General features: G+C 39.1%; 3 protein-coding genes across 3 annotated transcripts; 1 reads left to right on the plus strand and 2 right to left on the minus strand.

Moving 5' to 3' along the window:
- Window positions 1–245: 245 nt before the first annotated feature.
- Window positions 246–4,444, minus strand: LOC137887763 (globoside alpha-1,3-N-acetylgalactosaminyltransferase 1-like). Its single transcript, XM_068730958.1, has 8 exons — window positions 4,368–4,444; window positions 3,220–3,261; window positions 2,873–2,926; window positions 2,216–2,282; window positions 1,988–2,104; window positions 1,609–1,742; window positions 1,188–1,265; window positions 246–946 (listed from the first exon to the last, which is right to left on the minus strand). Exons 1-8 carry the CDS (start codon window positions 4,430–4,432, stop codon window positions 799–801), a joined length of 705 nt encoding a protein of 234 aa, XP_068587059.1. The 5' UTR covers window positions 4,433–4,444; the 3' UTR covers window positions 246–798.
- Window positions 4,445–13,690: 9,246 nt separating this feature from the next.
- Window positions 13,691–22,035, plus strand: ddx21 (DEAD (Asp-Glu-Ala-Asp) box helicase 21). The gene is made up of 15 exons (XM_068731179.1): window positions 13,691–13,836; window positions 15,001–15,309; window positions 15,640–15,715; window positions 16,144–16,322; window positions 16,438–16,555; window positions 16,688–16,873; window positions 17,478–17,623; window positions 17,943–18,092; window positions 18,250–18,411; window positions 18,666–18,785; window positions 19,170–19,243; window positions 19,457–19,616; window positions 19,957–20,091; window positions 20,772–20,816; window positions 20,930–22,035. Exons 1-15 carry the CDS (start codon window positions 13,753–13,755, stop codon window positions 21,197–21,199), a joined length of 2,214 nt encoding a protein of 737 aa, XP_068587280.1. The 5' UTR covers window positions 13,691–13,752; the 3' UTR covers window positions 21,200–22,035.
- Window positions 22,036–22,348: 313 nt separating this feature from the next.
- chs1 (chitin synthase 1) lies at window positions 22,349–48,722 on the minus strand. The gene is made up of 35 exons (XM_068731178.1): window positions 48,469–48,722; window positions 48,176–48,264; window positions 46,375–46,510; window positions 44,422–44,607; window positions 43,719–43,920; window positions 42,745–42,905; window positions 42,334–42,409; window positions 41,754–41,872; window positions 41,104–41,281; window positions 40,771–40,867; window positions 40,465–40,561; window positions 39,837–39,958; window positions 39,383–39,478; window positions 38,763–38,927; window positions 38,518–38,665; window positions 36,083–36,148; window positions 35,821–35,996; window positions 35,681–35,739; window positions 34,744–34,944; window positions 34,455–34,623; window positions 34,130–34,245; window positions 33,562–33,741; window positions 33,357–33,461; window positions 33,074–33,191; window positions 32,288–32,369; window positions 31,976–32,202; window positions 31,609–31,721; window positions 31,391–31,472; window positions 31,039–31,192; window positions 30,732–30,836; window positions 30,294–30,404; window positions 28,914–29,051; window positions 28,730–28,809; window positions 28,275–28,341; window positions 22,349–23,451 (listed from the first exon to the last, which is right to left on the minus strand). The coding sequence occupies exons 2-35, from the start codon at window positions 48,220–48,222 to the stop codon at window positions 23,371–23,373; spliced, it is 4,260 nt and encodes a 1,419-aa protein (XP_068587279.1). The 5' UTR covers window positions 48,223–48,264; window positions 48,469–48,722; the 3' UTR covers window positions 22,349–23,370.
- Window positions 48,723–72,089: the final 23,367 nt, after the last annotated feature.

Raw genomic sequence — 72,089 nt, forward strand, 5'->3', positions numbered from 1 at the left:
GCGCAACCTCAGTCGGCCCAGTCTGCTGCCTCTACTCTATTTGAAATTTACCCAGAATGATTAGCAACTGAATTATATAGTTGAACATTCAATTCAATTCAATTAATTTTGTATAGCCCAAAATCACAAATCACAAATTTACCTCCACCCCACAAACCACAAGACACCACATCATCATTTGTAACCATTTTTCTTCAGATACTCATCTCAACGCAAAATAAACAAGTGTAAACACACATTATTAATGTGATTACATTTCCAGCCATCAACAGATAATACAATACACACAATGCAATGCCCTACAAAATATGAAAAGAAAATGAATGCAATAAAAATGCAATAGTAAATCCCCGCAACAATATATGCAGGTGCACTAAAACAACAGTGTTGTTGCACAAAGCTTACCATCAAAGTCCAGAGTATGTGCATAACTTTAAAAAAAAAAAAACAGTTGATACAAAGTGAAAGCTGCAACAGATGCTGAGGTTGTCTGACGCCTATACACAAATAACTGACAAGGCAAGGTGAGGTGAAGAACTCCACAAAACAAAGCACATTGTAATACCTGCAGTTCAATTTACCTTAATTAAACTGTTCTTTGAGGGAGACATCTGCCAACCAAAAATAATAAAAAATGTGGTTTGGTTTAAGTTTATTGAAATCCACTTATTGTTATTTAATCATTTATTTATATATTTGAGTATAAACATTACAGAATAGATAAAGCAACCTATAACAAATATCCCCAGCTATCATTTTTAAATGTAGTTGTATGGTCTTAATGTCATTGACTCGACATCAGTGTCCACCATTGGGCCGCACTTCTGCATAGTTCTTGACCAACTGGGAGATCCTGACGACTTTAATGTCTGTCGGTACTTGATCATAGTCTGACCACAGGTACTCTGGAGACAGCACCTTGGTTGGCTTGTTGTACAGCAGGTACCTGCATGACAGAGAGACAGATAAGCAATGTATATTCCACATCCATGTGTCTAATACTCAAGATGAGATTCTTCAAGAAAATAAGAAACTTGATACAATCTAATAAATAAAAGAAATGTGATGAAGACGGGCAGATAAAATGAGGATATGAGCAGGTTGGATTCTCTTGAAACTTGTTCCTTAAAAATAAGAACAGTAAAATCATTGGAAATGAGGGGATAAATTTGAACACATGTTGTTACTTATTGAGGTGACTCTCTTCCTGCCAAACAGCTTCGATCTTATTCTTAGCATCTTCCTCCGACTGTGTGTAACAGTATCTGATGAAACAAAAGAAGTAGAAGAAGAGTCACTGTAGAGTTTTATTTTGTTTTTAATATGCATTGTAAACAAAACTTGGTAAATTAGTTGTGGCAATCATCTCAAAAACCTATAACAGGCTTAAATGTTTTTTTAAATATACATATATATATTTGTAATTGTGATTTATGTTTTTAACAATACACCAGATGTTAAGGGCAAAGGGTTTTACCCATCCAGTGTCTAAATGTATACCTTATCATTAGCTCTGTACAATCATTACTATCTCTATGCGCAGTACATTGTCCTTTAATTTAAATAGCAAAATTAAAATAACTTTAAAAATACTTAGATTTTGGTTACTTGACTAGCTTATACATGTCCTCCAGGTATCCACCCCAGACAGCAGCAGTGTAATAGTAGTCTCCTTCATCAGCAGGAATAAAGGCCTTGGATTCCGGACGGCGTTCATAAGGAAACTGATCCCTTTTTGTATTCTGAGAAAAAATAAAAATGTTGAAATATGGAATAGGAATGAGAGGCTATAGCTGATACCTGTGACGGCACTTAATGTGGTAGCTGATCCAAAAATGAGGCAATATCGTTCGAAAAGACAAGTGCATAAGACATGGTATAATAGGTGAATCAATGAAAACATACAACAAATAGATCACATAACATTGTTATTAAGATAAATTGATAAAAACTTCCATTAATTTGGCATGAATATATTGTAGGAAACCTTGTAGTAGCCACGGTGAAGCACAGCAGACAGCTGACTGAAAGACTCGGCTCCAAAATTGTTGTGAAAGACACTGTCGATGTCCATCATATAAAGATAGTCTGCTTCATTACGGATCTGAAAACATTACAGTTGAGATGTGAGACTGACCATGCAGAGACTCAACTGCATGACCAAGAAATTATATTTAAGAGAACCATATTTAATTTTGTGCATTTCACTTCTTACCTGTTTGTCGATGGTGATGGTGGCCCATTTCATCCTACCAAGCACTACTTCCTGCCAGCGGTTGACACTAGGGATGGTGACAACAGAGATTTTCCGGTCCTTACCTTATATGTATATGGTCGATTCTGATACTATACATCCTGGTCTCTGACTGTACTTTGTATCTGACTGAATTATTTTAATTGTATGTTTTAGGACATGTATTTATATTATGTTTTGTCCTTTCTGTTAATAGAAAGGACAAAACATGCCAAGGCGTCAGCTAATAGGGATCCAGTTAATAAACAATACAAAAATAAAATAAAATAATTATCTTTACAGAAATGTAGCTTGCAGACAATACTAGTTTTGCTTGATTTATATAATGATATGGTGCAAGCAGGATATTTTTATTGCATACCAGCAGCAGAGGCACAATAATGTTTCTCTTTCATATTCTTTGTCATTTATTTGGAGTTACAATCTCGAAGATCTCTGTTTTGTTCACTTTGGCAGCATGTAAATAAGTAATCGCAACTGTTTTTGCATCTCACTTCCCAGAAAGAACGTTTTTTTCAGGGCCAGGACGTGAACCAGAGTGTTATCAAGGGTAAATGGAAAGCTTTCTTTGAGCGGGTGGTTTTCTCTCTGTTGGTGAAAAGAAAAGTTCATCCTCACCCAGTTTGGATTTTGAGGTCTCCGATCCTCCAGCCGCCATTGTCCGGGCAAAAACTTAAAAAAGAAACACACAATATTTATTAATAATATAACAAATTCATACAGTATGACACTTCCTGGAACTGTTGGGCAGAGACAGGATTAATGAGTACTTACACAGTGTGTCATTTAATTTTCAAAGTTTTATATTCACTCCAGCCAGTGGCTATGTGCACTGTGACTATTTGTTTTGGTAAATTACCCTTTGTTGAATTAGCAGTTCGGTGGCTCTAATTTATTTGCTCTATGGTTAGGATCTGATGTATGTATTTGAACTGACACAACCTCTCTGTCTTCAGCGACATTACCGGAAGGATGAGATGCTTGGCCCCGGATTGATATACAGGATCCTGTGAAGACACACAGATACAACAAATTAATACATTGGTAGTTACAAGTTTTAAACATAATTAAACTTGTTTTTTTGTTTTTTTTAAGAAACACTGATGTTTTAGTAATACATTTTTTTCTCTGCAACTTAATCAATGGATTAGATTACATTACTTTAATGATTAACTCTTATTATTTAAATGTAAATAGTTGAATTCATGACCAATTGAATTATTATAATTTGAAGGCCATAATGATCTGGTGTGTAATTCTGCATCCGCTCTGCCTTCAATGCAGCTAGACTGACAAAAAGCACCCTATAGTAGATTTCTCACTTGAAATTTTGTTGTGAAGATGTGCATGCATTCTATTTTTATCATTCTCTTTGACGATTTAACGATTTTGCTTTGTTTGAAACTCAATTTTGGATGAACTAATGGACAAATATCTACTTGACAGTGTCACTAATATGATATATTGAAGCCAAGATAACTTTTTTTTTTCTACAACTTGTCTATCATTGTGCCATTCTACTGTTGAACAAATATTATTGTATGAAATATGGTGTCTGTATAATCATGAAACCAGTTACAAAAACATATAAATGTTTGTGTCGCTTCCTGACTGAATTTGCATTTATTGAAACGTTTCCCATATCTGACTCAGGCTCTTGTTTAAAGGTAAATGTGCATATTCCATATATAGCCTTTGTACACTGATCTCTACATCCACTGGATTAAAAAGGAGAGAATAAAACACATTGCCTTCAGTAATGTTACTATGTTGTAGGTGGAACATTACTTGAATTCTACTCTTCCTGTGGTTCAGTGTTGGTAATTATTTAGTGTATTTTGACAGTATGTTCTGATCGTCACTTTTTAAAAGTATTTCTTCGTCATAATGTCAAAATCTAAAATACATATTTTCTCTCTTCTCTTTCAAGAAATCATGACCCATACTCAAGATAATCTACAGACCTCGCTGTAAGCAATCATTTTATGTAGGAATTAGGAGAAGAGGGAAAATATGTATTTTTGATTTTGGGGTGAGCTGTCCCTTTGAAATAGTTTTGCCTTTTATTTCCTTGATGATAAGTTGTAGTGTAAAGTCAGTAAAAAAGTCTTACCCAAAAAAGACGAGAAGACAGCCAAGACCTACCAAAATATGGATCCTTGTAATGTAGCGCAACATATCAATTCTGTGGATAATTTATAAACTATGTTTGCAACTGCAACAATATTGAACAACAGAAAAAATAAATAACAGAAACTAAACTAAACTAAGAGCACTGTCTGTACGCTTATTCCTACTGTAAAATAACAGACAGCACATTTGGTATTATTGAATCTGTTACCACAGAAGGGGAGGTTCTACTGAGCATGAAGAAAGATCAACAGTGTGACGACTCGCATGACTTTGTCCTTCACCATACTTACTCAGTTACTTTACTGCCTTTGTTTAGTTTCCCACCTGTTTTGTCCCGCACCTATGTTCCATTTGCTGTTTAGACCTCCCCTGTACTTAAACAAAAGCTGTTCACCTACCAGTTGGCAGATTGTCTCAGTAATTTTGTTAGACGAGTTCTCCTCTGCCAGTTTATATCCTTGCGATTCCTGAAACCAGTTTTTGTGCTCCTGCATTATTGTTAAGCTTTTTGTTTTTGATCATTTCATGTTTCATAGTTCATTACGTTTGAGTCATACTCTGTTCATCACAAACAGGGTCTTAAAGAGTAACATAACAATGAGGAGTGAGTCAATTGTTAATAAAATATAGAAAATTAGATTAGACATTATTGGAGTACAAGTGCTTTGACAATAAAATACAGTTAATCATCTAACCAAATGTGCAAAAAGTTTGAATGTGTATAAATGCGTGTTTATAGAAGCATGTGAGTGGTGTATAACTATAAAAGGTCAAATTTCAAAAGTCAGCAGGGCAATATACCAATCTAAGTCATATTCAGACTGGAGCAATACAAAGTTCAAATTTCATGTCGGTTCAGTTGCAAAATTACATTTCTTTTTAAAAATGTGCAATTTCTATACTCTATTTAGCGTATGAAAATAGATGAATACAAATTTGAGACAAGAGACGAATGTCAGCCTGTGGTCATAACTGATTTTTCCATGTTCAGAGAACTTGTTTCTTCATTAACATTTCCTTCCTTTGTAGAGGGCTATTGAACCTGGATAGATGAAGTGTTTTAGTATCGGCTGTCCCAGTTGTATAAACCGATAAATATAGAAATAAAAAAAATAAATATTAAAATACATTGCTTTCAGCACAGCACTGCTGAAACTTATTCTATTGCCCATTTATGTGAGAAGCCTTCTGACTCTCATGCGTATGATCTTATAAAATTATATTAGGACATTAAACAATGTCATTCATATATTATTGGCTTATCTGTCCTTTCTTTCCTGTTTTTATATTATGGTTATGCTGTCCACACTGATGTTGTGCTGATTGTCTTTATGTGCAGCAGCGTGCATGAAGACCTTTGTTGGAGTCCAATGTACATTTTACTTTAATTCAAGCATGTATTTTTGTGAATAAGATAAGATAATCCTTTATTAGTCCCGCAGTGGGGAAATTCACAGGATCACAGCAGCAAAGTGGACAGTGCAAACAAGATACAGAGTAAGAAACAAGAGCAGCAAGTAATATAAATAAGTAATAAGTAAAAGTACAAAATGTTCAAAATCCACAGTAAGTATAACTAAAAATACTAAAATACAAAAAAAATTCCGGTTTACCCATGGAGTAGTTAGACGCAGAGTGAAACCGTGCTCCCAGATATATCGCGATTTACCCACGAAAAAAATCGTAAAATCGATATTTATCAGTGAAAGGGATAGATGAGTGGGAAAAGAAACACCAGAAGTCATAAAGGAGAAGAAAAAATGCCAAAAACTCAAGATAAAGGCACCTCGGCGGCGAAAGCTAGCAACATCGAAGCAGATCAAGCTAGCAATCAAAGTGAAGCAGCTGAAGGCCGGAGGAGCCCCGGAACGGAGAAAGGGCAAGCTCAAATCGTGGCAGCGGCAGCTAGTAGAGGCACTTCCTGTGGCAAGCTCAGCAGCCGCAGCAAGTTGCGGCAGCTGCCACGACTTTGTGGCAGCTGCCACTGTTTGCCACTGTTCGTGGCAGCTCACACAACTTGTTGCGACAGTTTCCACTGTTTGTGGCAGCTGCCGCAGCTTGTTGTTGGTTCAGTTTTCACAGTTTGTTGGAGCTGCCACTACTTGCTGTGGCAGCTGCTACAGTTTGGGAGAGGTGCCGCGGCAGTTTAGCCTTTATTTTTTGTTATTTGACAATATGTGACAATACATTAAGGTCCTTAAAGGTATGACTGTTGGTTGTTGTAATTGGTTTAGTACAAAAATGACGATTTGTAATAGTATCGCTACTCGTTTTTATTAAGCTAATATAGGCTAACGTCAGTTGGTACTTGTTGGTACTCTGTTTTTCCTGTCTATGCTAACGAATTTCATTGCACAATGGATTTATCAATTCAGAAAAATATAATTTCGAAAAACAAACAGAGGAAAACATCTCTATACCTGTGGTGATAATTAAAAAAATATGTATGTGCCCTGCACTTGTTCACGCCTGACAGAAGTGCTCACTTAAAGGTGTACTCCCTCTTGTGGCCAAATGGGTCAATAACGCTTGTCTTCAATATGTACTATTCCTGGGTTCAGAAAACTGGAGCAGTCACTATTTTGTAAACTACAACACCACATGAACAATACATATTTTGGAAAACAGTATACAGTTTAGGTCATGCTATGGAGCTTTAATGAGATGAAATAAAATTAAATCAAAAAACATATGTTGGGGTGGCTTCTTGCCATTAACTTTGAAGTCCTTGTCCTAACATACATTTATTTGTTTTATTTGTTTATTTATTTTGCAGGGACAATGCACACCAATCAACAGTAAAACTGTAAGTGAGCCAGAGAAGCTAGTTTTCATCTGCTGTCCCCGGCCAGATATTTGAAGGCTGCCTAAAAATTACAAAATTTCAAATAAAAATGGAATTAAAATTCATAGATAGACAGTAACATATAGACAAAACCAATACACATATAAGCAAAAGAAAAGTGTACAACACTAGAGCAGAGCAGACATAACAGGCTGCAGCATGCGTCAGGCAGAACAAACCCACCTACAGGACAAGCACATATATAACACTGAGGCACATAACATACACATCAACAATAGAAAATAGCAACGGTGAACAAGACAAATGCACATATAGGCAAAACAAGCAGGCAGGACAGACAGTACATCAATGCTTGCACACCTGATTGGCAACAAGCCATTCCTTAAGGCTATGTTTGAATGTTTTGTACATGTTTTGTGTGCGTATATGTGGTGGCAGAGTATTCCATGAGTGAGCTGCCTTCACAGAGAATGTAGATTTGCTAAAAGAGCTTGACCTATGTGAAATGACACAATCACCTCTTGAAGCAGATCTAGTGAGTCTGCTGCTTTGAGCGCTTTGTTTAATAAAATCACTTAGCGGAGGCGGGGCCATACCATGTAAAATTTTAAAAACCAGACACACATCAGTGAATTTAATGAGGTTCTCCCAACTCAAGATATGGTGTTTGATGAGGATATTGCAGTGATGGTGACTTCTGGGTTTTTAGAGCTTGTTTATGGAGAATATGAATAGATGTTAATGTTGTGCTGCTGGCTTGTGCCCAGCTGGTTGAGCAGTAGGTCAGATGGGGGACAATCATCGCATTAAAATACAGTTTCGTAGCCTGCATGGTTAGACTGTTTCTTATATATCTGAAATTCATGAGATTACATTTGAAGACCTTTGTCACATGTTTTACCTGCTTTTTATTAAAAGAGAGATTAGAATCAATAAAAATTCCTAAATATTTCAAATCTGACACTACCTGTAGTTTATATATTTTTATTATAGTTTATATATATTATATATATATATATATATATATATATATATATATATATATATATATATATATATATATATATATATATATGTGTGTATATATACATATCCAAGTCAATAGGTGATATGGGTTGGCATTATTGTAAACAATACAATGCATCTTTTCCATATTTGCAATTTGCATTTCTTCAGTCCGCTGACTGACAGTGTTTATCGTTGCCATGGGCAACAAGTACCAACTGACGTTAGCCTATATTAGCTTAATAGTAACGAGTAGCGATACTATTACAAATCGTCATTTTTTTATTAAACCAATTACAACGACCAACAGTCATACCTTTAAGGACCTTAATGTATTGTCACATATTGTCAAATAACGAAAAATAAAGGCTAAACTGCCGCGGCACCTCTCCTTAACTGTGGCAGCTGCCACAGCAAGTAGTGGCAGCTCCAACAAACAGTGGAAACTGTCGCAACAAGTTGTGGCACATATACTGTCTATATATGACCCAAGTCAATAGGTGATATGGGTTGTCATTATTGTAAACACAATGCATCTTATCCATATTTACAATTTGCATTTCTTCAGTCCGCTGACTGAAAGTGTTTATCGTTGCCATGGGCAACAAGTACCAACTGACGTTAGCCTATATTAGCTTAGTTTAATGAAAACGAGTCGCCATACTATTACAAATCGGCATTTTTGTACTAAACCAATTACAACTACCAACAGTCATACCTTCAAGGACCTTAATGTATTGTCACATATTGTCAAATAACGAAAAATAAAGGCTAAACTGCCGCGGCACCTCTCCCAAACTGTGGCAGTTTGCAGCTGAGCTTGCCACAGGAAGTGCCTCTACTAGCTGCCGCTGCCACGATTTGAGCCAGCTCCTACTGCAATAGGATCAGCAGATGTATCAGATCACAATGCAATTTACCTAACTATTTACTTGAATAACACACCGAAGAGCACATTATGGAGACTAAATATTAGTATTTTAAATAATGAGACTGTTGTAAATGAGATTAAGAAAGAAATTAGTGACTGCATAAAAGATAACAAGAATGGCCCAGTAGGCCCAACCATCGTATGGGACACGGTTAAAGCAATAATGAGAGGGAGATTAATTTCAAGAACGGCATACTTAAATAAGTTGAAAAGGACAAAATACGATGAATTAGAGAAAACATTGAGAAAACTAGAGAAACAACAACAAAAAGATGGAGACAAAGGATTATCAAACCAGATAAAAGAAAACAAATAGAGAACATCTTGAATGAGGAATTAGAAAATAAATTGAGATTCACAAAACAAACTTTTTATGATTCGGGCCCGAAAGCAACAAAAATTTTAGCAGGACGCCTCAGGAAACAACAAATTAAAAATTCAATACACAAGATCAGAGACCCTTTAACTAGTAAGATATCCTACGAACCAGAAGAAATTAAAAAAACTTTTAAAGACTATTACGAAAACTTATACCGACAACCTAAGATTGTCAATGAAGATAACATTAAACAATACTTGCTATCATTAGATCTTCCTTCCATAGGAAAAATACAAAATGATGAATTAACTGCCCCCATCACAAAAAAAGAATTGGACATTGCAATTAGTAAATTGAAAACAAATAAATGCCCGGGAAGTGACGGTTTTCCGAACGAATGGTACAAAATCTTTAAAGAAGACCTCGCCCCTGTATTGTTAGAATCCTTAAATTGGACACTCAGCAAAGCTGTGGCACCACCATCATGGAAAGAGGCCGTGATATCAGTCATCCCAAAAGACGGTAAAAATAAAGAATGTTGTGAATCTTATCGTCCAATATCTATATTGAATGTAGATTATAAACTTTTTACATCTATAATCTCAAAAAGAATTGAACATTTTCTGCCCGATTTAATAAATGAAGATCAGACAGGGTTTATAAAAGGTCGACAAACACAGGATAACATCAGTCGACCCCTACACATTATAGAACAGGCTAACAAACAACATCTATGTGCAGCTCTGGTTAGTCTCGATGCAGAAAAGGCGTTTGATAGAGTCAGCTGGCCTTTTATGTACAGAGTGCTAGAGAGGCTGGGTTTTAATAACCAATTCATTAGTTGCATACAATCTTTATATAGAGACCCAACAGCTAGAATAAAGATCAATGGCCATCTGACAGGCAGTTTTAAGCTGTTTAGAGGCACTCGCCAGGGCTGCTGCCTTAGCCCCTCCCTTTTTGTAATATTCATAGAACCTCTGGCTCAAGCTATCAGACAAAACAAAGAGCTGAAAGGGATCAATATAGCAAAGGAGGAACATATAATAGGACTTTTTGCAGATGACATTATTACGTCTCTCCAAAATCCCAACTCAACAATTCCCAAACTTATGACTATTTTGGCTAACTACGGTCGGATGTCGGGCTATAAATCGAACATCACAAAAACACAGGTACTTTCTCTTAACTACTTACCAAGTAAAGCAATTGGGCAGAAATATCAATTGAAGTGGGAAGCAAAATCAATAAAATACCTGGGAGTGCTAATCACTCAGGAAATGAACAAAATATATGAAACAAACTACAATATAATAAATGATAAGATACAGAAAGATATAACTAAATGGTCTACACTACTGGATTTTAGTTCAAGAATTGAAGTGGTGAAAATGAATGTATTGCCAAGGTTGCTGTATTTTTATCACTACCAGTCAGAGTCCCAGAATCTCAGTTTACAGCATTGGACAAACAGATATCCCGGTTTATCTGGGCAGGGGCAAGGCCATGGGTCAAATTTACGACACTCCAAATTGACAAGGAAAATGGAGGCCTAGCACTGCCAAATCTCAGAGAATACTATTACGCAGCTCAGTTGAGATACATTGTTTATTGGTGCTCCCCGGAGTATCAAGCTGGATGGAAACACATTGAGCTAAATCTGGGCCAATCTCAACCTCAGGCCAGGCTAGGTGGAAAAGAATATACAGACTTTGATTTGGCCTTCTCAGACCCCCAGGTTTAGACCTGGTGAGATAGATAATACATTTGTACGTTGGAGAGAAAACACTCATAGAGGGAACAACTTTTAAAACTTTTGAAAAACTCAAAGGAGAATTTAAATTAGAAAACGGGGATCTGTTCAGATATTTACAGCTAAGACATTTCTATGATGCAGAAATTAAAAAAGGAATTTCAGCAGAAGGTAATGAAGTGATTGAAGTGTTGACAGGTGCATACAAACAAACCCCCTCAAAGTTGGTTTCCAAACTGTACAGGAGACTACAAAAACGAAACGGAAGAAACACACTATATGTAAAACTGAAATGGGAAGTAGAAATGAACATTAAACTGTCGTAGAGTGATTGGCATTCTATTTGTAGAACGCAACATACTTCCACTAGCTCTAAAAGATGGAGGGAATTCAGTTGGAAGAACTTAATCCGCTTTTTTATTACACCACATATAAAACATAAACAATTGGGTAAAGAGCAGCAATGCTGGAGACAGTGTGGGCAGATGAATGCCAATCACTCACACATTTTCTGGTCATGTATAAAAATACAAACATTCTGAGACAGGGTTATTCAGACTCTGGAGGAGATTCTAAACTACAAGATTCCCAGGGACCCCCGGATTGTGTACCTGGGATTGATACCTGGCGACATAATCCAAAAGAAGGACATCTGCCTCTTTAAAATTTTGATACTCGCAAGTAAAAAGGCCATCACAAGGAGCTGGTTGAAAAGTGATCCTCCAAGCCCAGGACAGTGGCTGGACATTGTAGAGGAAATACACTCTATGGAAAAATTGACTCTCTATCTAAGGACCAAAGCAGGGATCCATGATCAACGCTGGGGAAAATGGACATTATACAAGAGAAAAGATGGGTAGTGTTCTCAGCTGGCCCAAAAAGTACAGTTCAAAGGTTGAAAAGAATGTATGGTGACCTTCCTTTTTCTTTCCCCTTTACGTTTACGTTTATGTCTATTTTTATTTTATTTTTTTGTCATCATTTTGTTGTGATTTTTGTTGAGTGAAACAGCAATGGAAAAAATAAATAAATAAATAAATAAAAAATATTATATATACAGAAGGGGTATTTTTATTGCACAGTGTGTTTCTATTGCGCAGAATGTACACACTGCTGCCATATAGGCTGTTTATGTATTACATCTATTGGCCTTCTTTGTTTTTTTTAATATACCCTGTTAAACTACAACTTTTTAAACATGAAAACACACTGTTGAGTTTGACAACTGAATATGGTAATAAGTCATGATTTTACCATCAAAGCTGGATTCCTGTAATGCCTTAATTTGCTTTATACTATGTTTATTGTTAATAGATTTTTTAAAATTGTATTTACATAATACTTGCATGGATTTTGTATTTTAAGGATGAATTCCAGGATTCACCCAAATTGAATCCCAAGCTTTCTGTCATACAAATGGATATCCCAATATGCATTGTCTCAGTGTATCGATAGTGCCTCTGCTGGCACTCTATTTCTGATTCATTGGCACCAATATCGCACATGTTCTGTTGTAATACTATGAAATGCTAACTTAGAGAAAACATTTGTACTAAATTGTTTGTTGTGCCAATTCATCCTTTCACAAGTGTATAGCACTTCAATATTCAAATAATAGCCCATGTGCACTTTGTTACACACTTGCTTTGTATTGACTATCTATAAAACTATTACTGATGGCAAAACAGAGTGAACTGAATTGTAAGTTACCGTGGGATCTTTAAGCATGCCCCTTAAACTTAACAGAACAACAAAAAAGATATATGAAAAAATATATTAAATAAATAGGGCAAACAATTTGGGTAAGACCTTTAAATGTTTCAGGGAAAATTGTTTAAGGAGTGAAAATGGTAAGTAATGGATATTGCTTTTTACAATAAGGTTATGTAAAAACAACAAACTAACTAAGTAAACTAATTTACAAATAACATGTGCGCCATCTGCTGGGAAGTTAGTTATCGTTGTTACCGTTTCGATGTTGACGGCATTAGATGTGTTTAAAGAGCATTGTGGTTTCTACCATGAGTGTTTTAATGGCTGTTTTTAATGTTTCAATGGATGTTCTTACTTGTTTTTAAATCTTCTTTTCTTTTGCATTATGTTTTGATGCTTTTAATGGTTTTATGTGAAACACTTTGAATTGCTTTGTTGTTGAAATGTGCTATACAAATTAACTTGCCTTGCCTATAATGAGTGTATCAAATTATGATATGAAACCTTTTCGAGCTTGTTTGGTTGAGCTTTCATCAGCGCCACTCAAATTTTCACATAAGTATTGTTATAGAAAAATTGATTCTTTGTCAAATAAAAACAATAATCCATTTTATTATGCCTTTTAGTTATTCTACCGAGTGAACAATTCGCAGTAATTCATTTTGGACAGTAGCGTTTTAGTAAGCCTAACTACGGTTCTTGCTTGTCTATCGCTTCTATTTCTATGTTTGGCTCGTGAGCACACCTCGCCAGTCGCAGCCTTGCGCGTTCCTTTCCATCCGCGTGCCCGTGGGTTGTGCTGCGTGTCTACACTGAGGGATTCCAACTAGGAAGAGAAATGCCGACAAAAATCATCTTTGAAACTGAAGATCAAGCCATGGATGACGACGTAGACACTGTCGCGGAGGCTAAACCCCGAAAGGTGAGCAGCGTGACTCGTGTCGCCCTGGACGGACTTAAATAATCGTTTAGCTCGTGCTACGTCTCGTCCCCGGCGACTCCATGTTTAACAACATGTGGCTCAACGTGCTAGCCCTCGGCTAACCGGCCAGCTAACTGTTAGGAAACCAACGTAAGATGGGTTTATGGAGCGACACTAGTAGTGAAATGCTATATACGTAGCGTAGTGTGACAGTGTATGTATTAAGAAAATGATCCACTGCTAAGTTAATGTTTGCATACATTGTTATCTTAGCCTAGCTAAAATGTCACAAATGAGCCGATCTGTAGATCACGTGGACGTACGGGTGGGACAACGTGGAAGCCTTTAACACCAACTCTGTATGTCTGCACTGTGGGCGCGACCTGCTTATGTTGTATACAGCTGGGCTCGTCAGCTGTTCGTCAAGCAGACAAAACAACCTGCTTAAAACAGTGAATATTTCAGCCCTGTTGGATTTTCTTCGAGATTGCCCCTTTAATGTTAGCTGCTACTAATGATAACTCAAGCTCACTTACAGTAAGAGGAACTCTAGTTGGAATTGTCTACAATATTTGTCTTTGATACATAATTGTGATTGTGCACGCTACTTTATATAGTGTCAACACTTATGAAAAATGGTTATATTTACAAAAAATGTGAATCACAATATGATGTGATTGGAGAATGATATTCATTAAATTAGCGTATTACTTTTATTGTATTGTTATGTGGTATCAGGTAGAAATGTTGACATAAGTATGGATCTCTAGTGTATGTGGCCATATTTCTCAATTACTCTGCACTCTTATTCCATTAACGTGCTTATTACATAGTTTAGCTGCAAAAGTACCAAACTGAATGAAGTGCTCTCTGAAACACATTATTGTTATTAAAATATAAATATTCTTTATTTGAGACTACCTCCGTCGCAATTAATTGAAACAGTGCGCATCACAGGAGTGAAACAAGCTTTGATATTAACCGCCCATCTCTAATTACACCTTACATAACCATAATCAAACGTCGCAATTGAAATTGCAACATGATGAGATAACTCCAAACTAGATTTTACTCAAGCAGCCAACAATTTTCTCTCTTATAACGTTGAGTAGCTGCACTGTATTTGCACCGGTTTAACTGAATCTTATTGTCTTTATTAACCAGACCAAAGAGGGCAAGAAGCTGAAAACCAAGAAGAAGTTAGAGGAGCAGGAAGTACAGGAGGACCCAGACTGTGAACCTCCGGCACCAAAAAAAAAGAAAAAAAAAGACAAGATTGTGGTGGACCAAGTGCACGACCTCATAGAGGAGGCCACAGACATGAACGGCAACAGCAATGGTATTGACACACCAGAGAAAAAAAAGAAGAAGCAAAAGAAAGCAACGGCAGAGGCTGAAACAAATGGACATTCCACCCCAGACACCCCCGCACAGACAAGTGAAGACTCTGCCAGCGACGGCGAAAAAGAAACGGTACGACTCACAGATGTTTTCTCCTCTCAGAAGGAGTTGAACTTTTGTGTTGTTACTGGATGTATGATGACTCAGCGATGTGGTGTTTAGAATAAGTGGTGAAGTGTGAGTGACCACCATGAAAACTGCTACTGAATACTTCTTACATTAAGTAACAAAACAACCACGACATCACTGCAAAGCAACTTCTTTCACCATTCGGCATGTTTTCAAGCATTTACAAGTTTCACAAATTATGTAAACTTAAATTGCTCCAGTTAATTTAAATTGCCTGTTAAATTCAGATTACAAGGTTACTGTCATATAGTCTGACTTTGTTTGTTTGTTTAGGAGGAAACACCAGAGCAGAAGGAAGGGGCCTTCTCCAACTTCAGGATCTCCCAATTCACCATTGACAAACTAAAAGGTAAACATCAAATATTTACATTTTCATACCTTAGTTTTTACCACTGTGGCTTGAGACCAGAGGTGAACTGATGCTTATAACATATTAATTGTTTCTGAATTGCTTTTTTTATAGAATGCACATGTTTTTTAATATTGATCGACATATTGTTTCTGCTTTTGAGAGGTGATCTGACATACACAATCTGTTTATTAGAATGGTTAACATTTGAACTTGATGCATTATTGACTGAAATAAGTGACAAATTAATGTTACACACAACTCTTTTTGTGCTGAAAGTTTACTTTGGAGTGTTAACTGAGCTTTGGTGCTGCTGCAAGGCTTTGGGGCATCATAAAAAACAAATTACCATCTTCTGCCTTCCTCCCTGTCCTGTCATCCCACTTCCTTCTCCTCACTCTCTTGTCACCACTCTACCATTTTCTCAGCTCGGGGAGCCTCTTACCTGTTTGACATTCAGGTGAAGACATTCAATGCTGTATATGACGGCGAGGACGTCATTGCCCAAGCCCGAACAGGAACAGGAAAGACTTTCTCGTTTGCCATCCCTTTGGTGGAGAAGCTCCAGACGGAGTCCGTGGCGTTCACCAGAGGCCGGGCTCCCAAGGTGCACACAAGGGACCACCGTCTCACTAAAAACCAGCATCAGTCAGAGTCCCACTATTCATTTGTTCTCTGACTATGTTTGTGTGTGACTGAGCGTCTTTTCTGTCTGGCTGTAGGTCTTGGTGTTAACTCCAACCAGAGAGTTGGCTATCCAGGTCGCGAAGGACTTCAAAGACATCACCAGGAGGCTGGCTCTCACCTGTTTCTATGGAGGCAGCTCATACAACCCACAGCGTAATTATTTTAAGAGTCCATTTATTTACATTGATGGCTTCTTTATGTTTTATGTTATTAAAATGTATAACATGACCATGTAAATCCCAGCTCCTTATTTGTTTTTTTGATGTGGTTTCCCCTTCTGTCTAGTTGATGCGATCCGTAATGGTATCGATATTTTGGTCGGCACCCCCGGACGCATCAAAGACCACCTCCAGAACAATAAGCTCGACCTCTCTCAACTGAAACATGTTGTTCTGGATGAAGTAGACCAAATGTTGGACATGGGATTTGCAGAGCAGGTTGAAGAGATTTTGTCTTCATCATATGAGAAAGGTAACGTGAATCTGTGTTGTTGTGTTTCCTGAAAATCTTCTTGGGAAGCGTACATATAGGTGTCCTTGCTTTCTGTGTGTTTGTATTTATATTTATGTATGTGTATAAGGTGGAGTGTTAGGATTTAGATTTGTGTATCATATATGTAACAGGGCTCCAGACTAAGTTTTAGTCTTTACTTACTTTATTCCTTTTTCTCCTAATTTCACAATAGTCACATAATTATAATCATCATACACTTCCACACTGACAGCATGGTGTGTCTTTTCGGCAGTACCCAGCTGCAAGCCTGTAATTCTTACTCTCGCATGAATGCGACCACGTGAATTTTAACCCCAAACACTGAAGGAAAAAAAAGATTGCAGTCTGGAACGCTGTGTTAAAGTAGATTTAAAGATTGGTAGAGTGGTCATGTGTGTAAAAATTAGTAAAGTGTGTGTGTGTGTGTGTACGCGTGTGTGTGTGTGTGTGTGTGTGTGTGTGTGTGTGTGTGTGTGTGTGTGTGTGTGTGTGTGTGTGTGTGTGTGTGTGTGTGTGTGTGTGTGTGTGTGTGTGTGTGTGTGTGTGTGTGTGTGTGTGTGTGTGTGTGTGTGCTCCTCTCCAGACTCCGACTCCAACCCACAGACTCTTCTGTTTTCGGCCACCTGCCCTCCCTGGGTTTACGAGGTTGCTAAGAAATACATGAGACCAGAGTGCAAACATGTCGATCTGATCGGCAAGAAAACACAGAGAGCTGCAACAACTGTAGAAGTAAGTGTGTGTGTGCGTGTGTGTTGGCAGAGGTGAAAAAGGTGATTGGTGCAATTTAACAAGCGTGACAGCATTCTTAATTCTTAGGCGTAGAGCTTTTAAAGTTGCCTGTAATCAGGGACAATTAGGGTAGTTGAGACTGTAAAACACGTTTGCATATATCTCCATCAGGAAAGCCCAGAAAGTAGAAAAATTGCTGTATTTGTCATCATCAACACCAATGGAATTGTAATCAAGTTAAAGTCTGCTAGCTGTATAAATGAAACCGTCTCTTCTGTCACTCCCTGGCTTCTCTCACCTCGTGTTTGTCTCTCCGTAGCATCTGGCCATAGCGTGCCACTGGTCACAGCGAGCAGCTGTAATAGGAGATGTGATCCAGGTTTACAGCGGCAGCCACGGCAGGACCATCGTGTTCTCTGAGACAAAGAAAGATGTCAACGAACTTTCCATGAATGCATCCATCAAACAGGTAGACACTCGCACACTTACACCTGCAACAGTCTACGAATATCCGATTCATACTGCAGCAGTACAACTGTATCGGGAGAGAAAGAAACTGCTATGAAGAAGCAAGGCAACATGTCGTGTTCATTTCTGTTTCTTTTTTTCCCTATGTATCTTGTCAGAATGCCCAGTGCCTCCATGGTGATATTGTTCAGAAACAGAGAGAATTGACGCTGAAGGGCTTCAGGAACGGGGCGTTTGAGGTTTTGGTTGCCACCAACGTTGCAGCCCGTGGATTAGACATCCCTGAAGTCGACCTGGTGGTCCAGTGTTCTCCACCCAAGGTGGGAAGTGTTGCCAGTAGTACGAATTTAGTACTGAGCGTTTATCTTTGCATTTATCGAACGTGCCATTTCTATGTAAAAGTAAAAAAAAAATTTGATTTACAAATATGATCTGATCTTAAGGTACTGATTCCATTTACATAAAAGAAGACAAATGTTAACTACACACTTTCTCAGTTACGGTGTTGCACAAGATATGAACTTGTCTCCTCTACTTTCTCTGAAAATGTTTCTGTCTCTGTGGTTGGTGTCAGGATGTGGAGTCATACATCCATCGTTCAGGACGTACGGGCCGAGCCGGCAGACCTGGAGTCTGCATCTGTTTCTACCAGAGGAAAGAGGAGGACCAGCTCCGCTACGTAGAACACAAAGCAGTACGTGTCCTTTTTTAAGAAAGTTCAGTCCAAGTGGAAGAGGACAAAAGGGCAAAGAACAGTGACAAGTTTAATTGTTTGAGGAGCTATGAGAAAATAGACAAAACATAGCTTGCAGTCACATCTGTGCTACACATGGTATGGAATAAGGACAAGAAGGAAGGGGGGAATCAAAAGTAGTACATAAAAGAAGAGGAGGAAGAGTTGAGGGTGGTGCAGCTGCGCTACATAGCAGCCAGACTGAAAGCCACCTCACCCCTGTAGTCTGAAATGGTGTTTTAAAATTTTATTGACAAAGAAATTTAGTGCAACCTGTTTGACTGTACTGCAGGTGGTTCTATATTGAGTGTCAACTAAAATGCATTGTGCTTGGTGGTTTTCCAGGGTATCACATTCAAACGAGTTGGCGTTCCCACTGCCAACGATATCATCAAGTCCTCAAGCAAGGATGCTGTCAGGTAGATCATCATAGTGAGAGCCGAGTGTAACATATATATTTGTTTTGGATTTATGAAGCTACTGTTATTTATTACTGTTTAAAACTTTTGGCTGTCAGCCACATCATTTGGTTCATGAGCTTAATTTAGCGCCATGCTCAATGTGAACAAAATGTATTAAAGTAAGTAATTCACTTTTGTGATTATTTTAAATTTTTTCTGTATTGTGTCCAGGTATCTGGACTCTGTTCCAGTTACAGCCGTCACGTACTTCAGAGAGTCGGCTAAGAAACTGATTGAGGAGAGAGGAGCAGTCGATGCTCTCGCTGCTGCCCTGGCACATATTTCTGGAGCCACAAGTCTCGAACAGAGGTCACTGCTCAACTCTGATGCTGTAAGTTTGGTTTTATACTCGTTATAAACAACCTATGAATAACACACAAATGTATTCACAAACAAATAAAGGCACAGAAAGTTCTATACACACAAACTCATACATTACAGTAACAAATCTGGGCACACTGCTGTGTAACGCGCTGAAAACATTGCAAGGGTTTCACAACAACTGCAGGATGATTCAAACCGCAGCCGTCCTTGGACACACACACACACACACACACACACACACACACACACACACACACACACACACACACACACAAATATGTGTTATTCTTTTAGGAGCTGTATAACCCTAATACCACCTAACTCGTTGTTTGTGTTTGTTTTCGCAGGGTTTCACCACTGTGCAGATGGTGTGTTCCCAGGAGATGCATAATCTGGGTTACGCCTGGAGATCCATCAAAGAGCAGCTCGGAGAAGAGTTTGAGAACCAAATTCAACGAATGACCTTCCTCAAAGGCAAAACGGTACGTAAACACACACATAAGTACACATGGGAGGTGCTGCTGAGGGTTTTATACGCATCGAAGAAATTATATTTGTTACATTTCCTGATTTTTCCAATTCCAGATTATGATGTATTTTTATTATGGGAGCCATTGTGGAAGCTTGTCAGATTCTACTTTTATTAGCTTCAGGTTACCAATGGGGTTTGAGTGAAAGTGAAAGTGTGCATTTGATTTGGTGTATACAGTTATAAAAGTTGAGCATGGATGTAGGCTACACATAATTGGGTCAGATCATAGCCAAGTGGTGCTCTTGTTACAACACACTTGTAATGTAATGTCTTGCCAAAAAAAGGCCCCCACAGTGTCTAATAAATGAAAGTAATAGACTTGGCAAATGAAAAAATAAATGGGAAACCAGGTGGTAAATCAAATGCAAATTGAGAAAAGAAGCTGTGTTATTTCTTTAAAGAGCAACACTATTTAGTTTATATATACATTCAGCTGCTACAGCCACACTAGACATGTTCCACAACTAATTATTCACAGCAAGTAAACAACAAAACATCTGTTGCCAGAGTAAATGTGTGAAACCTTTCTGTAGGTGTGACCTGATCTGGTTCTTATTCTGATAGCACAGCAGGTACATAGACTGATGACAGAAACACTCACCATCTCACCCTTTATTGTGTTTGTAACAGGGAGTTTGTTTTGATGTCCCAGCTGACAAAGTCAAGGAGGTTCTGGTGAGAACAACTGCAAAAACACAACTCAAGTCAAGATAAATAATCTAACATAAAATATGAATATTTTGACAGTCCTGCTAACATCCTTTTCACCACACTTGATCCTTCAACAGGAGGGCTGGAAGGACGGTCGGCGTTGGCAGCTGACTGTAGCCACAGAGCTCCCAGAACTGGAGGAGAAGCAGTTCAGTGGTGGTGGTGGGAACCGCGGTGGTGGAGGAGGAGGGTTCAGAGGTGGAAGAGGGCGTGGTTTTGGGGGATATGGTGGCCGTAGTAACGGGTTCCGGAGCGGTGGCGGTGGCTATGGCGGTAGCCGTGGCGGTGGCTTTGGCAACACCAGAGGGACACACAAACGCAACTTCAGTGACGCTTTTGATTATTGAAGTGCTAACCTGTGGACTGATAAGACTCATCTGGGCTGGCAGGGTTTTTATTGGCTGTGAGTGGAATCGATGCATTTCCATCATCAGCTTTCAGATATTCAGAAGTTTCATATACAGTACAATAAATGACCAACATCCCCTCTTTCAAAATTAAGTGAAAGTTCAATGATATGAGTAAATTACATTTATTTCCAACCATTTCCTGCTGGTTTAAGATCCGACTTTCTGTGTGCAGTTTATTAACACAGGACCACTGGCAGTTATTTTGGCAGGCCTGGTGTGTGCTTCTTTTAGGTGACACCTAAGTTGAAACTCATGAAACATGTATAAACACATATTAGTGCATCATTCAGTTGCTATGTCTTGAATGGCATAGAATCAAAACCATTCGGTAATCAATCTATAGTAAAAGTTTAGCATTACATAATGACTGAAAATTAAATGAATGTGTCATTCATTGAGTTTTAAGTGAAAGTGTTACACTTTTCTTTTCTTTTTTTGTACTGGGTGTTTGGGGAACGGTGGCAGTAATCAGACTTGTGCCATTGTCCAAAAATCGAAGGTACCTCATTCTGACCGAACAACTTGTAAACATGCTACTTGTTGCCTGACTACAGATAACTCTGAGTAGTACTACAAAGGTGCACTGCAGACACTGTCATGTGTTAACCTTTACAGTTGTGCTCAGTGTCGGGTTGCTGCCTTACCGTCGGCTGAAACTCTTCCCCAAAATATATTGGATGATTGCTTTGCAATTGCCTCTATTTAAGAACTGTATCTACTGCTTCCATTCATTTGAATGAAATGACTTCTTCATTAAAAAAAGGTCAACTCCGGTTGTGTTTATTCTTTTTAAAGGGGTGTGAAATAAGCATGTATACAAGTATAGATTTGAATGTGAACTGATTTTGGGAGCCTGATGCTTAATTTTTAACTTCAACTGGCCTTTAAGAAAATATAGTTGCAAACTGGATCACTAACAGTTTAGTGCTATTAGGTTGAGACTGAGGAGAAACTATTAACTGCTTCACCTGACGTCCAATAAGCACATTTCTGTAACGATTAGAATTAAATCTTTGTATTATCCAGTCACAGGACATGCAATATTTTACTCATATCGAGCATGTTAATGAGATGAGAAGATGACTATTGGCTGCTGATATCTTTATTTTACAATACAAAGACTGTTCACTTATTTGATTTAATCAGTAGTTTCCCAGGGAGTTTACTAAAACATTTTATCCCTGTAAAGTGCATTGCTACAATTTGTGTACATAATTACAATGATACCATCTTGACAAAAATTTTAAAAAGGAAACAATGTAAATTACACCAGACTTTAAAATTTTAACAAAAAAAAAAAATGTTACAATATTTCATATGTAAATGTTGCATTTAAAAATCTTCGAAGGACTGTCACTGTTTCTTGGGAGCAACACATTCAAGTATTTGATTATTTTAACCTGAATTGACAAGGAGCTCATAAAAACATTTACTTGGATAAATGAAAATGATTTGCTTACATTTACATCTAGCTCATTGTGATTAATAAAATGATTTTGGTGCAGGCACATAAGAACTCAACAAATTACACTGATTTTTATGTAGAATTTCTGATAGTGAAGTTGTGTGTCTACAAGGATTTCTTTCAAATCTGCCTAAATGATTGTAGCCTTCAATGAGATGTGCAGTCTGAACCACATAACACCGTCTATCTTCAGACCCGCGATTTGGATCAGGACCTTCATTTGTTTGAGGACCTGATGCATTCAACCACACTTCAAATACAATAAATACAAGTCTTAAGAGCAGATACATTCAAACACTATCTAAGAAGCCATTATATAGAACATGAGCTCACATCTTAACAATTACTCAGTTTAAGTTGTTGAACAAAGCCTATTTAATCTGTTATGAATTATTTCTCCTGTGCCACTTGATTCTCACTTGCTTGGAGGCAAAACAGCTGCTGCAGAATAGCTGAAGATGAGATAATTTCCTGTGACACCAAGATTAAGACGTGGTCTGTCTACAAGGACTCTATACTGTTTAATCATTAACATTCACTGTATTTACTGCAATGTGATAGCTAAACGGGGAGGGACCTGTTGGCACTGGTGATGCCAATGTGCTGGTTGCTGGGTTTCACTGGTTCCAGTTGGTTGTACGGTCTACAGGTCGTCACTGCTAAACTCAAGTCCTTTGGCGCTGTGGTTCTCCAGAGTCAAGCCATCATCATCATCATCATCCTCCTCCAAGGTGACACACAAAAAGAGACAGATTTACATGTAAATGAAAGGACTTATCCTAACTGAGATTTTCTGTGTTAAATTATTTTGTCTCTGGCTTTAAGTGTTACAAATTTTTCTTGGCCATGTTTGTTGCATCTAGCTTTTTTACAGTCACATAAAATAGAGAGAGGGGACGACATACAGCCTGGGCTGGAATCAAACATGGGCCTCTGCACTAAGGACTTGATTCATGGTGCACTACTGGGGTGCCCAATCAGCACACATTTTGATTATTGAAAAATATAGATAAAATACTGAGACAAAACCTTTTAAAAAGCTGCTTTGTATGCAGAAGATTTGAGCCTTGTAAAACTTGAATATTACAGCCCTCCAAATTATGCTTTTTAAAACGTAATATTACAAATATATTGTACGTATAATTCTGTATCTATTGTATTTTGTAGCCTACCTGCCCAGGAACTGCAGGTGGAAAGTGGCTGACATTACATCAGTGGAATGTACCAAAGTAGATTTAGTCATTAGAGTTAGATATTGTACTTTTAAGTCAAATAGGCTCATCTGACAGCTGTTGTTTGTGTTAAGAGTCCGATCTAAAAAAATATATGTATATATAAAATTAAATATTTATGTCATGACCCTTTGTGGAGGGCCTGATTTCCCAGGTTGGAGACCACAAAACTAAATTATGGAATTGTTTATTAAGTAGTTATAACTCTCATTGGGATTAATTATAAATCAATCTTCAATACTTTTTAAAAATCTCATATTTTCAGTGTCATTCTCAATTGTCAGATGTTCATTGAATATTCTCAGTTTTCCATTCAATCAATTTATCCCAAGGTTGTTGTTTTTTTCCAGTAACTTTCTTACAATTAGCGAAACAGCGCCATCTGGCTTGCAATGTGTGTAATTGAGATGAGCTTGTGTGGTGACAGATGGTATTACACTGTTAGAGGCGATTGTGTCTACCGGCAGAAACTAACGCAGGTGAATTTGACGCCCCTTAATTAGGAACTTCACGCTACTGGGAAACCGAGTGAGCACCAAGACACGGGTGAATAATGTGAAGGGAGGCGACTGCCTGTCTAAAGTTCAGAAAGTTAGCAAGTTCGTTTAAATGAAACAAACCACTTCCATTAGGCCCAAAATGATTCCGAAACTGCAACTAACGGTTACGCCGGAGTAAACAAAGACGAAGAAGTCGGAGCACATGGCAGGAAATACTTGTACACATGTATCAGACAAGAAGTACAGCGGGGAAACATCTGGACACAGCAGGTAGGTGAGTCAATCACGTCCTCTTCCTGCTCGCTCTGTGGCTGTCTGAATGAACATATCTTTACTGTTACACATTCGTCTTAGCATATCGCTTGTAATGGGTTGAGCTGTTTGTGTGCCAGTGAAGTCTGTCTGAAGTTTGACATCGTAGGTGTCAAGTCCCCTGTTTGACTGTGTGGTTCGTGACTGTCTGTAGCCTGTGCAGAAGTCCGGGTGTTGCTTATTGGATTGTTATCACCCTTCCTTTCCTTTTGAGTTGTGCTAATGAGTAATGAGCTTTAATAACCCATTGCTAAGGAATACTGCATTTTTATGGAGCCATCTGTTATGTGTTGGCGGGGGTCATGTGTGGAATCTCCTGCTGCTCAATTCATTTGTAGTTGGCACAATACCAGAATTTACCAATTTATGAAATGTATAGGCTATAAAAAAGTCTAACCCTTTATTTGCAGCTAGATTAAAAGCTGCAAATTAAAAAAAAAACATACAAGTGTTTTCCATCCATAAAATCAAGTTAATCATGTATATCACACATGCATTGTTTTATTGTAATTGAAACATCATTTTGTTGTCACACCACACCATCCTCCCTTTGTAAAAATGGGAGAATGTGGTTTAGTGTGGTGTGTAATGCTTGGACAGCGTTTCCCTCAGGATTTTGTGAGACTGTGTTGGGTGGCTCTCGGCCCGGAAGAAAATTTAGTACATTATAAAATAAAATGCATCAGTCTGGTGAACTTTAAAAGCCCCAAAAAAGAGGCTATTTATTATTAGCTCCACCTTCACCAGCTGCAACATTAAGGTGATGAAAACATGAATGCATCAATAATCCAATATTATTTTCTATATTACTCTGAAATGGGCCATCATGCATATTAAGTACTTTTACTTTTGGTACTTTTAAATATATTTTGACAACAATGCTTTTTTAAAAACTTTTAATTAAGTCACATTTAAATGGGGGACTTTTACGGCCATCACTCAGCAGTCTCACGGAACAAATCAGTTCCATTTTATGTATCAAGTCCCGCTATTAGTATGTAGACCATTTCTAACTGGGGTCCAGGCCGTGATTTTAGGGGTACCCGTTATATTACTGTTACATACCACACCATACGTTTTGTTCTCCAAAAGACGAACAGTGGATATGTAACAATAACCATAAGAATATTCATTCAGTGTTAACCTACATTCTGCCCATGAATAACTACAATGTTCCTTCTGAATGGATCAATGTGGTGTGAACAATTTGCTGTTAGCCCCCCCCCCCCCCTCCCTTAGAACCGCCATTTCCTCACAGAGACCCTCAGCATTTTTTAATGCTTCTAAGTCTATTTTTGTCAAGTTAAGTGAAACGTAATCTGCAAAGACAGCTGTTTATATCACATTTTAACATCCAGCTGTATATGTGTTTTGAACTTATCCGTATATACGGCGAGTGATCAGGGCTTCCAGTCTGTCTGTGAGCTTGCCTGTTTCACAACAGGCAGACTCCCCTCGCTCATGTCTCGCTTCCAATGGCAATTCCCAGTAAGTTCCGCTTGTGTAGCGGTGCGGTTGGGAAAAATGACTGTGGGGTGACATTACTTTCTGATTTGTTGAGTGAGTATCTTGATGGCATCAGCTGAAAGGAAGGCCAGGCTGCAGCACATGAAAGATTAAATTGCTCGACATAATTATTTATGAGACTGTCAATCAAATTCATTTTAGCCTACTTATTTATTGAAGGTGACAGAACACCGTTCCAGATGGTTACGGCCCACTGCAACCCCTGATTTTACTGAAGTAAAAGTTCTCGGTACTTCTTTCGCCATTATGCTCTAGTACGCTAAATAATATCATCATAAACCAGTGGTGGGCCGTCAGGGCCAGCTAAGCCTTTTCTGCTGGCCTAAACAGAATCACAAAGTTATAGCTATTTCATAATTTAATAATTTTTCATAAATACACTACATGTATTATAATTTTTTTCCATTAGCTTATTTTCTCATTGCACAGCTCCTGTCTTCCTCAGTTGCTCTGCTTCCAGCCTGCAGCGCTGCTTCCAGTGCAGCTTGTTTAAGTAGAGCTCTTATCCAATCAGATTCAGCCTCTATGTCTCTATGTAAGGAGAGAGGCCCCAGGTCCTCTAGGTAGACTTTGCAGATTAAAGTATATGGGGACGATATTGTTGATTGTCATCGTCTTCAACCAATCAGATCTTTAGTTTGACATGTTGGGCGTATTCTTTGACGTGCCAGAGCTTCCCAGGTAGCCTGCTAAGTACGTCAGCATTAAGGTGTGCAGTGATTGGTCAGTTGGCCAGCGTGACTTTTGTCAAACAGAAAGCTATCTAGCAGATCTTAGTGTTTAGGAAGAGTTCAGGTTAAAACATAAGTAAGAGAAGTTATGACATTTTTAGCGTTTTGCTTGGTGTAGATTCTATTTTCTATTAAACTCCAAAGAAAGGAGGATGGACTTTGTCTTTAAGTGAACAGCAGCTTTGGTAAGTGAACTGCTTTGTTTTTACATCTGCAATAGCGTTACTACTGTTAGATTTTCTATCGTGTCGTTTTTATGATATGGTTAATATTGTTCCCTCTGATGTGAATAATATTTGAATGGCTCGTGCTCTTCAGTGTGCGGTGGAATACGTGTTTTAGCGCTGCAGTGTCGCTGGATTGATTTGTTGCTTTGTTGTCATATAAATATATGTGACTGGTTCATGTGAGTTTGTTCTTGTCATTGTGTTAATTACATTGATTCTGACTATGCATTGTCCGTTAATGACGAAGCATCCCGTCATCGTGGGGTTTGCCGCGGTTGTTTTCCGTTAAGCTTTTTTTTTGTTCTGGGTTCAGAGGTCACAGCCCGTTGTCTCCTCCGTGAGCGCAGTCCACTGAAAACATATTTCCCACAATTTAAGCTTCTGCATTTTCCAAACGCACTAGTATTATTCAAACGTATTGTTCGGTGGTTCGTAAGCCTCGTACCGAATTTTTTTTATACGAATACGTGTATTGTTAAACCCCTAGAAACAAATAATAACCGTAGCTGTGGCTCATAATTAGGTTATTCACAGAAGGCCAGGTATAAAATGCACGGCCCGCCACTGTTATAACACATTGGTTTTATAGATATGAGGAATAGTGATGACACAGCAAAAAAGTCAACCCCAAAAAACTGGTAAATGAGACATGGTCCGTGTTTCAAGACAGGTCAGGTTTCTTTTTTTGGTCAAAATCGCTGCAGACATTGCACTGAGGATAGCTGGTCCAGGTTGATGGTAGCGTTGGGAGCAACTGGGCGCGTTGCTCCCCGCAGTGAAAGAGGGTACAATAAGTACCGCGTCCACGTTCCTGTGAAGTGCTGAGGGGAGCTGTTATGCTCACGCATGGAGCCACGAGCCGCTCTCACTCTGGGCCTTTCCAGGCGCATTTCAAGCCCGCCCACTCGTTGAGAAGTGTTAAAATAGTTTCGGTTCATTTTGAAATCGCTGTGTGTCAAATTAGGCCGTGGCGGACCGTCACAGTCTAATTTGTGTGTGTTTGATTGTTGTTTCTTACATATTCTCTCGGTTTGTAGTCTTTCTCTGTGCTGCGATAGGACACCACATGGATCAGAGTGTAGACTCTGCAAACAGAGAGACACAAAGATCAAACACATGTAGAAAGAATAGGAATATTAGGAAATAGATGTTCAGTAGTTCCAAGAAAAACAGGAGTAATTCTAATTTTCCATAAAGGCAGGTTTCTACGAATAAGAAATGTCCTGCTCATGGTGCGGGAACATATTTAATAACAGTTAATAGCTTTGGTATTTCTTTGCCACAAAATCCAACCTCCAGTATCTGATTGTTAGGAAGTTTTCCTGCTTAGTTTTCAGGCTCAGTCTGTGAGTTAGCTGCGAGGCTGTCAAATAGAAGTCTGATATTACAGCTGCTAAAAAGTAAAAACTGAATATGAATGAAAATGTAGTGGGTGTGCGGCACATACAGAAGTTTGTTTGTGTGTTTGTGTACCTGTGATATAACATGGCCAGAAACTGGATAAGAAGAAGAACAGCAAAAGACAACAGGAACATCAAACTCAGAGGCTCCACCTATCAACACAACATGACAGTAATGGTGATTACTTTGAACAGGAGTTACAGCACTAGTGACAAACAATCAAAAAGATGCATCAAGACTGTCTGTCTGTCCCAACCTTGAGGGGTTCATCAGATTCACTTCCGTTCGGAAAGAATTTTGGGATCTTGATGCTGATGACATCATTTCCAATGGCCTGCAGGAAGAAGGTAGCAACCACCCACAGCACGTTGACGATGAAATACAGGAACACAGCCTTTGGGAAGGAAGGAGAATTTCATGATACTTTGAGGTCTTCATACCAGTTACTAATAACATGTCAATAGTAGTAAGCATATGCTACTACCATTTGTACCCTTAGATGCCATTGGAACTATTTGTATCATAAAACCTTTCAATCTAAATACTCCAGACCTGTTTCATAGTGATGAACAGAAAGTGTATCAATTTGAATCATGTTAACACCACTTATATACTTACATACTATACATAGTCGTTTAATACAAATTGCATTTTGACTCAACTTGACAGCATACTTTCCAAGCAATTGATCTTAAAAGCTTTCAGAAAATGAACAATAGCAAGAAAACCAAAGACATTAAAATGACCAGTCTAAAGCTGACTTTCACTAAGTGTTTGAGCTTTAAATAATTAACTTATTGCTCCAAGTCATTGGCAGAAAGCTCGGGACACATACCAATTAATCATAGCAGTGTTGCATAACACATGATAGTACTTCAGTCTATTACTTCAGACGTGTTTGATTGGAATGTTTGTATTAGAGCGAGTGAAGTGATACATGACAGATTGATATCAGAGTTTCTGGCCCAAAGCTAACTTGAGTGGGAGTAATGGACACAATATGTTTGTTTTATGGGTGGAACTGGTCCCCATCTGTAGATATGCACATTTTAATGATACAGCACAATTGCATAATTCATAGCAAATTATTGCATGGACCCCCTGGCAGAGTGACACAAACCCCTGGGGCCCCCGGAGCCCACTTTGAGAATGACTGACTGGAATAAACAACCTGTGTTGAACGCGTCTCCCCAACCATCTGCTTTTGTTTTTTGCAAAGCATTACAGCTGCAAGTTGTTGCTCCACATGACTTTCCATTTAGTTTATATCTGCTTCCTCATGAGACCACATGTATTGCTCCCTCTGGCACAGTAATCTTAACAATATCTTGGAGTGTGTGATGGGTCATGATTTTCATATCTTGTAGTGCATGTTTGACATTAGAGAGAAGAACATCTGTCAAGTTTCTACTTATCTCTGTGAATCAACCCGATATCAAAATCAGTTATGATTTTAAAACTTGTGTAGTCTGAGCCCAGCATAACAAAGTTAGCTAATTCTAATTACAGCGTGAGATAAATGAGCTGTCGTGCTCGAGGTATCGTTATTACATATACTGTATGTCCACTAGACCAGAATTCATGGCACAAACAAAAAAAAGTGACACATTTGCATGAACAATTAAAGATAGCTGACCTTGTTGCGTAGTGACTTCAGTTCTCTGGTGACTTCCTCCAGATGTGCTTTACTGTCAACAATAGGCTTCAAGTAGCGCTCAAGTAACTTGTTCCAGAAGTCCTGCTCACCCTAAAAACACACAAATGCACACACACAAATATTTATTTTAAGGATTTATTTGATTTAAGGCAAAATGGGTACTAATGGGTACCTCTTCCACCTTATTGGCTCCATGGGTGACATTGATGCAGAACATTTACAAACCTAACTTTGTCACCCTATACCTGTAAGGTGTAAACTATTGTTATAGCAATACATTTTTGTTGATTACCCACTTAAGTTACTATTTGTTTATCTTTGAAAAAAAGGATTTAGATCTCTCCAGTCGATTCTGACGTGCTAGCTGTTGTACATTATTTTCTTCTCACAGAGCCAGGGGTTGAATCGGCATCTTACCTCATCAAGTTTTTTCACTTGCGGGGCGGTGAGTGTTTTCTTGATTGCTGCGGTTACTCTTTTCTCTAATTTCTCCATTTGACTGGTTCTAAGGATACGCCGAGACTGTGAGACACAGAAAGTCCATTAGTGATTCAGTGATAATCAATAATTCATCTTCTTCTTTTATTGTTTTTTTAAAGTTTACATTTCTGGCATACAGTCCGAGATTGCGACAATATAGAAGTTGTGAATTGGAAGCATTTGAATATGATATAATACAATTATACATTGTAATGAATAGTTAATGTGTTATTATTATTATTACATGCTCTTCCAGGGCATATTCTAACTCCTCCAGCTGGCTTTCTGACAGAACATCTTCAGGCCCCACTCCACTTAGCTGTCCATTAAGAGTGTCTGTTAACATTAAGACCAACTCCTCACACACGTCATCCTCCTTTTTGTTACAGAGTGTGTATCTGTGGACAAAAAAGCCACAAAAACAAAACTCTAATTATACAACTGCAATAAAAAAGTTTATTCATTTGTTTTCAGTTAAATTCAATGTTCACTTCGTGCAAACATTGCCACAGTTTTTGTGGACGTTGTGACAAAAGCCTTTGTGATAAAGAAGATACAAACATTGTACATTTCTCTCCTTAATGTAAATTATTTACCGTATTTGTTCCTGTAGATTTCTCTTCATGTTGGCATAAGTCAGCTTCTTCAAAAATTCTGCTTTCACCGGCGTTACCCAGTCTACACGAACATGCACACGCACACACACACACACACACACACACACACACACACCATTAACGTCATTATTGTATGCTATACATACTATGTATGTATATAATATTCAGGACAAATACACTGTTAAAGTGCTTCTCACCGCTGACACAAAGCTCTGTTTCCTCTGGGTTAGCAATCAAGTCATCATCCTCCTCAGCGTCATCTTCGTCATATACACTGGGTGATATGCTTTTTTTGTTGACACTGTCATCACTACACACAGGCACACACACACAAATTTTTATGAATGTTGAGTATTGATTGCACAATCCAAGTGTGTGTTTGCCTTTGTCACAAGTCAGCAGTATGTAGAGGTGAGTTTGTATGCATGGAAGTGTTAATAATCTCATGAGTGACAGCTGATTAACTTTATGGCAGTACAGGTTGCCGATGGCTGACTGACTGAAATATTTAATAAATATTAATAAACAATAGAAAAAGAGAAGAAAGAAAAGACAAATAAATACCTGCTGTAGGAAGCAGTGTCACTGCCTTTTCCTTCCTTCCTCTTGTGTTTCTCAGCTGGAAGTTTCTCAGCTCTTTCCACAGCTTTTTCTGTGTTTGTATCAACTTTGGCTTCAGGCGCCATCTGTTGAATCAATGAGTCCTGGTTGGTGATGGGAAGGGGAGGAGCTTGCTGTGCAGTCTGGCCTGTCATCTGTCGAAGCATCAGATTCTCTGTTTCCTGTGTTATCTGTAAAGCAACAGGATACCATTAATGAATCTGTCCTTCTATTTATCCCCTGGAAGTGTTGCCTGTGGCTGTTTGGTGACAGTACCTGTAACTTCATGTCCCAGCAGCAAAGTGTACAGTTTCTGTCACACAGAATGTTATGGTTCTTCTTCGCTTCTCCTTCTCCCCTGACAGACAAACAGAATGATGGACAGTGAGAAAAGACATACTCTCATTAATATACAGTGATTATTAAGAATGCAGATCGGCATAAATAACTCCACTGATCTGTATTATGGAAAAATTAGTGGATTACTGGATGGATTTCATCATCATATTAAATTCTACATAATTGTAATATTTTATGTCTTCTGCACAAGTCAATGGGTCAAGGGTGTCTTTGACTTTTCCATTTTTTTCCCATTTCATGTTTTTCATATTCCTGTGTACGTACGTCTCTATAAGCTTATAAATGCCATATAAATGGAGGTTGATTGATGAAATTATTTCTGTATCACATACATTTTTAGTATGTTGTTATGCGGGGAGAATTCTTCCCTTTTTGGAGTTTGTATCCATGTTGACCAACTTCACAAAATTGAATGAATTGATTATAATGACACATTCTCTGTTATTGCAGCCTGTGCTACAAGCAGGAAACACTACTTTGTCTACAACAGTGTTTTACATTCCCCTGACAGTTACCTTCACTGTCACAACTAACACACACCATTAGTGCTAAAATCACAAGTCAGGTAATCAGGTCGTCCGGTAGATTGGCTTTAGATCAGTGGATGATTAGATTTGTAAGTCAGGGGGATTGCTGACTGCTTGTCTTTGCTTAATATCATTGTAAATTAAGAATGAATTTATTAGAAAATTGGTCCATTACTTGTTGGATTCCCTTGTGCCCCATGTCACAATGTGCATGTTAACCAGTGAGTAGATGGTCAGTAGGAGGTATCCACTGGGGATACAGATGAAATACATCAGACCATAGATGATCATTCCTGGAAGAGAAAATGACATAACTGAACATAATGCTGTTTACATAACATTACATAAAACTAGTAACAGGATATAACCTAACGTAACATAACACTGTTAACATCATAGTGAATCATGATCGTTACAAATGTGAGAATGATGATTAAAATAAAATAATAGAACCATACCCCATTCCTCTGGGTGTAGCATGGCTGTCACTGCATACATGATTGCCATTGAAACCAAAAACAAGCCAGTGGGGGTCAGGAAGGTGCCCTGAATCACCATGTCACCTAAAAAACGGAATGAGGCGTGTGTGAATTTAAAGGTTTTAAATAATTTACTAAATTATAATTTGAAAAAAGTATGAGGTCACAAAGAGTTTTTACCCACCAATGATGGAAAAGAAGGATGCAGTCATGAGGAACGCATACAGAATACTCATAATGGCAGCAATGGTTATCTGGTTATTAGCCTTGGCTACAAAACAGACGATGATGTAGAACACAGGAGGAACGCTTGCGATGATGATGGAATATGTACCGGCCATTTTGAAGACAAATTGGAAAGCACCTGGCAGGAAAAGACAGAGGCGGGGGGGGGGGGGGGGGGGGGGGTAAACAACAGAGACAGGTAGATGGACTTTGATGAAGTTATCAATACAGAAAGTTTACTAATAAAGATTTGCAAGGCAAAGTGGGTATCCTAGTAGTCACCATTACAGTTTTTCTATACTATATACAGTCTGTTTTGATTTAGGCCATGTCCATGGGTGTTTTATAAAAACTGGATACAGTCTTCCAAGATGCTGGCCCATTCATTCCAATGAAAATGTAACCAAAAAGAACTGGCCGAGTAAAACAATCTGATCATAAATGTAAGACCCAAATCTTACAATGTTACTGCTCCCACGATCCATATTTACAAACCAATTAATCAGAATGACAAGAAATGAACCTACCTGCTATCATGAGAGTCACAGAGGCTGGACCAAGGATAGAGGAACCAACGGTGAACATCTGGTAGAAGATGTAAAGCCTGGAGATGGACGAGTTTCTCTTCACCGTCTCTGCACCACTGTGATTTAAATTAGAAAATGTTATAAGATACAATGCACATGTCATAGCGTTATAGTAAACAGCTGATTATAGATGTGTAGCCTGTAGATATCACTCTGAAACACAGGAACTAAATCAGTTAAGTTAGAAAGTGCCATGCTAAGGACGTAAACACCACTTTAAATATTGATTATAATCCTAATAGAAGTACTAATAGTTAACCCTAACCTGTGCAGAAGGTCCAGTGTATTAGCCAGTGTAGATGGTCCCCATCGTCTCCTCTGGTTATAAAACTCTTTAAACTCCTGTGGTGAGTTGGTGTATGCATCTGATGCAGCATTGTATTCCACCCGCCACCCTTGTTGCAGTAACAAAGTACACAGCCAGCGATCCTCCCCTAGAAACACACATGCACACACGAGACACAGAAGAGAGGATGGACGTGAACAGTCGAAAAAGAAAGTTCAAGAGACTAAATTAATCGAGGGAAAAATGGTTGGTGCTCTTCCCAACCGACCTTGGTCATATTGCACATATTCCGAAGCTCTGGTTGCAGTAGTTGTGTATCTCTTCATTACGTTATCATCCATTAAGGCTGATCCTCGAAACAGACTGAAACATCCTGGACTGCACAGCACGGAGCCAAACACGTGCTCTGCTGTCTTCTGTAGCCAATGGCCCACTGCATACTCAAACTTCTGGTACCACACCATGGGACCTGGGAGGGCAGCAGGCAAGGAGATGACCACAGAGATTCAAGGCAAATTGATCATTGAAAAAAAGAAGGAAATAGGATGAGAGAAATTAGAGACAATCCTTCACAAATGCTCATTTCTTAAATGATCGATTTCCACTCAGTCATGTTGAGGGTTATGGAAGCTGGAGTCTATCCCAGCATATGTCGTGTGTATACTTTACAACCCTACTCCTACCTTGAGACAAATTAGCTTCATAAAACCCATCTTACCTCATTTTTGACTGTATGCGGAGGGAATTAAACCCAGAAAGCACCAGTGCTGGGATATCAATATGGGATTATATGATACCCTTTTTTTTTTTTTAGGGTAATACCTTTTGATTACTGCAACAAAAATAAGCTTTTACATATAATAACTATACTATGTCAAGAAGTTCCCACTTGAACAACCAAATCATGAAGTTACGGTGTTTCAATAATTCATCCCATGACTTTGTTATATTTGCCTTTTTAAGGGCATGGATTTGGGTGGCTTTCTCCCCCACAACTGTTACAAATCCTGGCGAGCAGACACTTTGCTATGCCCCACTGTGTTGAATGGATCCAGTGTAAACTCCTACAGTGGTTACTCAGCACTGGCTCAACAGGACAAGCGGCTTAAAGTACAATCAAGGTCTAGGTCTTGAAGACAAATTGAACCTTGTTTGATCAAACTACCATACCTTCTGCTAAAAAGGCCATTACAATGTCTACTTACCCATTCCAGTAGGATGGATTCTACCACATGCTGCACCTACGCTGGTATACATCCTCAACCTGTCAATGAAAATAGTCTTTTTAATTACTGTTTAAAAATGCTTTATATACCGTAATGACTGGAATAAAACAATGGTTGACCTGTCTACAAGCAGAATCACAGCTTTAGGTTGGAAGTCTGTGTCTCCGTCCAGAGCCAGGATGTAAGTGTTGTCATCAGAGATGAACTTCCTCTTGTAGTCATTGTCATGCTGAGGCAACAGAAAAATCTCTCCATACATAGAGACCATGCTCTCTCTGCATGGGTTATTCTGGCGCTGGAAAAAAACAGATAGATATTTTATATGCATACTGTCAAAATAGTAATATGTACACTTTTTAAACATAATATAAAAAATCTTACTGTGATCTTCTGAGGGTTCTTGACGATGTAGCCTTTCCAGCCGAGTAGATAGTACAGATACATAATCTGAAAGTCATAAACAGTAAGATCGGCTCTTAAAGACATAGGTGCAATTTAAATAGTGTATTTGTTCCCCAGAAACTTAAACACAGGTGACTTGTCAATTATTAATTTGGTTCATCTGAGAGACATGATGAAATTGTGTTGAAAGGAGCCATAATGCAAATAGACAAGACAGTATAGCTAATTATATCACACAGAATGATTACTATTCTGATAATTTGTCAAGTAAATGGTTTCAGTACCTGAAATGTGAGGATTTGCTGCTTTTCTCTGACATATACAGTTGTGGTCAAAAGTTTACATACACTTGTAAAGAACATAATGTCATGGCTCTCTTGAGTTTCCAGTTATTTCTACAACTCTGATTTTTCTCTGATAGAGTGATTGGAACAGATACTTCTTTGTCACAAAAAACATTTATGAAGTTTGGTTCTTTCATGACTTTATTATGGGTTAACAGAAAAAGTGACAAAATCTGCTGGGTCAAAAATATACATACAGCAACATGAATTAGCAATTTTGGTGACTTAGAAAGTTGTGTCAATGAAATGAGCTTCATAGCATGGCCTCTTAACTTCTTGTGAGTGATTATGAGTGACTACAGCTGGTGTCTTCTCTGAGGCCATTTAAATAGGGCTCATTGGATACAAACGCTCACAAACGCTACAATGGGAAAGTCAAAGGAGCTCAGCATGGATCTGAAAAAGCGAATCATTGACTTGAACAAGTCAGGAAAGTCACTTGGAGCCATTTCAAAGCAGCTGCAGGTCCCAAGAGCAACAGTGCAAACAATTGTTTGTAAGTATAAAGTGCATGGCACTGTTTTGTCACTGCCACGATCAGGAAGAAAACGCAAGCTATCACCTGCTGCTGAGAGAAAATTGGTCAGGAGGGTGAAGAGTCAACCGAGAACCACCAAAAAGCAGATCTGCCAAGAATTAGAAGCTGCTGGAACACAGGTGTCAGTGTCCACAGTCAAGCGTGTTTTGCATCTCCATGGACTGAGAGGCTGCCGTGCAAGAAGGAAGCCCTTGCTCCAAAAGCGGCACCTTAAGGCTCGACTGAAGTTTGCTGCTGATCACGTGGACAAAGATAAGACCTTCTGGAGGAAAGTTCTGTGGTCAGACAAAACAAAAATCAAGCTGTTTGGCCACAATGCCCAGCAATATGTTTGGAGGAGAAAAGGTGAGGCCTTTAACCCCAAGAACACCATGCCTACCGTCAAGCACGGTGGTGGTAGTATTATGCTGTGGGGCTGTTTTGCTGCCAATGGAACTGGTGCTTTACAGAGGGTAAATGGGATAATGAAGAAGGAGGATTACCTTCAAATTCTTTAAGATAACCTAAAATCATCAGCCCGAAGGTTGGGTCTTGGGCGCAGTTGGGTGTTCCAACAGGACAATGACCCCAAACACACATCAAAAGTGGTAATGGAATGGCTAAATCAGGCTAGAATTAGGGTTTTAGAATGGCCTTCCCAAAGTCCTGACTTAAATCCCATTGAGAACATGTGGACAATGCTGAAGAAACAAGTCCATGTCAGAAAGCCATCAAATTTAACTGAACTGCACCAATTCTGTCAAGAGGAGTGGTCAAAGATTCAACGAGAAGCTTGCCAGAAGCTTGTGGATGGCTACCAAAAGCGCCTAATTGAAGTGAAAATGGCCAAGGGACATGTAACCAAATATAAGCACTGCTGTATGTATATTTTTGACCCAGCAGATTTGATCACTTTTTCTGTTAACCCATAATAAAGTCATGAAAGAACCAAACTTCATGAATGTTTTTTGTGACAAAGAAGTATCTGTTCCAATCACTCTATCAGAGAAAAATCAGAGTTGTAGAAATAACGGGGAAACTCAAGAGAGCCATGACATTATGTTCTTTACAAGTGTATGTAAACTTTTGACCACAACTGTATGTGAGTGAAAATATTTGGGCTTCGGACAAAACAAGCAATTTGACAACAAACAAGACAATACTTTGGACTCTGGAGAAATGTGGTGCCTTTTACCATTTTTTGACAGACTAAGTGATTTCTTTGTGAAAATATTCCGAATCCTAAAGAATCAGAGTTGAAGAACACCATCTCCCATCAAAAGGGACAACTACTACTACTCAATAAGTCACTGGTTTTGCTGATGTGGATTTAGGGTATGACCGCCATATAGTGAGTATGAGGAGTGAGTAAGTTAAGTTTGTCAGAGATTACTGGGCACTAAGCACTACATTAGAGGTCTCACACATTTCTTTTAGTAATGTGTGAGACCTCTAACTGGGAACTAGCTGGTCCAAGTCTTTTACTGTTGGCCACCGCATAGCGTCTCATACCATGATACCTTTAGGACAAAAACACCACTACTACGCCATACCTGGGACCATCTTTTCTTGTTCCTGATGAGAGTTTTGTCTTTTAGATGAATATAGAGCATGTTGCCTTCAGGCATAACAAACATCAGCCTGCCACCGTAGGGGGTTTCAATGATCGACACATCATCGGGTTCTTTGTTGGTAAACACCCTGGATGGATGGATAGAAAGAAGGATGGTTAGGAAGAGAGATGGATGCATAGATGGATGCATTTAAAGATAGATGGTAGATCAATGGATAATCTCACCTATAAACCTCTATGACAACATGGATCAAGTCAGTAACGTAGGAGTTAACCAGCCTCTTTCCTGTGTCCTTTTCAGTCATGAAGGCATCATCTACATAAATGTGACACTCAAAGTCAAAACAGTCCTTATGGTTCTCCTTTGGATCACCTCGGTAGCGGTCCAGCCTGAAACAACAAACAACTGTATCAATACTGCAAAAGCCTATTTAGTCAAGTGTTTACTTTTGTTGTACAACATGTCAAAGTGTGACAGGAAATAAATAGGAGAATATAATTTTAAATGCTAAACAGCGCAAATGTTTTTCAAGCTCTTGAATATTTTAAGTTGTACGCGAATGAAGTGGATACATTTAATTCATAATTGACATTGAAAAGAGCAACATAACACCAGGCTGATGGTTTACTGATACACCTTGGAGTACACTTCTGCATCACTGCAGCGAGGTGAGAAGTTAAACCGGTGGAGATCAATAAAAACAAGATTTTCAGTCGCTGTTGTGACGGCCCCAGACCATACCACTGTTCACTAGCTCTTTAAAGGTATGTGAGACAGGAATGAAACCCATGTTGTGGATTTGATACCTGGACACATAGGTGTCTGCGGTGACAGTGTCTCTAACCTGAACTTGGAGGTGAGAATTTTAAGCATTTCATCATAGGTCTCATGCCACATGGTGGCGCAAAGATAGATCACACAGTTTTGCATCTCTTCGTGGCTGTGAGGGAGAGAAGAGGGGTGAAGGGAAGGGAGAGGTTCAACAGAAGCCTTCAACATTTCATGTTGCGACCATGCACATCTCTCAACAGTCTGTTGATTCTAAATCATCACAATTTTTTTCATCACAACAATGTCTGTGTGCATCATCACACAGAGATATCAAAATCTCCAAAAGTATGCTTCAAAAGCTAATCTACTCATGATGACATTTTAAATTAATTAGGCCATGGGATAAGGGATATCTGTACTTCCACTGCATCTGCACACAATTATCACCCTAATATGATTAATATGATTTACCTGCTTGAAATAAAAATAAAATAACCAGAGAAACCTTCTTTTCAGACCCCTCTCACCTCTCTTGGTTTCGGGCTCGTGGCACCTTCATCTTGGTGTTCAGCAGCAGAGACAGGTCAATGAAAGCAGATTCATAGAGTCGACGAACAAAGAGCTGGGAGGTTCTCTCTATACGCTGGACCTGAGACATGGTGAACCATAGAGGCATTTAGGTCTACGTCTTTCTGCTTAACCACATGTAAGAAGTAAATTGTGCCATGTAATGTTGGAATGTCTGGCAGTGGAATGTAGCTTTAGATGACATGGATGCTTGAAACTAACTAGTAGTTTTATTTGGCCGGGTTTTGAGGTGCCTACATTTTGTGCTGCTAAAAAATAGTAAAATAGTAGTTCCAATGAATACTTTTCTTTGACTCATCAAGATTAACATTGAAATTTTTTCTGGGGAGAGATGTTGCTGCTGACTTCTGTAAAATGTAATTTTTTTTCAATGCTGTAAGCAACACAAAGGAAAGTCCATTCACCTCCCTCGTATAGAGGTTGCAGGTGAAATCTGTCAGAAAGACTGATATCTCTTCATAATTTGGGTGAACTGACTCTTTAAGGAGCTTATCGTAAATGAAGGGTATGAACGTCTGTGTGTGTGTGTGTGTGTGTGTGTGTGTGTGTGTGTGTTTGTATCGATACCTTGATCTTCCATACATAGTAGGTACACGTGACGAAGCCTGACCACATACACACTCCCTCCAGTGCCAGCATTCCAAAAGGCCATTGCAAGTAATAGCTGTCAATCAAATAGTCCATAATCATTTTGGGAAAAATACATAGATTGAATGTGTGTATAGATTCCTGTACATATGTTACTTTGCATGATATGTCATTTCTGGACATTTTACTCGCATTAAGCACATTTATCAAGCACAGAGGCTGCATGAATTGTAGAGAGCACAGCTGCTAGCTTCGCTTAAACCTGATACAAACACACAAACGTACCTGTTGAGTGAAGTTCGACAAATGCTCCTTGTGATTTCCAGTAAAACCACAGGGGTTGTGTTCTTATTACTCAAGTAGACCAAGCTTTCACAAAACTCTGCAATGGAAACAAAGCTTAATGTTTTAGGGAATTGGTAATAAGTGAAATTATGTTTCTTACTCTTATCACACAGAGCTTTCAGGGAAGTATGCATTTCACCACAAGACTATAGGTAGGCATATGTTTCAACATTCTGATGCATGACTAAAATGATTAAATTAAACTAACTTCACACAAAAGTACATTTAAGCGGAGCACAATCAATTCTCAAAATGTTAAGAGGATAAACACACCTGTGATGCTCCCGTGCTCTGCGCCGTCCAAAGCCTGTGCCTGGGTTATGAAAAGTATTATTCCCAACAGCAGCACTGCAGGTCCTGTGCAACATACTGGCAGCGCAAAGCTCATCCTGACTGCATGAATCTTACAGGCCACCACCCCGAACCAGTGGCAGGCTGCTGAGCAGAAGGCCTGAGACAAGGGCAAAGGAATATAAATTACTGCCAGGGGTGCAAAATTCAATATTTCAATGCTGCTGGTTACTTTAGATTACACTTGTAAATGAAAGCCAGTAAGATCTGATTCTGATTTGTGATTGAGTTAAACCTGCTGGAATTATTAAGAATCAACGGGGGACATTTTTAGTCGATCTTAAAAGTTGTAAGTTGTAGTTTTTTTTAACCTCTAAATATTGCATGAGCTCAAACACGTTTTTTTTTTTACGGTTACACTTTTCTTAAATTTTACTTGTGCAAAACCTTCATTAGATGTAGAAAAATGACATGTGACCATTTAGCACCTAGAGACGAGCTGCAGCTCTTAAAGTGGAAAGATCCCAAGGGGAGCAGAGGAAAAGACCCATGACTCATATACGTAGTCCCTGTATACCCATCTGTATACCCATCTGTTTGGCTGTTTGTTTGGATGTCTTCCTTCCACTTACCTGTAAGAAAAACAGCACCAGTCCTATTTGCAGTAATTCCCAGTCCTCATCCTGCAGGTTAAAGTCCGACCAGATGATGGACTTCTGAATCAGCACATGGTAGAATAGGTATACCGCTCCTGCAACAGAACACATGCGATCACTGACGTGAAAGAGACAATCTCATAAAGTTACTATGTGTTAAAAAATAACACAAAATATATAAGTATGTTTAATATAGTCTACATAAGTACAATATGAAAAGAGCACAATGTGTTTTGATAGGTAAACATGAAATAGAGTAAACACTCTGTTGTGTAGAAAGGGATAAAAGTGTTTTGTTGAGAAGAATAGACAGCATCGCCCGACAAAATTGAAAACAACAAGTGAAGACTTCATCGCAGCTGGAGAACTTCCTCTGCAAACCATCTGCACCTCTAACAGACATCTGTTTGTTCTCCAGTGTGAATGTTGGAAATGAGATGATGAGAAAACTCGGCAACACACAGTGATGTTGTTATTCATGATACAATCCAAGAGCCTGTGTTATTTTGTCTGCATGTTTTTTCTGTTGATACAGACATTGATGGCAGATAATTACCTATCACTATTATCCTCAGAATGCTGCTGATGACAAACACAAAGTCCCTGAAACCATCCAGTTCTGACAGTGTTTCCTGCAGGGAGAAAGAAAGAGAAGAGAAAAGCCTCCCTGATCATGTCAAGTCAATAACACGATTTATCAATATGCATTAGAAACACATCCAGCTGAAGCTCTATCAGAACACATGGAAAAATACCTGCCACAGCTGGCCAAGTGGGCAGTACAATTACATACAACAATTAAAATAGGTTAGGTGTCAGTAGGGAATTTCAGCTTATTAAATAACTAAATTGCAGTCTGCAGTGGAGTGAATGTAAGGGATGAATTCTAGTTTGTTGGCTGATTTAAATAAATAAACAATAAAGTTTAAAGGTTGGTGCAGTGAAGATCAATAGAAGCACATTATACCGGCATCCGATTAGTAGCTTGCAGCGGGTTTTCCCACCAGCAGAGGGAGACGAGGAGTGAAGAGAAAATTCCAATTCCAACATAGATAAAGCAGTCAGCACTCTGTAGATCCACGTATGATGATACACGGACATAGTAGTCAACTCCCAGGAGGCAGTAACCTGTTAGTTAGTAAAGTAATTAAACTGTTAGTTTGTAGCTCTGTCTCTCAATCATGTCAGTGAGTTTGAATGCAAGCAAATTAACCCTTCGCTAAGCCTTGCCACCATGGAACACACACTCACTGTTACTGACTGCACTCCCTGAAGAAGTAGAAGTTTTTTGGAAGCAGACAGAATGGTCTACAATATGCATTCTAAGGATATATTCAGAATGTCAAACTGATTCAGCAGTGAAAACAGGTTAAAAAACAAACAGATCACAGCAAATGGTCTCCTGTCTCCTTCGCCAGTTGCTAAGTAGAGTCGTGTAGGCCTTTATTCCTCGTTACCATTAAAATGTAACAGCAGCACGTGTACACATAAATTATACCTTCAGTAGCTTGTGTAGCATAGTGTTAATGATAATTATTGATGTGTTAACGTAATCTGCACAGGTTTTTAGGTAGAAACACAACGTTTAGAAACGTATATCTCCTTCCAACCTCTAGGGGTAACGAGTATCACAATTACACAACGTTTTCACCGTGGCTAGCGCAACATCCACAAAACCAACCTGAAGATGAAGACGATCTGAAACGCTTACATGAGAGTCTATGGAGCACAGACCTTGGTGGGAGATATGATTGGCCAGTTTGCGTTCGAGGGGCGGTACTTAGCGAAGGGTCGATTACTTAAAAAATGCAACATTGAAGTAGTTGTCAGTCATGAATTGAAAAAATACTAATGATACAACTATTATGTGAAAAAAAGAGAGGCAGAGACAGGCAGACAGACAGTGTTGCATTTAGAAAGTAGATATAAAGAGAGAGTTACCAGCAACTGTGAGAATGAGGGAGCAGATTGGGAACAGGATTTTCCATGTTTCTCTCTGTAGTCTGTATACTATCTGCAGAATGGCAGAAATAATGCAGACTCCTCCGCTGATGAAGAGGTTAGTCAACACATCAAACTGAGGCATTACAACTAGCACCAGGATTGAAGTACCAAGAGACACCAGACACTCGATGGCACAGATCTGGAAACGACACAAAAGCACACATCATTGGTGGTAACAATGTCAAATTTAGGCATTGCAAGATATAGATTGACATTCATCATTTTTGAAAATCATGCTTCTGACTAGTTTAGCTTAATCAGGAAATCAAACTCTCTTCAGGTTACCTAGATTTATTGAATGTATTAATAGTGGTAGTGAGGGACCACAAGAAGCGTCGCTCTCAATGTGCACAAACTGACCTTTGAGTTTTTAAAAGTTGTGTATCGCTGTGTTTAAGATTAAGTTCGGCTAAATATTCAACAGTGTGGACCCATTCTAAAGTATTCCCTGAATTGTCTTCCTCATAAAGATTAATAATCTCAACAGCCGAGTACAGCCATAAATAATGAATGCAAACAAATATTGCTGCAATAGCCTTGTAATAAAGATTTATGATATACATTTTTCCACTATCTTATTCATTGTAATTACAAGCAAAGCAGATTATATAATAAATGAATATGCTTTAGAAAAACATACAAATGCCATGGTCTTCATGTTGGGCTGTACAAAGCTCTTGAAGGCACACCTCCACAGTGATTTCAGAAACACCAGGAAGTTGGGGCAGACCAGGCAGAAAACCAGCATCAGCATGTAGAACTGTTTCTCCTTTGGGCTGCGCAGGGAGGTTGGACTGGACATGGTTGACAACACCAAGAGAGAGCCCTGATTGAGCACAGAGCAAGTGAGTGTTAAAGAAGAGTTGAGACAGAATACCAAAAGTAAAGTACTAGTTGTACAATTAATGTACATCTTTCTTTTTATTTAGAGTGAGATTGTAGAGAGACCCTAAAAACTGCATTTCACTTTGTCCCTGTCCTTTGTTGTGCAGTTCCAGTAAAGTGCTGTGTGTAGCAGTACTTCCATACTGTAAATATAGAGAAGATAAACTATAGTAACCACTTCCTGATTACCTTTACCGGGACACCTCCTTGATTTATTGCACTCACACCAATAAGGAAGTTCATCAGGTTGAACAATAATCACTTTGCTTTTTTTATTCATTCATTCATTCCCTCAACCTTTATTTATACTCGTGAGATCATTGAGGGTGACCCTTATTTGCAATGACATTGAGTCCATCACATACACGAAGAAAAGCAACACAAAACGACGACAAGTAGATGTACAAACAGAGAAGAGGCAATGCCATTATGAAAACAGTAAAAAGCCATTCAAGGTTTTTGATGTGGGGAAATAATTTGATAAAGATTCAGATATTTAAGATGCTAAATAATGGAGAGTTATGTAGGAAAATCCCTAGATTTTTGCAATTACAACTTTGATCACACAGGAAAACCGAGACAGTGATATTCAGGGAATGCATTGTTTTATGACTGAGCCTATTCCTGTGATTAGTCATCAAGACAGAGCGATAAAGACGAGGCCAAAGGAGGAAGATGAAATATTGAAACAGGGCAGAAGCAGAAGGGCAGACGATGCAAACGCATGCACATACTGCAGAGTTAAATATTGATAGAGAGCAAATGAAGATGACACTGCAAAGAGGGAGGCAGAGGTACACATAGAGACAACAGGGTTGGGTACAAAAGTATACTCTAGTGCTGTAAGCTGTACCGTAGCATAGCATTAATGTTGTTCATGTTACTTTGTGGGACAGTCAGACAGCGACAGAGTGGACACTGATGTTTTTAGAAACTATTCATGTTTGACATGTTTATACCTGATTAATATAACATTACGTATGCAGTTTATTTAGTTTTCCAACTTTATTCAATTTTTTTGTCACCAAAGGTTTGTTATATATTTCCCAGGAACAACAACTCTAAGATGTCGGCTACATGAAGGGATACTGTTGAAGAAAGGCATCATTTAGACCAACAGCATATATTCAAATTAAGTTTTAATTTATATAACAACCTTTTCCACCTGCCGAAATATTAAACACAGAAAGAGCTTCAAACACTACTGCCAGCAAGAGTTGGATACACAAGTATTTGAATAATCGCATAATGCATATGCATATTCAACAGTAGTACCTACAGAAACTCAAATGAAGAAAACTCAAAGATTTGATGGACAAGTGATCAAATTCAATTTTAACAATTCAAAGCACTCTCATGCTTATTTTCAGTATTACAAATAAATGCTGCCTGTAATACATCAAATTACAGATAGAGACATCAACCATTAAAATAGAACAATGTATTTGAAAGGCTTTCTTGCTAAGGCCAGAAAAGACAAGACGGTGGTTGAACCTAATAGTGAGAAGGCATACATATACATTTTTCAGAGTCTGTTTGTGAAAGAAACATCTTTTTAGACTTTTATCAAAGAAGATTGTAAATATTTTAGCTCGAGGCTTCACATTTAGTGCCAGGGACTCTATGGTGATGATTCTTTCTCTGGACCTCAACCCAAACAATGAAGAGCTGAATAACCTTTAACAGACAGACATACAGATTATCCCACCTTAGCAACGACGGCGCTGGTCAAGACAGCTAAACCGACGATAGCAGCCACCAGGTACTGGGCTAACTGGAAACATCTTCTCTTACTTTCCTTCTCAGCTCCGATTGGGTTGAGCTGGAATGGATCCCACGTATCCCTGAGACACACATGAAAACACTTTCATTGACTTTCATCACTGCTATCTCATGTATTAAGGCAGGAGTGTCAAACTCATTTTCACTCTGGGCCACATCAGCATCATGGTCGCCCTCTAAGGGCCGGTTGTAACTGTAAGACTGTATAAATGTAACTATTTCCTAACATGTTGTTAAATAACTGTCTCTGCATTTGATTATTGTTTATTCAAATGTAAAAATATTGTACATGCAGTTATATAAATATAAAAATATATTTAAGCACATTTCTGTTGTTATAACAAATCATTTTAATTTAGGGTTAAGAAACCTACATTACTCTATCAAAGATCAAACTTTTAAAGAAAATAACAAAGACAAATGTCAAACACAAGTTATTACATTAATTACCAATATCTCGCTAACTATTGACCTCCTGGCGATGATTAAGATGTCGATAAATTGTGACGGTGTGCCTACAGAGAGGACGTGGAGAGGCTGAATGCTGTGTTCAACGCATTTCTCTCTCAATCAGTCCGACTAATACAGACAATCGCACAACCTTTGAACTTGATGGCATGATGAACTTTTCTTCGGTAGCTTTGTTGGCGAGAGGATTACCTGCGTTGTCCTCACTCAATTAAGGAAACAAGCTCATTTTTAATGTTTTCTCTTTCACATCCAGTAAGTTGTTGTGGTTAAGCACATGAAGCTCGTGACCTTTACCTCTTCTTCACAACTATTGTACACGAATGATGTCAGTAAAAAACATTTCCATGTTGGACCATCTGGACAGTTTCTGATTAAAAAATGATGTGATGTGAGCAAATCCAAATTTCTTTGTATCCATTATGAACGGATGATGCATCTGCGGCATTTGTATGAATTTGTGCAGTAACATTTCTAATATTATAGTTTGACTTAGATATTCAGACATTAAGTGAGGTTCATCTTAAATGACTTGGATACTGCTTCTTTGATCTGGTATTTTAACCTTGTGATCTATTAATTAATTATAGCTTCAACAAATAATGGCTCAGTTGATCGACAGACAATTGAGTCGACTTTAGCTATTTTGATCATTTAACTATTGTAATAATTGATTCATAAGTTAAGTCATGAATCAAACAAGTATACAAAACATTCCCTTGATCCAACTCTTTTTTATTTTCAGTAATCTGTACAATGTCTCACACACAGCTGCGGACACCACAAATGCGTAGTAGTTCTACTTGTACTACTGTCGTACTCACTTAGTATGTGCATTAGTTTGCTAAGTAACCACTTGTAGCATAGTCAGCGCACCCTCCTGCATCATGCGGATGCGGACATTTTGGTTTAACTACTTTTTGTGTAGGCCCAGGTTACTTCCAGTATTAATCTGAATGCAAGAAAGAATACAAATATTAATGTGACCCCCAGAGAAGAAGATGGATTTCTGCTCCCTAAAAAGAAAATGTCTGCAACACACATTTTTTTTCCCCAATTACATATCTGATCAAACAGGCTGAATAACATTAAACTTTGGTAGCTGGGCTCAGTGTGCTGCTGTCCACATACATACATATGTGTTTAACTTAAATTCATGTTGCATATGATCCCCTGTCTCTCAACTGTAACATCAGGCCTTAAATAAAACAGAAATGAAACTTGAAGACTTTAAACACACACAGTAGGTTAGTCTTTACCTGTGTCTTCCCTCTCTTTTCTTTCCTCTGAATTTGATTTCCTCCATCTTGCTTGACTAGTCCACTCCTTATGATGGCCAATGTAGAATCTGTTTCAAAGAGGAAAAATATTCAAACAGGAAGTTATTTTCCGATGGAATACCTAAATTATAATATGTATTTTAAAGTGAAACATTAACACGGTAAATAAAAGAATCAATAGATTAGAAGTAAGATAATATATTTTCTTTAATTCATGGTCAGCATTGATCATTTAAATCATGTTTACATATAAGAAGACTGAATATATTTACCTTGGTATATTTAATTCTTCTGTTGATTAGATCTTTATCCTCAGGTCTTCAGTAATTCACTCTTAGCTGCATTTCTTCTCACTCACTTTCATTCAAAGTATTTGGAATGAAACCTTTTGAAAGCTTTGAAAAGTCTCTAATTGTCGAGCGCACTGGAAACCAACTGTGTCAAAGTCCTTAGTTTCTCTGCATCCGTTTATCACTAGCTTATGGAGGAGACACCCGTATCAGTCAGGTCCTGCCCGCCCAGGTGTGTGTGTGTGTGTGTGTTCTGATGGTCATAGTTTATGAAAGCTATGCAAACCAGGAAGTGCGTGTGCAGGTTTGACAGATATTGAAAGGTAATCATGAGCATAAGATGCCGTAACCACCCAACATGAGTAATGTACGTGATTTGTGTGTGTGTGTGTGTGTGTGGCGTGACTAATCAGAGTTTATCACTGACTAAAATTTCAAGTCATATATCCAGTTTTTATGAGTGTCAATAAAACAGTACAAGGGTCATTTACACTGGAACACACATACAGACGTGGATGCCAGACTCCTCCATACATAGTTGAGCGATGGCGCGTACAACGGAGTTGTTTCACAAGTAGGGAGTTTACATTCTAATTTTAGCTAAATCTTCATCAGATGATAGCTGGTGGGTTCCCAGATTGCATTTTGGCCAATACGTTCCACTTGCTTTGCTGTCCACATGGACTGTTTCCAGCAGTGCTGGTCTGAGGTTGAACAGTATTGGGTGTATTGGTTAGGGATTCTCTCTCTCTCTTTAATTAACTAAGTCCAACATTTATTATAGTGTTCAGTACTAAAGATAATGCTGTGTGGAGGGTGCACTGGAGTTGTTTTGGGAGAGTCTTACATATAGGTGGCCTACCTTGTATTCAGTACCATGGTTGTTATATACAAAAAAAATAATTTTAATATAATACCATCCCTATGTATGACTGTGAGATGTCCAATATAGTGTTTTGGATTGAGCTTTGACTGGTGTACATATGAAATATGTTTCATAAGGGTTGATGAGCAATGGCCCAATAGAGGCCTGAGATGGCGAGGTTTATCTTTTCTTTATCTCACTTTGGTTGTAAAGTGTATGACCCAGCCAGCACCATGGCAACCATTACTCGGTTGTTGTTGTTTTTTTGTTTTTGACTGAACTTCAACACAGTTTGATGGTTACAGGGTTAATGTGGATGGGCTTTTTCTCCATAGAGTACAACATGTATATCACTTTTTGTAAACATAGTCAGGTTGATCCATTTATTGTAGGCTGTACATCATTCTAACATGTAAAACTAAATTTGGGCTGGGGCTTAATTAATTAATAATTAAAATACTTAATTGCGATTATTTATTTTGACTGACATAGCAATTGTGATTTTTTTTTACATCATTCTCATTTTCATTAAAAAAACATGTATTGATTATTATGATATTTTTGCTGGATTCTGCACCAAACAAAGATATAAATAAATATGGCTCGTTATGTAATTTGAAAAGTCCAATGGGCTGGCGCCCTGGTAGATCACCTGGTAGATCACGCGGTAGATCACCCGGTAGACCACCCGGTAGATCACCCGGTAGATCACCCGGTAGACCACCCGGTAGATCACCCGGTAGATCACGCGGTAGATCACCCGGTAGATCACCCGGTAGATCATCTGGTAGATCACCGGTAGATCACCCGGTAGATCATCTGGTAGATCACCCGGTAGATCATCTGGTAGATCACCCGGTAGATCACCCGGTAGATCATCTGGTAGATCACCGGTAGATCACCCGGTAGATCATCTGGTAGATCACGTGGTAGATCACCCGGTAGATCATCTGGTAGATCATCTGGTAGATCACGTGGTAGATCACCCGGTAGATCATCTGGTAGATCACGTGGTAGATCACCCGGTAGATCACCCGGTAGATCATCTGGTAGATCACGTGGTAGATCACCCGGTAGATCATCTGGTAGATCACGTGGTAGATCACCCGGTAGATCACCCGGTAGATCATCTGGTAGATCACGTGGTAGATCACCCGGTAGATCATCTGGTAGATCACTGGTAGATCACCCGGTAGATCATCTGGTAGATCACGTGGTAGATCACGCTGCATTTCTTTCCCACTTTCCTCACTTTCCAAGAAAGGCAACAAAATAATCATACCACTAGGTTGTATTGCAATTTCAATAACATTTTGATTAATTGTGCAGTACTAATTTTGGCTGCATGTCAAATGCATTAGCAATTGCTCCAGCACAAAAACAACCCTCAGCTAATCAGTTTCTGTCAAGTGCTGACCTTGTTGGCCAGTGAAACATTTTGTGAGTGACTGTTACCACTGGGTGTCAGTACAGGGCTTTGATTTTAGCCCATACCTATGCTTGAAGGATTATTCACAGTTTTCGTGTGTGTGTGTGTGTGTGTGTGTGTGTGTGTGTGTGTGTGTGAGAAAGGAAACAGGCTATGCACAAGAGTGTTTGTTTGTGTACATACATACTTCATTTGTTTTAAGTAGTGTGTGTACACTGTCAGTGTGTGCATCTTAATGTGTCCGTGTGTGTGTGTGATCATTTGTGTATGTGTGTGTGTGGTGTGGGCTCAAAAGAATGTAACTATCAGGATGTGGACTCTCATTAAGATGCTCTGCCGGTGCATACATAATAAACTGACCATATGGTCAACATGGCGGTTCTGTATCCCCCCACCTTCAGCTGGTTGGGTTTGAGAATAGTACCACAATAATAACACACAGCATCCAGAGGGCAAGGCAGGAGAGAGAGCACAATGTATGGGTTTAATTTGGAGAAGCAAGATCATTTACAAGGTAAAACTCCCAAAAAACAGGTCTCTTACATTATTGCTCATATTAGGATAACAGAACATATATCAGACAAGAGTTTGGCGTCTATCATTTCTCAGTAGCAGTGATCCCAGCTCAACAGTCCTCTTCCATGATCTGTGAAATGTTGTTCACATCACACTGTAGTGTCACTGAGGGCATTGTTACTGCTATTCACAGCTGATGCCTTTCAGAGCTATAGAAAGGTCAGTAGCTACCCATCCCTAGCTCTGGTTTGGACACACTGAAATGTTCCATGCCAAATTATAATTAGCAGCCATATGGACTCTGTGTTGAGAACCTGCTGTAGATACACATGGAAAGGTGTGTTGTCTCTCATTAATTATTGGCTGTTCAGAGCCTGTAAAACGGCAAGGGGAGAGCGGAGTCATGAATGAAATGAACTGAACTAAAGTCCCTAGATTGGCCGGGAATATCTGGTGGGAACCACTATCCTCTTCATTAAAGATATAATAGTTTATATAATTTAGAATTTTAATTGTGAATCAAATGAAACACTGTACTGTGAAAAGGTTTCTGGGAGTGCCCATTCTGCAGCTCTGCCACTTTCAGCTGATTGTTTCTGGTGTGAATTTGAGTCCCCTTATATAAGCTCCCACTAGGCGATTGTGCAATACCTGTCCAGAGTAAAAGGCTGCAGAGCTGCAGTAAATGAGGGTTTGGTGAAAAAAGTTCACAAGCCTCGGGGACTTACCGGTAGAAATTCTTCTCAGCAGTCAGCCAGACAAGGGACCGCAGTGGGATGTCTATGTTGCTCCGTTTCTGTTTGATGTGTAAATAATAACAGGCAATAATTTGGTACATTATCCATAAGAACTTGATAAATAGACATACTGGGGCTTGTTGCTGAACGTTTGTTTTAGACTCTACTTTCTTCCCTCTGGCAGTCAAAATGTATATCTTTGAAACTACCACCGCTGTGTACTGGAGAAGAACATTTAGCTTCCAAATGTTTCAGGGGAAGATTGTAATGGCTACTAGCAGCTTGCCGATTTATGGCACTATGGTGCTATCCCCATTCCCCACATCCTGGACCTTCATTGAATAAATAAAATGCTTGGAAACGTATATTATTTTTAAATTAGCAAGGTTAATAATATATAGTAAAATGTAGATTATAAAGTTTGTTTAAAGGCCTGAAATACTGGACTCCACCACTGCACATGTGGTATTTTTCCAGCCTGGGGCCCAACAATATTTGCTCATTGACTCTTGTTATGAGTCGTACCTGAGCAGTTTGCTCTTTTTCAACACAAGAGATAGTAGTTTGTTGGGGAGTTCGGCACCTGCGTTCCATCCGCATTCATCTTCATGCTGTTGATTTACATACCACCAGGGTATGTAAATCCCTGGGTAAATCCCTGTAAAACCTGGGTTGTAGCTGAGGCAGAGAGGCTCAAAGTACATCTGATGAACAATGCACCAGAATGAGTTGCTGTTGAGCGTAGAGTCAAAGAAGTCTCAACAGACCGTCTAATTTAGCTAGCAAGAAAAGAGAAAGAAAATTCAGTTCAATCACCACAAACGGCATTTGACAGAAGAACACTGCAAGAGAAGCTTAGAGTCAAAAAGCTTGGACCTGATCAGCCGGATAATAAAGTGAATACGTTGTATCAACATCAGCAAATGTGGAAAAACATCCTATGCCGGTTTAGGTACAGAGGTACACAGAGTTAGTACATTCACAAATACCTTAATGTCTTACTTTGTTCATAATTTTCTGCACATTTATGTAGGCATTTTTCACATTTTTCACTTATTTGAGTTTTTCCCAATAACAAAATGTAGTATAAAAGACAACTATAATAAATAATTTGCACCATTGAAGTATCTTAACTTACCTTAACTAAGCATGTTTCCTTATAACAAATGTTTATTCAGCTCAGCAAATACAAAATAAAGGCCTTTTCATTCATTTAAATGCACTGCTGTGATACCTCAGTAGATGTTTTTTGTAAAGCCCCCCCTGGAGATAAACCCTCCAGCCCCCACTGGTAATGCTACTGAGCAGGATGAACATGAAAGGGAATATTGCTGATCAGTACATTAAGGAAAGAGTTTTTGAAAATTGTGCACAGCAAGAGCTCTATACCTTGTGCACTAATTGTGCTGAATGAAAATATTTGTCAGAATCAATTGAGGTAAACCCCCCTTCACACACACACACACACACACACACACACACACACACACACACACACACACACACACACACACACACACACACACCCAGCTGATTCATCCATTGGCCACCTTTGTGACTAAGTTAAAGTCACATAAAACACTTCCTACAAACTGTGCTACTAATTGCAAGGTCACATTTAGTGTCGCTCTACATCTGGTTTGAACAAAAATAGTTGAAACTGTTTGAATCCAGTTTCCTCTGACATTTTAGATGATGCACATAGGTGTCTCATTTTATTACCATCTCCCGCTGGAACAGTTTGATGTCTGCGGTCTGCCAAAGCAAATCGCAGCGCCTCTATATATAGACGTACTACTATAGGACACAAAGACGTTCTCAGCTGAAACCGAAAGGAGGAAGAGTGCTGTTAGGGTAAATGTTGAGAAACATCAAATTCATCAAAGTGTTTCAGATCTGCATTCTGAAAATGTGGCCGTATGTAGCTTGAAACAAATCAGGACAGTGTGCTTTTAAAAAAGAAACGCCTTTGATCGGGCATGGTTTTACTTGACTTAAAATGGTATTTATTACACTTCCAAATCCCAAATATAGGAGAGGAATCGGTCGAGACATTGACAGAATAAAATTACCCACAATCATAATAATAGAATAGTATTGAAGAGATGCGGTGAAATCTTCGTGACTGAATTCTATTTTCTGTGCAAGGATGGGGAGTAAAATAAGATGAAGAATGATTTCTATCCAAGGATCAGCCCACCAGGTCCACAAGATGAAAATGCCATTTCATCACAAAATAATTCCTATTACATAATACAAGAAAGAAAAAGCGGAAAGATCAGTCATGTTGGCCAAATATTTAACAAAGAGCTCTACAATGAATCCTACCATTGTGAACAGAGAGATGTTCGCTCTACACAACATCTCTGGGTTCTGTTATTCGCTCGCATGACTTCTCCTACCATTGTTATGCCGATGACACCCAGCTGGTCTTGTCATTTCCCCCCGGTGACACCCAAGTGGAGACGCGCATCGCTGCGTGTTTGGCTGACATCTCGAAGTGGATGACGACACACCACCTCAAGCTCAACCTAGACAAAGCTGAGCTACTGTTCCTCCCGGGGAAGGGTTGCCCGCACCGGGACCTGCCCATCACCATTGATGATACCGTGGTGACGCCAACTCGGACTGCGAGGAACCTGGGTGTGACCCTGGATGACCAACTGTCATTCTCGGCTAACACTTCATCCGTTACACGCTCCTTCAGATTCCTGCTCTACAACATCAGGAGGATTCGTCCCTTCCCGACTGACGAGACGACGCAGGTTCTCATCCAGGCTCTTGTCATCTCCCGCCTGGACTACTGCAACTCTCTACTCGCCGGAGCCCCGGCGTCGGCCATCAGACCTCTGGAGCTTGTCCAGAAAGCCGCAGCTCGCCTGGTGTTCAATCGCCCCAAGTTCTCCCACACAACTTCCTTTCTCCGTTCTCTACGCTGGCTACCTGTAAGAGCTCGCATCCAGTTTAAGACTCTGGTGCTAGCCTACAGGGCAGTGAAAGGAACAGCTCCTTCCTATCTCCAGGCCATGGTCAAGCCTTACACCCCTGCCCGACCACTTCACTCTGCTGCCTCGAGGCGATTGGTTGCCCCGTCGCTCAGAGGTCCTGGCGGCCGATCGACCCGGTCACGGCTGTTTTCTGTCCTGGCCCCACAGTGGTGGAATGAACTTCCCACTGACGTCAGGACAGCGGAGTCGCTGCCCATCTTTCGGCGCAGGCTGAAAACCCACCTCTTCAGGAAGTGCTACTCCGAGCCTTCCACTTAGCGCTTATTGTTTTCATACTAGCTTGTTGCACTTATTGTATTCGTATTAATTATAGCACTAACTGTTTTTCTTGTTTCTGCCCTGTACTTTGGCTCTGAGTTATGCTCTGCTTCATGCTCTTAGATGCTTGTTTGGAAAAGGAAATGTACTTATGACTTCTGGTGACTAGTAGTTCTTTTGATTACCAATGTTGAATGCACTTATTGTAAGTCGCTTTGGATAAAAGCGTCTGCTAAATGACTGTAATGTAATGTAATGTAATGAACATTTTCAAGTTCAGTTACTTATGGTGTTTATTAAACTCTCATTTTTGAGGCTAGTATTGTGATTTCTTATAAAATTGATTTGTTTTAAAATTCTCTTCAAACATTTGATGTGTCCATTTCTGTAACTTGTTGGACAAAATATAAGATACACTTGTGAACCAATTAAACACCAATACAAAATGCACCCTCAAAAATTATCTGAGCAATCAAGCAACACTTTTCTGGTTCATGCAGTAAATGTTTTATTTGCTGTCTGGAAGTGCAGAAAGTTCTTTCTGTTCCGTCTAAAGAAGTCAGTACTGTGGCTCTGTAATTCACCTTAACCAAAGCCCAAAATACACATGATTGGATTTCTCCACTCAATGGCACACAAGACAGTGTTTCTCCCCTTTTTATGATATGGTTTCAAAGTCAAGAAGGAAAAAAAAGGAGTCTAATTCCAGGGACCATAAAGCAGGAAACTTACCCGTTTTATTCCCCAGCCGAAGTGGCTGATGGCTCACAAATACAAAAGACTGTCAGACAGTCGGACTGAATTTTAGAAAAGATTAGCATCTGACCGTCTAGTAGAGATAAACAGACTCTTCTCTTTTTTTGGTCTTTTACATTAATTAAAAACATTCCACAATGATTTTTAACATGCACACATCCGTGTCTTGTAATGTGGGGAAACATCAGTTAACAATATTTTGCCATTCAGAAATATTACTTTGATTTATGAGATTGTTCCCGTCCTCCTTGAAAATGCCAATGTGATCTCACTTTCTTACATCACTCTAAATTATACGGGCGACAAGGTCAGGTGGTACAGTGGGTCATTTATTAATTGCAGGTTTGGTAGTTTGATCTCCAGCCCCTGACTGCACATCGGAGTCTCCTTGAGCAAGAAACGGTACTCCTGATGTGCTCTGAATGAGCAGGTCAGTGGCATCACCATATTTGTGAGGGAGAACTGCACTCTTGAGTTATTGACTTACATGGAAGTCACACATGGGCTTTAGACTCGTCATTTTGTCCTCAGACATTACTCAGACTAGATAGTAAATTATCAGTGAGTTCAAAGATTTCAAAGTCATCTTCAGCAACACAGGGGCAATGTTTTCATTCTCATCACAGGCCACACGGCAATTTAACAGAGCTGGGTTGTTACGCAACATAGCATTCAAAAATATTGTGCAAAAAACATAATAAAACACTATTAAAGGTACCAATTGATTTCATGAAAATAGTAAGATTCCTTCTTAAAAAGCTCAGCATTTCTAGCAGCCTTGAGCCAATGTGTTTGCTGTTCTTTTGCTGTATCATCAGAAGCTTATCATCTTAATTCAAACTGTGTCTCAGTGTGTGTAAATTGTGTGTGCAACATATTTTTTCTTCTTCAACAGATGGTATTTGTTTGAAGTTGTGTAAGACAGGATAGCTTTGCACCTGCAATCATGTAGTGTTTCTACCACACACTGAAAGAACTTTTTCCCAGATAGTGATGATATTGGTGGTTACACCAGCAGCATTGTAAGTAGGGCTGGGCACTGAAACCCGGTTTTAAATGGGCCCGAGGGCTACATTGTTAACGACTGGAGTATTGATAAGCTCTGACATTTCCGGTTCTTTTATTGGTACTTCTTAATGTTTTAGTGTAATTTATTATCACGCTGCAGCATCTCCTCTGCTCTCCATGTCTAAGCTCCTTCACATACACTCACACACCCAAACACTCAAACACACACACACACACACACACACACATGGAGCCAAGCCAGTGAACAGCAGAGCAGAGACGCTGGAGTGAACTCGAAGATTACTTGAGTTGACGACTACTGCAACGTGCATTAAAGCGTGAGTAGTACCTGCAGGCAGTGATTCACATCAGCAAAGAGGGAAGACAACGGACGGGGGGAATTCCTGATAGGCCGACTTAAAATTAATTCACTGTTGTTGCTCTAGAAAAAACATTTACTTATATTTAAAATATAAATACATTATAATTCTGTTCTGACTTTGATCTTTTTTTTTAAAATAATACATTAAAAAAACATTTTTTAGTAATACAAAAGAACTGAGAAGAGTATAGCTAAAAAACCCAACCACTAGGGATTATCGATGAGAGAAGCGGTACCGATAAAATTCTAACGAAACCCATCCCTCATTGTAGCGAGACAAATCAAAAGTTTAAAATATGAAAGATCTGTTTGGTTTTCTGCTGTATGTTAGTTTTCTCTACTTTCGCACTACCGTTTTTGACTTTTTGCCACTAAAAGCGTAATATTAAAATGAATGACAGAGATTGAGTGCAAACTTTTTCCAGGTAAATTGCAGCATTGTCTTTGTATAAGCGATGGCCTTCTGGACAGCGGACATTTCTTTCTTGCTGATCAAATAGAGATACTAAAGAGCTTCGGCAGGAAGACGGGGATTTTAATTTAACATACAATTTTATTCGTATCAGCTTTAATTAAGAGAGCAGAATGGCTGGACATTTAATTTCAGAGGGAAATATAAAACAAATACTATCAAGTAAATTAAAGCCCTTTTCAGAAGGAAAATGAGGCAGGAGAAATTGAAAATTGCTAGAAGGAAAGAGATGGAAACTGCATATGTCCTTTCTCAAAGGACTCAGACATTAAGATTTACTTTCTGCTTTTACTTGTGTTTCATACCAAGGTACGCTTTAAAAATGATGCTCCTCATACTTATAGTGCACTAGTGTGTGTGTCAATAATGCCAGCAGTCATTATTGTGATTGAGCTCCCGAGTGACGGGGGCCAAGGCACAACGACAACAACAACTTATCATTTAAGAAACTCTTTGTGGCAGAATCAGACCGGGCTAAAGCTATTACATCATCTATTGGGGTCTTTATTGCTGCAGACATGAGGCCATTCTCCATTGTGGAAAACAAAGGATTTCAAAATATGGTTAAAGTGCTATGAAATCCCCTCACGCACCCACTTCAGTATGAATATCGTTCCCGGCCTATATGAAAAGGAAAAGATTGTGACAGCTCATCACGGCGGAGTGGAGATTTAAAGTCCGGTGCTGTAGACACGCCCCCTCTGTGAGAGTCACACAGACACACATCTGGCACTACCCTTCCCCAGACAATGTAGATATTCTCATCTTTTTGAAAATACTTAAATATTGTGGTTTTCGTGTAAGACTATAGCCCAACGTTATTTACTTTAAGTGTTCTTGAAGTTCTTTAATTAATAAATGGAAAGCAAAGTTATATTTGTCCACGCCCCCTTTTCTTTGCTGATCTGAAAAATGATCCGATCCGTGACTCAAAAACCGTGATCCGATCCGAACCGTGAGCTTTGTGATCCGTTGCACCCCTACTCCTAACCCAAGCAGACATGCTCCATTGGAGCTGCTTAGTGGTCCACAGTAGAAGAAGAAGAAGGAGTAACTGTGAAGTGACGGTGCTCTTGGAAAAGGGCAAAATGGTACGGTACCGTATCTCTTGTTAATATGTCACAGGTGTGTCTTCGTCAGGTATCGTACAGCAGATTAAGTGTGTAAACTTGTGTAAACATAACCTATGCTTTTTATAACAAAGGCCCTTCAAATGTCATGCAGCGCTGTGTGTTCAGTCGATGAACTCTACTGATCGAGTCATGAACAAGCTCTGAGCGCTGCCCCGGTCTCATTGTGTCTACTCTGACTATCATTTGCAATTCTATCAAGTCCCAAAGAGACATATTCCACTCTCTGTTCACCTCAGGACAGAATCACATTAAAATATTGTTGGTGTCCTGCAGAGAGAGATGCTGGAGGTGGGGATGTGTGTGTGTGTGTGTGTGTGTGTGTGTGTGTGTGTGTGTGTGTGTGTGTGTGTGTGTGTGTGTGTGTGTGTGTGTGTGTACAAGTGTGTTACAGCTGTAATAAAAAACAACAAGCCAGATGGCATCGGCTTCTTTGTTCTGTTTTGTTTTCTTGCTCACTCACCTGTCTGTGTCTGTCTTTCCTTTTGTCTTTTGGAATCATGTTTTGTTTCCAGAATACATTTAAATATAGTTGTATGTTAATTTAGATCAAAGATATTATATGAATTGTAATATAGACAAATAGGATATTCACGTTGCACACCCTAAACTAGTCAATCTTTTGCTTGCTATCTGCTTGTATTGTATAGCTCTTTCTCTCTTTCTCTTTTTGTACTTCAGAAGTCTTTGTGACGTAAAGAAACACAACAAGGGTTATGTGGGTACATTTTGTTTAAGAAGATGAAAAAAAAACATTTGAGGCAAAAATGAGCTATTTCACCTTTGTGGTGAATTGTCACATAACTGCAGAGAGTCGGCATTACTCCATGTTGTAGAGGTGAATAGATCTTATAGATCTATTTTAAGTGGCATCTCTTTTTACTGGAAATCATTCTGTATAATGTCATAAGGGAATTGGTTAAGCCAATAGAAGTTATGGAGTTGACAGGAAATGTGATTTGTGATTAACATTTTAAAATCATTTAAAGTTATTGTATGATTGTAAATCCTGAAATTGACAGATTTATTGTCCTTAGAACATTGGTATTGAATCTGCAAACTGTTTTTCTTTGTCAGTCTGCCTTCACAAATCTTCACAAAAAACATCTGCATTTTCATCCCAGTGGCTGGACCATTTCAAATGCCAACAGCACACCATAGGAGAGATACGACAACACGGGTTGAAATAGGACGTTTTGAAGAGTAATTTCCACTATAGTTTTAAATTTTGTTAGTAAAACATTTATTTTGCTAAACATTTTTCTGCAATGAAGCCCATGCCAGCCTTTTGACATATTTTTATTTTGACAAATAAAAACCAAAACATACGAAAGAACACATGTAATTAAGAAACAGCTACATATTTGTTGAGTGTTCGTGTGATGAACCAAGAAAGCAATATTCAATTCAATTCAATTTCTTGAATATCCATTTATCCATTTTCTATTATACCAATGTGCTGCATAGGGTCAAAGAAGACTGAAGCCAATCCAAACATGCAATGGAAAGTGACAGGACAGGTCACACATATATATATTTAGACAATAATCACATAGGGTGAGAAAGGGAGGGAGATAAACTGACAGAGAAGGAGAGAGAGATAATGAGGCAAAGGGAGAGAGAAGAGTTGCTCCAGCAAACGGGGAAAATTAAAGACAAAGCAAGAATTGAAAGGATGAAGGGAGAGAAGGAGCAATTAAGGGGAGGTGATAAGAAATGAGGAAAAGGACTAATTGAAAGCAGGTGAGGGACTAAAATATGGATTTGAGTTAGTGGAAAACGTGTTTGAGAGACAAAAAGAGATGGTATGAGAGGGAGATAGGGTAGCAAAACAAATCAAGAGAGGAGGGGGAAAAGGATGGAAGGCTGAAAAGTGGCAGAACCAAAGAATGAAATCAGATGGAAAGGCCTCTCTTGTTCATCCAGGCTGAAAGTAGAATCACAGTTACAAGCTTCTGACTTCAGTCAACATGTTTTGTACAGTGGGTACGGAAAGTATTCAGACCCCTTTAAATCTTTCACTCTTTGTTTCATTGCAGCCATTTGCTAAAATCGAAAAAGTTCATTTTATTTCTCATTAATGTACACTCAGCACCCCATCTTGACAGAAAAAAACAGAAATGTAGAAATTTTTGCATATTTATTCAAAAAGAAAAACTGAAATATCACATCCATTTCTTCTGATCCTCCTTGAGATGGTTCTACTCCTTCATTGGAGTCCAGCTGTGTTTAAATAAACTGATTGGACTTGATTAGGAAAGGCACACACCTGTCTATATAAGACCTTACAGCTCACAGTGCATGTCAGAGCAAATGAGAATTGTGAAGTCGAAGGAACTGCCCAAGGAGCTCAGAGACAGAATTGTGGCAAGGCACAGATCTGGCCAAGGTTACAAAAGAATTTCTGCAGCACTCAAGGTTCCTAAGAGCACAGTGGCCTCCATAATCCTTAAATGGAAGAAGTTTGGGACGACCAGAACTCTTCCTAGACCTGGCCGTCCAGCCAAACTGAGCAATCGTGGGAGAAGAGCCTTGGTGAGAGAGGTAAAGAAGAACCCAAAGATCACTGTGGCTGAGCTCCAGAGATGCAGTAGGGAGTTGGGAGAAAGTTCCACAAAGTCAACTATCACTGCAGCCCTCCACCAGTCGGGGCTTTATGGCAGAGTGGCCCGACGGAAGCCTCTCCTCAGTGCAAGACATATGAAAGCCCGCATAGAGTTTGCCAAAAAACACATGAAGGACTCCCAGACTATGAGAAATAAGATTCTCTGGTCTGATGAGACGAAGATTGAACTTTTTGGCGTTAATTCTTAGCGGTATGTGTGGAGAAAACCAGGCACTGCTCATCACCTGCCCAATACAATCCCAACAGTGAAACATGGTGGTGGCAGCATCATGCTATGGTGGTGTTTTTCAGCTGCAGGGACAGGACGACTGGTTGCAATTGAAGGAAAGATGAATGCGGCCAAGTACAGAGATATCCTGGAAGAAAACCTCTTCCAGAGTGCTCAGGACCTCAGACTGGGCCGAAGGTTCACCTTCCAACAAGACAATGACCCTAAGCACACAGCTAAAATAACAAAGGAGTGGCTTCGGAACAACTCTGTGACCATTCTTGACTGGCCCAGCCAGAGCCCTGACCTAAACCCAATTGAGCATCTCTGGAGAGACCTGAAAATGGCTGTCCACCAACGTTCACTATCCAACCTGACGGAACTGGAGAGGATCTGCAAGGAAGAATGGCAGAGGATCCCCAAATCCAGGTGTGAAAAACTTGTTGCATCATTCCCAAGAAGACTCATGGCTGTACTAGCTCAAAAGGGTGCTTCTACTCAATACTGAGCAAAGGGTCTAAATACTTATGACCATGTGATATTTCAGTTTTTCTTTTTGAATAAATTTGCAAAAATTTCTACATTTCTGTTTTTTTCTGTCAAGATGGGGTGCTGAGTGTGTTAATGAAAAATAAAATGAACTTTTTCGATTTTAGCAAATGGCTGCAATGAAACAAAGAGTGAAAAATTGAAAGGGGTCTGAATACTTTCCGTACCCACTGTATATGCGTGTGTGTTTTTCATTAGGTAATGATACAGGAACAGAGGCATAGCACCATATGTTCATGTTGTTCTATCTTGTACTTCTCTGGAGTGCACCCATCATCTTACACATTCTTAAATGAACCTGGCTAGTGTGTGAAGGTTCATCTTGACTGGTCATTTTACCAAATAAACACGTTTGGATAGAATATTTGCAAATGTAACAAGTCACACAAAATCTCCTATTTTCGTTAGAGCACTGTAGTAAAACACTGTGCACGGCTACTTGGGTGATGAAATGTTGGTTGAAGGGCTGAATGTAGGAGAGGTTTATGCTCTGTTGCAGTTTCAATTATTAAAGGACCTGTTTGTATTAACATAGTTAATTTGTGACCACTTGCAGTCACCTGATGTGGTGCTTGGATTTGCAAACGATCTCATCCGTCATAATGATTCTCACAGAAAAGCACAATGAGGTGTCAGGGAATGATGTATAGGACAGGGCACAGGTCCACTATACAGAGGCTGGCACTCCTGCCAGACACAGCAACCACACAATAGAGGTCTGTAGTTGATGCTGAGGCAGGAGACCGTGCACTGTGCAGAGGCCCAGATGTCCACTCCTAAGTACTGTTTCTTGAGCGTAGCACAACATCTGTAGGGTGAGATTTATTACGGCAGGTTTCAGAGTCATGATCAAATTTATTTAGTCAATGAGAGTTCATAAAGAAACCAGATGGAAGAGATGGGAACCAAATTAAGATGTTTTGCATTTTAATATTATTCAAGTTTATTCTAGTTTAAGCAGCAAAAATGACACAGTTGCAGGTTAAGTATAGAGCCAATGTGGGCTCTACAGTTAACCTGCAACTTTATCTGCACAAAATGTATAATCATGGCGTCTCACCAGCCTCTCTATCCTCCACAGTTACCAGCTGGTCTACAAAATCTGTGAGCATCAATACCACGTCAACATACTGAAAATATGGAAAACACTGTATATTAAAAATACTACAACAGTTTGGAAATTTGACTGTTGCATCGTGTACTTCACCTCTAACAGAGAGTAGTAACTATTCACAGTATGATGATAAATAATGTGATGAAGACGATGATAAAGATGACTGGATGGTGATAAAGATGACAGAAGGATGAAACATGGCTTGAGGGAAAGTTTGGTCAACCTCTTTTGTGATATTTTTGGAAAGCAATGTCACAGGTGCAAAGTGCAGTCAAGCGCAGAGATCACACAGGGCATGGCGTCTATGTCTGGCGTTTCTGAGGCCCGAGGCTTGTGGTTCACCTGTGATGCAAGAAGAAACTAAGTGGGTTTTGAGGAATAACTCTAGAGACTGGCATGAATCCATAAAAGCAGCTCACTGACTCCTAGCCACGAGGTAATGGATGTTTAAAAGAGGAAGATGAAGAGTGTCTTTTCTTTTTAGAAATCATTTTGAAATGAATAACACAGTGTAATTTCAATTCCTTTCTATTTGTTTGTGTGAGAGGACACAAAAAGGGTGAGTGTGTGATGAGTGAATGTGTCATTTTCAGCTTTATAAAGGTCATTCTCTCCACTGTGGCAGTTGATGCAGCTCCGTGCCTTAATGAGCAGAGGCAACAAAATGTTCAGGGTTGACATCTGCTAATGTCAACTTGTAAACAAGACTTGGTGTGAGCAATGGTAAACAGAATGGCCTTTTTTTTTTAAAAGTAAAATAACCTAAATGATCCACAGATGTGAGCAGGTATTTCCTGATACTGATTCTTCCACACTGTAGAGGAGTGTAGGGACGTTTTATCTTCCACTTCTTGCAGCTGTTTGTATAGTCTCGCTACTCTCCTGAGCTTAGAAAAGCCCCCTTTTTAATCCACTCTCCTATGGTAATTAGGGTTAAATGTACTATCACACAGGTTTGATTCCCACATAGACCTACACTCTATTCTGATTTATCTCGCCACCTCTTCACTTGTGTCCCTCTCTCTGGCTCTCACTCTGTGTCTCTGAGATAGACGTAAAATAATTGAGTTGTGGTCTGCTAACTGTCTTTCACAGTGTAATTCAATCTGAGTGCCGTCCAATTACAATAATGTGTAATCTGATTTCTGTCACTGTGGGCATTATGAATTTATTATTACAGTAATGCAACACCTGGAGGGAGAGAGAGAGAGAGAGAGAGAGAGAGAGAGAGAGAGAGAGAGAGAGAGAGAGAGAGAGAGAGAGAGAGAGAGAGAGAGAGAGAGAGAGAGAGAGAGAGAGAGAGTTTTTGTACTTGTGGAAGAGAACTCGATTAATTTCATTGGACCTGACCCCCCCAAACAAATCCAATATAACTGTCTGCTAGCTACTTCTACAGCAATCCCAACGGTGTGTGTGTTTGTGTCTATTTGTGTGTGTTTGTGCACACTTGCCTTTTCCTTTGGATGTCTGCGTGCTCCTGTATGTTTGCCTTTTGCGATGATAGCCAATAGGTTAAAGCGTGGGTCAAGGTGACTTAGTGAATGAAAACAAGCTAATTAGCTGCTAACCTAATTAGCTTGTCTAACAATGCAGGTAAAAAAAAAGAGGCAACATTCACTATGCCTCCCTATGCCTCCCTCCTCCAATTCCTTAATGCAATATGTGTCTCTCTCCTTTCTTCTCCTTATCATAATCAGTCTCTTCTGGGCATAGACTCAGAGTTTAACCTCCTCAAAGTCAATTTACCTTCCTACCTCTCTCTCTCTTTCGCTTCTTTCCTCTCCTGTTTTCTCTCTCTACTCCTGTCCTCAGCACACCCCCATTTTTCTCTGTGTCACTTTTTTTCTTTCCTGTTTCTCGTTTCCCCTGTAACTTCCCCTGCCCTCTGTCTCACTCAGTGGGGGTGCTGCTCTCCCCCCTGGGGTCCAAGTGGAGGTGATCCAATGCTAAATCTCTTTCCCTCTTTAGTGCTGCTCCTGTGGAATTTTAATAATGACCAAATACTAAGAGAACACATTTAGTAGTAGTAATAGCTGCATTTGCGTTGATGGACTGTAGAGCTGCTATGAAATACAGAATGGTTGACAAATTTAAGAGACACTGTAATGCTTGGATTAGCAGATCTAGGTGCAGTACAGTCAAGCAAGCTAATACTATTATTAAATAACTAACTAATTACTGTTAATAATGAATCTGCAACATATTTCACTACAGCAACATGACAAAAGATATCTGGTTCCAGCTTCTCAACTGGATTTTCTTGATCAGTGATCAAGAAATATATTATTTATTTATATTTACTTATATATATATATATATATATATATATATATATATATATATATATATATATATATATATATTATATATATAATTATATATAAATAAATAATATATTTCTTGATCACTGATCAAGAAATATGAGCAATGATGAGCAAATATGAGCAACGATTACAATTTTTAATCGTGATTAATTGCATTGTTATGCGCAAAATTCAATAATGAATTAAAAAGTAGTGTATTGCGCACTTTTATTTTAAAAGTACTGCGATATGAACAAAAGTGCAATAACATTTGCTTTGCAAACACTTTAAACAAATAAGGTGATTTTTAACAGCAGTATTCCCTTTAAACAGTAGTTTATATATATATATATATTCATCAACATTTGAAAGCAAAGTTTAATAAAGCCCAGTAGTATTGATTTTATTACAGTTGTCCGTCTATGCACTTTGTCTTGGTGCTTTGTCTGAATGTTATTAATCAATCAATCAATCAATCTAACTTGTCCTATTGTGGCGCTTTCAAAAAGCGAGTGACAGGTGTAAACAGACGACAAAAAGATTGTGTGTCGCTCTGTGCATAATATGCAGAAATAGTTATCAAAATAATTCAAACCTATGTGTTTTTTAAGAACGAATATTCAAGCGGCATTTTTGCCCATTTTTGACAGCCTTATTGCAGGGCAACAAGAATAAGTATAAAACTGCTTAATCAGAATGAGACCTGTATACTGTTGAATCTGATTATATCTTGTCTAAAATGCACATTATTTATGTTAAACTTTAACCAACTCCAAATATTGTTTTCAGTATACAACCAACAACTTTAAATGGGGAGTCTGTAATTTACGATAGCATCCCTAACTGGCACCATGAGATATATTCTATTGATAAGGGTAACTTACATAAAAATATGAATTGTGCAATTCTCTCATCACATCTTTAACCATCCCTCAACAAGTATGCCTTAACCACTAGGAGGGAACGAAAGGGAGGCAGCGAGAGACAGGGGGAAGGAGAGAAAGTGAGGGAAGGGAGTGTCTGCAAAGATTAATTTACAATATTTGATTTCGCTGTTTGATCTTCATCTAAGTCATGGAGCTGCAACATCCAATCAAGACAGTCAACATTCAAAGGGTGGCTTTTTATTATCTGAGATTATATATATATAGTTTTACTTCATTTTAAAATATTATGTACACGTGAGATTGGGGGATATAGAGAAAGAAGGCAGGATGTAAGTGTCAGAGTGGGGAACAAAGAGAGAGAGAGAATGTGTGCACATAAATGAATTCCAGTCAGACAAGTGCCAATATGAGAAAGGTTCATTGTGGATTCCACTGAGCATTAAAATATATTGGAGATTCTGTAAATACCTGTGCTGTGCTACACTCCTTTTCATTATCTTTGTGACCCACTGCACAGTGAAATCTATTTTTAGAAATTTGGAGAGGTACAAATACTGGTCCTGGAGCCAGCAGAGAACTTCAGGAAGGTGATGGCTCCATAATGCCATGTATGAACTAAACACACCTGCTGTGTTTGTAATATTTAAAGGATAGCTAACTGTTTAAGATTAGAGATAAAGTTAGAAAGTCTTGCTACTAAGTGAGGTTTCACCTGCAGTAGAATGACAAGTAGGGCATTAAACAAGGGTTAATTGAGTTGATCTTAAGTGTGTTCTCCATCCTCATCATTTCACTTTTCATAGACGAGGTGTTAACATGTGTTTCAACATCTGTTGGAGATGCCTTCTGGATGAGCGTCTATCTCAACCCTCCCCATTTCCCCCAACATCTGAAGCAAGCATCATGTGTTTATTGCAATTATACCATTGTGTAAGCGAAGGCAGAACATAGTAATGTGACTAAAGTAATTCATTGTTGTCATAATTCTTTGGCAGCACTTTTCAACCAGCATCTCACAGACATGCCAGTCACCATGGTAATACAGTGTTTTTAATCCATGGAAGCAACACATGTTTTAGGTGCATGGTTACCTCTGAGGCTGACCTGCTTTGAACAAATGGTTTAATTTAGAAGGCTGTCATACTTCATGCACATGGGCTATTAGTCCAACTCAGCAGGGACCTTTTACAGGCCACTTCTAAATTTTTGATGATTAGCCGAGGGCATATGCATGATGCATGGAGAAAACTACAGAGCAAATATTTTTAAAATACTTTCCAGGAAATAGAGATTGCTGTTGATTACATCATACAAAAAGTCCATCAGAATAAGTAAGAATACTACTTTTTGTTTTCGGTTCCTATGGAGACTTCATCGTGCATGTCATCTTGCTTGCTTCACGTGCTTCTAACCTGCGGCAACCTTTTATTGTAACTGGGGTTTAAAAAGTCGAGCAATATTGAAGGAGGAAACTTTCCATGGGAATTATGTCAAAGGTGCACATGTTTTGTGTTGCAGAGATATCTACTGAATGAGCATGTTTAACACCCGGCCCATCTGTCTTGCAATACCACTCGTACCACAAGAGGCAATAATGAGTCACTGAAGCGTCCAGTCTGCCCTCAGTCCATGTGAGGACGAATAAGTAGAGCTGTCTCGAGGACTTGTCAGTCACATTGAAGGTACAGGGTCCCTGTGCGTTTTGATAGTTTGTGTTGGATTGAATCTTAAGTGGCAGAAACAAGAGACCCTCTCCGCCACCAGGAGACTTCTTCGCCGGGAGGAGGGTGGGCAGTGGCTCTGAGAGACGGACCTTCAGTTAGCAGAGCTCGAGCAGCTCTCATTCAGCCAGTGCAAACCCCAGTGCCGGGAGTCACAGCAGGCTGGTGCTGTGTCTAACCTGTTCAATGGTTGCAACAGAAAGTTTGCTGGCCTGGCGGAGATTCGGGGCAATCCCCCGGGATCAGACCCCCGGGATCAGAACCTCAGCACTTGGTTTTGTGCTTGCTGTATTCAAGTTGCTACAGCTCCATTAACTGAAGGTCTGTCTCCTGGAGCTGCAGCTGTAAAGTAGTCTCCTGGTGGCTGGGGGGATAAGATCTAGTATTACTTTTTATGTTAAATTTCCCCAAAATAAATTCACTTTTAAAAGGTGTGCTTTGTATATAACAGTGCAAAATCCTTAAAAAATTCCTGAGCTTCACTTCCCTTTGAAAATTTCTGTAAATTTCCCAACCCCTTGCAACACTAATTGTAATCCCACCAACACTTAGACGCACAAACTCCCACACCCTTCCAAACCACTTTCCTTCCATTCAGCTCAATGCTTACTATAGTAAGGTCAATATATCATTACACTCCCTCCATCAAATGATTTGGAGCACTGCTCTTTTATTACTAAAACATACCTCTTAGCTTACCACGGAAAGCCACTTTCTCTGCCCTTGTGCATCAATACACAAGTGACTTCTTGCCCATTGACTATCCGTTTCATATGAAAGTGTAAATTGCTTTCTAATAAATAGAAAAAGCTCTGATAGGAACATGATTGTGGTGGGCTCCAAAGGAGGTTAAGGAGGTTAGTTAGTCGTATCTCATATTGAACAATATGATGGTTTATCGACCCATGTTAGACTGTACTTCTTTAATCTACTAAAGGACTGTTTTCAGAGCCAGCGAAACGCAGGTCCCCTCATCTAGTGTTCCACATCCTTCTTGAGCCAGGAATGGCAGGCTGAGATAATGAGACAATGAGATAATCATCACTCTGTGAAAACAGTCGAGCTGAATATTTTGTGTTTAAGTGTCAGCATGACACTGCTCGAACAATGAAAAACCTGCTAAGCAGTTTTGATTCTCTGTATTAAATCATACTGTGATTTGGCGACACAGCGTCATTTTTTTCCAAATTGGATTATCCTGACGCATTAAGATTCAGTCTGTAATAGACAACATTAGGTCATTGCATCTGAAAGGGTTCTTAATGTAGGTTTTGTCCTTTGAAAAGGTTTGTGTATCAACGTGTTGAATATTCATTAATTTTTCAGCTCAAATGCCAAGCCTTTAATAGTCTCTACTAGCCTCACAAATTATTTTGATGTTGTTCTTTGTTTTATATCATTTCATATAAAATTATTTTTTGTGTTGGTCACCTTGAGCTCTGGTAAATTGTGGGGTTGGGAATTTCTGTGCTGCAAAATAACTCCACAAAATAATTGAGAAGTTAATCAATATTGAAAGATAACTGGTTTGTAGTTACTATTTGCAACCCTAATTGCAAATTCAGTAAACATGTAATAATTTAGCTTAACTAACAAACAAGCAAAAATGAGAACAGAAATTAGAACACACTTGACCACTTTCCATTGGAAACCGTGCATTCACATGGAAGAAGCAATACTTTCTATGTGGGGCTATGTGAACTAACTAACTAAGTTTTCTAAATACAATGTGAGAAAACCTGTCCACAGACAGCTGTTCTTGTGATGGTTTAAAACAGGACCAGGCGACTCTATGCCTTTTAAAGCTCTTTTTGTGTAAACTTATTTTCCTGGGGAGCTTCATATGTCAGAACATGGACACATTTCAGGATCCTGTTTATTCTGCCCATCATTGACAGTTACAGTGGCTTTCACTTGTAGAAGATGTTGAGTTGTTTATCTTCCAGAACTGCGGCTCTAACCATAAATGGCTGCTAAGTGTTGGTCTGTTTGGTCTGTCAGTGATGGTGATGACTTTGTTGGAGTCTGAAGCGACTTCCTGTGTGCCACTAAATGTAAGAATGACGTACAGTTAATGATGCAAACAAAGTCGCACATTGTAAACCGTTCTTGTTAAATCGTGTCCCAGTACTTGGCTGATGTTAATTAAGAGTTTGTGTATGCTCATACTCATGTTAATGCTGCAGTATGAACTACCTTAATGACTTAATGACTCAGCCACTCTTCCGAGTGATATTATTATCCATGTTAGAAGTGTCATCATGAAAATGCCAGAATTTAGTTTTGTGTTTTAGTGCGTCATCAACAAGTCTTTCAAAGGGTCAGCAGCACATTAACCATCAGTGTATTTTTCTTTGCTATTCTCGTGCTGTCTTTTTTCTCTTCTCTTAATCTTCTCTTTTGCTTCCGTCTGTCTCACTCGTCAGTCATGCACGCGTACATACACAGTCATACAAACAACACACACACACACACATCCTTTGCTGTATTTCATTATCGTCCAAAAACAAAGCCTGGGCCAGAAGAGTTATTAATTTTTTAGGAAGACTTCAAATAACGGATGTGTCTTTACTCTTAATATCTCATTCCATATTCAGATGTTGTCTATTTTTTATATGAAGTTAATTTATAAAGTCTGTGTTCATTAAATGAGGCCTAACCCTTTTACTAAGAGGCTCTGACAGCCGCATCTTCCTGCACATTAGATTCTCGTTTGAAAGTTTTGTTTATGAAATCCACAGAAGAAGTAGAGTAGCTACCACGAGCAGCCCCATAAAGTTAAAAGTGATCAACAGAAAATACATGGAGAAAGACATCCCTCTATACTACCCATGCTGACTAATATGCGATCTAAAGGATTTGCAGTGCATTAAAATCACAGCAGTGACAGCTTATCTCCCAAAAATTATGCCAAAAGAGAAAAGCACTCTGGGATTACCACGCTAAGGTAAACAAATTCCACTTCTATCACCAGGAATAAACTCACATGAATACACAAGTCACGCAGACACGCTTCAGCTGGACAGCTAGGCACATGATCAAAGAGACAGGCAGACAGGCATACAGATATGCCCTGTTCAATACAACTTGACAATGTGTGCAACCTCTGCAGAGGGTCAATAGCTTTTCATGGATTGGAAATTAACTTCATTTAATGAGATGTGTGTGTGTGTGTGTTGGGGGTTAGTGGCTATTAAAGGCAGCGAGAGACGGTGAGGGGGAGAAGGAGGGAGGAAACAGAGACAGAGGGAGGCAGAGAGAGAGAACTCAAGAGATACAGGTTGAGGCGATTAAGAGGAAGAATGAGCGATGGACAGAAAATAAGCAAAAAGAGGAATATATTAAGAGAGAGGATGGAGGAAGAAGGAAACCAAGACGGCAAGAGAGTGACAGAGATCAATAGAGAGAACTGGGCAGTGTAGAGGAAGAGTGAGAGGCTGAAGAGATGAAAGGCTGTCTGCTGATTTGTTCCCTAACTGGAGAATTGAAATTGATCTCAGAGACGTGTGTCGGTGTGTGTGTGTGTGTGTGTGTGTGTATGTGTGTGTGTGTGTGTGTGTGTGTCTGTCAGTGGCTGTCTTGCCAGGAAGTGTGTGTATACAATTATATAGATGCACAGTTGTCTACACCTGTA

The sequence above is a fragment of the Cebidichthys violaceus genome, unplaced genomic scaffold, assembly GCF_023349555.1.
Source record: "Cebidichthys violaceus isolate CVI_PGR_0920_01 unplaced genomic scaffold, fCebVio1.0.p SCAF_5, whole genome shotgun sequence".
Lineage (NCBI taxonomy): Eukaryota > Metazoa > Chordata > Actinopteri > Perciformes > Stichaeidae > Cebidichthys > Cebidichthys violaceus.

Coding starts and splice junctions, on each gene's coding strand:
- chs1 (XM_068731178.1), bottom strand. CDS start 48,222: ATGGAGGAAATCAAATTCAGAGGAAAGAAAAGAGAGGGAAGACACAG. Junction 31,473..31,608: donor AACAGAGCTTTGTGTCAGCG/GTGAGAAGCACT, acceptor ATGTTCGTGTAG/ACTGGGTAACGCCGGTGAAA. Junction 28,810..28,913: donor AATCTGATGAACCCCTCAAG/GTTGGGACAGAC, acceptor TTGTGTTGATAG/GTGGAGCCTCTGAGTTTGAT.
- LOC137887763 (XM_068730958.1), bottom strand. CDS start 4,432: ATGTTGCGCTACATTACAAGGATCCATATTTTGGTAGGTCTTGGCTGT. Junction 3,262..4,367: donor TGTCTTCTCGTCTTTTTTGG/GTAAGACTTTTT, acceptor GTGTCTTCACAG/GATCCTGTATATCAATCCGG. Junction 1,266..1,608: donor GACATGTATAAGCTAGTCAA/GTAACCAAAATC, acceptor TTGTTTCATCAG/ATACTGTTACACACAGTCGG.
- ddx21 (XM_068731179.1), top strand. CDS start 13,753: ATGCCGACAAAAATCATCTTTGAAACTGAAGATCAAGCCATGGATGAC. Junction 17,624..17,942: donor GAGCTGCAACAACTGTAGAA/GTAAGTGTGTGT, acceptor GTCTCTCCGTAG/CATCTGGCCATAGCGTGCCA. Junction 20,817..20,929: donor ACAAAGTCAAGGAGGTTCTG/GTGAGAACAACT, acceptor ATCCTTCAACAG/GAGGGCTGGAAGGACGGTCG.